Consider the following 72,089-nt stretch of genomic DNA (forward strand, 5'->3'; position numbering starts at 1 on the left):
CGAAATGACTGGTAATTGACATAAAATATGACAAAGTGTTAGAGTCTTTCTGAGGAAAGCGTCGCGTATTATGGCGTATCAGCTCCGTAATGTGACTGATTAATGAAAGATCGGCCTCGCACTCACTCAGCTGATTCTGTGAAAAATGAGTTTTGTGTTGTCATTCCGACAAGCCAGCAACCACGGCCGGAAAAGACTATTAGCCGGAATCATTATCAATAGCCATATTTTCAAACTCTATTATGGCAATCAGGCTAGAATTTATTCAATAGATTTAGTTCATTTGGTTGTAATTGATAAATAATCAAAATTTATCAATGTACTTGCACACATTTCACTAACAATCAGGGAAAACTGCCCCATTTACCAGCTGACTTGGTCCAAATTAGAGCTAAATTGATGATCAATTAATCTTGGGAGGGGTAGTGCGCCGTGTTTAGAAGAGGAGCGGCAGAAATGTGGCGGAGAGGAGGGAGGAGAGAGAGGGAGGAGACGAGGAGAGGACGATAAAGAGAATGGATGGATGGGGAAAGCGTGGGATTTGTGAGAGAGTGAGAGGAGCTGAACTGGCTGGTGAGTAACGCACTGAAAACACAAGGAAGCTGCAAGGCGACAGCAACACAAAAATACAACAATGTGTGTGTGTGTGTGTGTGTGTGTGTGTGTGTGTGTGTGTGTGTGTGTGTGTGTGTGTGTGTGTGTGTGTGTGTGTGTGTGTGTGTGTGTGTGTTCGTTCTAGCTTTATTTTTAGAGGGGTTGCTGCATTGCTGTCACACTCTGCCTAACCTTTTTGGTATGTGTGCCAATATATGTCTCAGAGTGAGTGAGCCACACACTTGAAGTATCAGGTAGCTCAAGTTCGGCAAATCAGACTGAGCAAGGTCAAAGAGACTGATCCCATTTATTCTTTAATTTGCTGAGGCATTAAATTGCATGATGTGGCTTTGCTGCAGTTTCATAATTACCAGCACATGTTTCTAATTTCAAGCTACTCAGAGACACTACTGACCCAAGTCCTCCCATTTATCTGGTGTTTTAAGAGCACAATTGTGTGTGGAAAGTATATGTGTTGACCTAAATATACCTATAGTTTTTAAGTCAGGATAATATTACCAAATTGTTCACACTTTATATAATTCTTATAGTAGAATTTGATGTTTATTTTCTCAATTTTACTAGAGTAGCATACAATTGATATTTTCATCAATAAAATCATACATAACACATTACTAAATGTGACTCGGAATAGCCTTTGCTAAAACACAGTGACATCAAGCTAACACCTTTGTGGCTGAAATTATTTAAACTGGCATTGTTTTCAGACTACAGTGTAAAAAGGGGTCTCGTTAACTGTGTCCAAGGCTCCCTGGCACCTGTAATGTAAGGCACTCATTACCTTCAATGATGCATTACAGCTTCCTAATGATGGAGCCACAGTAATAGACCTAACTAATGACCAGACTTAAGAAAGAACATATTCTAATAGCTGGAGCAGAACTGGAGGGAAAGTCAAGGTGTCAGGGAGGAAAAAAGGATTAGATCTGCAGACAACTGGAGGAGCTTAAGTGACTGAGTGTAAACACAATAGATCAACAGACTGTGCTAAACAGTTGTGAAGACTTATTTGAATAATTTATATTGTAGTTAAGTTTGCTTGAAGTAGGGTTTTTGTTGACAATAGTAAGAGGTAATGAAAACACGCAAGCTTCAAGATATAGATAGATAGATAGATAGATAGATAGATAGATAGATAGATAGATAGATAGATAGATAGATAGATAGATAGATAGATAGATAGATAGATAGATAGATAGATAGATAGATAGATAGATAGATAGATAGATAGATAGATAGATATTATAGGTTATGTAAAAGAGAAATAAACAATAACATTTAGCAAACCACCCTTTTACAGAACAGTTCATGAACAGCTGACCCTACATTTTACAATATAAAATGCCTCGAGGCAGCTGTTGTTGTGAGTTGGTACTATAGAAATAAAACTGAATTGAACTGAATGGAGAAAAATGAAAAATGGTGTAATTTAGACAGAATGTCTTTTTACATGTGTTATCGCAGACCACAGCAGAGCAACAGACGTTCAAAAGCACATGAAGAGATTTTGGGACTAAACAACTAGAGAGCTTTAGTCTATGATCTGAATAACTTGCTTAGATAGAAAATAAATTCCAACTGTTTCATTTTTGACAAAATGTATAATTTGATAGTGAACTTACTTCGAGCATCACACATCACACAAGCCACAAGAGTCTACTGCAACATACCTGGAAAGGTGTATGTGTAAGAGTACGGGAAATACTGGCATGACTTCATTGGGCATTGCTGTTCATTTAACTGAAAAAAGTGAAATAATTATTGTCGTAATCCTTTACAAAATAATCCATTGGGCTAGATTAGACCTTTGTGGTCATAATTAAAGAATTTTTTCCTCTGTATTTTCAATAAAAACATTTCAGTGTAAAACTTTTTAAAATTACATTTTAATTTAATGCCAAAACATGGCTTTGTATGTTGGTGTATCTGCAGCTACATTCAGCTTCAGTGGATGATATTTGTTAAATGCACATTTATCTGGGTTTTTAGTATTAACCTGACTTAGACTGTAAATAAAAGAACATCTGCAGTCCCCCTGGACTTTAAATGACCTTTGAGTCATTTTGGTGACTACTTTGGTAAGCTCAGAGAAATTTAGCAGCGTATAGCAAATGATAACAGTGGTCTGTGGAGAATATTTTTTTATTTAATACTAAGTAATACTATATAATAATAAATATTCTTTTCCACATTCAGAGAGGTTTGAAACTTTTGTACTGAAGACAGAATTTGACTATGTCAAGAAAAAATTGATGGGATATAAAGTTTAAGAAGAATGATTTTTTTTTTAATCTTACTTTTGACCAATAACTGTACAATTTGATGGTGAAATTATTGTGGCCCATCACAATATATCAACAAGCTGTAGAAATCTACTGAAACATGGCTGGGTAGGTGCTGCATGTATGCGTGAACCATGTTTTCTTTATACATACTAAACTAACAACCATGTTGAAACATTTCATATTTATGGGTAACTTTGACTGCCATGAGTCACATTGATGACATGAGCCATATATCATCAGCAGCAGGAGGTTGTTCACATTGTTTCTCTTAATAACAAATGAATGAAAATCCGAGCATCCCACACAGAGAGCACCTGAGCATGGGGTCGCCTTTTAACACCACATATAATGAGACGTTTTGAAAGCTGCTGAGACTTTGAACACCAATATGTAAATGACACCTATTGTGACTTTCATTGCTATTTTAATAACCTCTCAAATACACACACACATGCGCGCGCACGCATGCAAACACGCACACACACGCACTCAAGAACACCACACCACCTTCTCCGTGACATACGCCTCTTCTTTCTCATTAAGGAAATCGTTCTTCTTTGCTGATTATTTTATTTGATGCCGTGATTACCGCTCTGTGCACCGCATCAAGCAGTAACGGACAACAGGCGGAGGGCAACGGGCCTAATTGGAGCATGAGATGCACAGGGTGGTGCAGCCAGGATGGGTGGCCGGAGAGGAAAGCCTCTAATGGTTTCGCCTGTCTTCGGCTCTTCGCTCTCTCCTCTCTCGGGCTCTGATGCAACGCACTTATTGGTCTGCTTCTTATTCCTCTGACTGTCAAATCACCTGCACAGAACTACAGCGTGATTTGTTAGATAAGCGTTTCTGCAGATGGAAAATCGATTTTCCTTTTTAGATTTCTATAACTGAGTGAATGCAGATGCCTGGAAGGCGATGCAATAGGCCTTAACATAAGAAACAACCAGTTTACCTACTGGCTCAGGTTACAGTTCAGTTGTGGTGTAAAGGCTCTTATCCCTGCATCTGCCTTTTGTTGCTTTGTGTTATTGTAACCTGTTCTGCAAAGGCTCGTATGAGCAATGGATTTAACGCAGTTTGATTGCTAAAAAACCGCGGAGAGGGTGGACACGGAATTCTTGATCTTTGAAATTGCTCTACAAAATTGCATTTGTTTTTGGTGCGCTTCCATTAAAAGTGTCTCCTCGCGTGTAAACAGCCGTTCCGCACTCAGATGCGCCGCATTAACCCGGGAGGATTGTAGGCCTATGTGAGTGTGTTTTTACTGGGGAAGATTGATGTGGTCCAGTTAGGGAGGCTGAGTGCTGAGTGAGACATAGACCCATTTCAAGTGGGTCCTTCTTATTACAGCAATAAGTTACAGTCTGTGGATCGGACAGCTGAGGGGATATCTGTCATCCAGGCCGTTACTATACCATGTAGGTCTTCAGATGAGTAACTTAAAACATATAGGCCACGATCGATTTTTAACACGTCTCATTTTATGTCCATGTAGAGAAATTAAAATATGGTGTTTTCCATTAAAATATATCGGATTTTAAATAATATACTTTAAAAAAATTATTATTATTATTATTATTATTATTATTATTATTATTATTATTATTATTATTATTATTATTATTATATTTTGATTGCATTTTTTGTTGTTGATTAGTGGTAAAAGGATAACTCATGTAACAAAAAAGTGCCCAAAGTTTGCCCAACAATAATAATAATAATAACGACTGTATATATTTATATACTTTCACAAACACTTTCCACAGCATACAGACCATCTCGTGGCTCGGGCCCTTCACAAACGCAGTGTTGGCCCTACAACTCCCAATAAAGTGAGTCCCTCTCCTCTCTCCTGGTCTACACGTCTGAATCAAGCGAATCGAGCCTCTGCTGCTGCTGCTGCTGTTGATTGCTTCTCCTGAACCTTCGGGAGATGGTCACAGCTTTCCTCATCTCAGTGCACCATGCACCAGTCCATTTCCTTAAGTTTTCACGCTGTGCCACATATAGGCTACTTCCCCGCGTCCCGGCAGATTGCTGTTGAGGAGCATAAAAGATGAGCTGCCTCCATGTGGTGCAGGAGGGGAGAGAGAGAGGAGTCCTCGCTCGGACGCCTCCTTTGTGTGGCTGAAAAGAAACCTATTTAGTCCCAGGCGGTGGTCTATTCACCAGGCTCACCCTGACATCTGCCAAAAGCCTTCTCTAACCAGCACTGTCTGGAGAAGTAAGAGTGGAGCGCAAATCAATGCGCTGTCCTGTTAATTGTATAATAGACCTACTTATGGACTTCTGCTAAAGGGGCACAATCGTTTAGGGTCCACCACGTCTGATTTTGTTTGAACCAAGCAGGCCTAAATACCTTTAATTGGGCCAGTGTTGATGAAAAGTCGATGGGAGTTAAAGCGGCCGATCACCGACGGTGTTTAAATCCATCTGTACTCGTTTATTTATTTATTTCCACGATTTGTCTCCACAAATCACCTGCCATGAGGGAATGGGAGCTATATTTGTTTTGTTTGTGAGCCAAGGACGGGAGGGAATAGGGGCTCTGAGGGGTTAGAAGGAGGTCTGGTGTGATAACGTTTCTTGTTCTTATTGCCTTTGTGTTTTTTATGACCAATGTCCAAACTGATAAGTACAAAAGAGACTCAATTTGCTCCCCTTAATAAATAAACAGCAACCAGCTTTAAAATTGTAACCGTAGATTTCTGTCCCTTCATTTGCTAAACGAATCCTGGCTTTACTGTGTGAACAGTCTGAATTATACAGTCAAGGGATTTAAAAATTAAGATTTTGATGTGTTCAATTAGAGTGACAATACAGTTTCCCTTTCAAATAAGTGTCAGCTCCTTTAACGAAGTAAAACAAGCCTCTGCATGCGCTCTCCTCCCGTATTTTACATGTGTTTCTATGTACTAACGGAAGTCCTGTCAGGGCACGGACTATATGAGATTAAACAAACACATTAAGATGTTTAACGTGGGATAATTTGAGCATGAAAAGCTAATAAATCAGAGGACGGAATGGCAGAGGATTGAATTGTAGTATTTCGTGCGCGTTTGGGTCTGCGCGTGCGCGCTTACGTGCGCGCCTGTGTTAAAAAAAGAAGGGGGAGTCACGTCGCTGACATTTCCAAGCTCCTGCTCTGATTGGCTCTTATTTGAGGAAGCTCACGGGTTCTTTCAACTAATAAGCGCCTCCCCATCGCTCTAAAGGACATTATAATGCAAGGGACCTCCTTTTTAACCACAAACCGAATTTTCGTTCATTTAGACCATATATACTTTTTAAATTGACCCAAAGTTGTAGGATTTTTTTTGGAGCGCATTTCGCCCTGGAGCGGTACGCGATGCTCTCTCATGCCGACCTCCTGGATGCTCGGCTCGGTGAGTTATCATCACTAAACTCCGGCCCTAAACTCCAGTGTAAGATTTCAACTTTTTGTCTAACGTTGTGAAGTGATAAATAGACTGTGTGGTTAATTGTGTTAATAACTAAGTGGTTTATCGTTGGTCGAAGCAATTTATAAGTAATTTATCAGCACAGAAAAATTATACCATAAAATACCAACGTAAATTTAGTATATTGTGTTTTTAATGCCACCTGTGCTGCCTGTTATATTTTAAAGACTCAAAGCATTTCATATAACTTTGTTTATAAGACGCTGCGGTACTCGGCATATTTACTCAAATCCCCTCTCCTACTCATCCTCTCAGGGATGAAGGATGCTGCAGACTTACTCGGACACCGAGAAGCTCTCAAATGCCGGCTGGGAGGTGGAGTTCCAGACCAGGGGCATCCGGGAGACATGCCTCCTGGTTCAGACTCTGTTGAAGGAACCACTCTCCTGCCGGGTGAAGACATCGCCACTGTAGGATCCAACTCTGCGGGCATGCCGGTGAACGGGAAGGAGCAGGAGAAGCAGCAGCAACAGCCGCAGCAGAACTCCGGCCAGACCACAAGCCAGCAGAAGCAGAAGCGGCACAGGACGCGTTTCACACCGGCGCAGCTCAATGAGCTGGAGCGAAGCTTCGCCAAAACCCACTACCCTGATATCTTCATGAGGGAGGAACTGGCGCTAAGGATCGGCCTCACCGAGTCCAGAGTTCAGGTAAATACAATAATGCAGAGACTCGCATAACAATTCAGGGTGGGGCTTTGGAAACAGTTTTTTTACGATTTGTAAATATCCAAAATAAATACATAAATACAAAAAAATTAAATAAAATCATCATCATAATAATTACCATTTCAATCCGCCTGGAAGATAGTGAACAGCATCGGTTGTGTCACAAGAGGAAACCACGTGCCTCTGTGTTATTAAAAGACATTTTTATTTTTAATCATTTGTCATTTTACCCTAATTAATTTGTAGTTAATTTTCACCCAATACCAACATATTTTGTGGACGTTTCAAGTTTGGATGAACTACTTGGAATTTCAAAGCTAACCATCGAAATGGCGCCACTTGCTCAGTCTAAGTTACAATAAGCCAAGACTTAAATGAGAGTCTATACAATATACTTCAAGTAAAGGAGTACATTTTGCTTTTTCAGGTACCGCGTGTGAAATATCTCTCCCCAGTATCACTGTGCATAAAAACGATAGCATAGCCTCGCCGTGTCCAGATTTTCCAGTAATAACTGTTTAAGAAAATAGTTTCTGCTTAAATTGAGTTGCATGACGCAAGTATCCCATAATATATTCAACTTTAACCTGATATCTGACTAATATTTAATTGTGAGAGCATCCGGTCCACAAAGGGCTCTGTCCAAGGTACTGAAACATTTCTTATTTGAGGATGAGGAATTCGATGGTCATCTGGCTTTTACAAATTCCAGAAAAAATCCGTGTATCGCCACTCATGGAGACTTTTTTTTTCTTCTTTTTTTCGTTTCTTTGTTTTATTTTGCAATTTTGTACTTCCAACAATTACACGGGGAGCATTACGGCTTTGATCATTATCTCTGATTTTTTTTTTCATTTATTTAACCATCTAATAAAATAAATCTTCAAGTACTAGAAGATAGCCTTCCAGATATTTTTCTCGGACTACATTTATGAGAATTTCCGTAACAAAATATGATTACACATTTGTAAAAAAAAAAAAAAATCTCTCTTATTAATCGCACGTGATTATTTGACAGTTTTGAGAAAACTAAAGAGAGAAGGAACATGCTAGGCTCTAATAAACAAAACACATTACCAACCAATTTCAGTCTTATTTATAACAGTGAACGGGTTATTAAACCGTGATGTGAAATTCATGCAAATTATCCCACTGAAAGCAATAAAACCAGTATAATCATTAGTCACCGTAATAATCCATTCTTTATTCCAACCAGTGCAGGATCCTAACCGCTCAGTGCATGCCGGCTCATAGTCGGTGTTGGTAAACATTAGTGCAGGCCGTGCAGGTGCAGCCTTGAGTGGGCGTGTTGGCCCGAGCGCGTGCCTCCACACAGCCTCTCTCCTTTAAAATGCTCTATCAGCGACGTCTTAATAGGACTCAAGAATATATTGTACTTTTTTAATGGAATGAGAAATTGCATTTTCTTTCCCCCCGAGTGTAATGGGTTTGGGCGACGTTTCACGGCTGGCTGAGCGGAATGAGAGCGAGATTTCACTTTTAATATGGAGGCATCGACTCACGGCCTCGTGCGCGCATTAATCACAACCGAAGATGAAATCTTTATAAAGCCCAGCGGTGTCGCGCGTGCGTTTTCAGCTGTATGGCTCGGTGTGTTTGTGGGTTTTCTCGCGCATAGCCAACAGACGGGCATTTTTTATTTTCGCATAGATGCTGTACAGCGATGCGGGCCATTTGTATTTAAGCCCGCGCAATATTTAGGGCAATTTTCAGTTAATCTGCTTGTAAATAAGATGTTAGAAAGATAAATTGCTCGACTCCTTGCTGCAGAACTTGAGTAACAAACCCTCTGACGCACACATTTTTACACCACAGCTATTTCTGTCTCCTACAGAATATAAATGTTCTCTTACTTTTGTTTTATTTACTGGAACCTTTTTTTTTTTTTTTTTTTTTACAATTTCTTTCGAAATACTTCGCTTCATCTTTAGAGATTCGAAACTTTCGGCACTCCCAAAAGCTTATTTTGAGGTTTGGGGTTATAAGTACACTATTAAAATTTTCTCTGACTGTTGGCCAACAATTATTCAAAGTGGTTGGCCTTAGAAAAGTCCTGGGCCAAGAGAAGAGGTCTAATAATAATTCGATTAAATTTAGTTAGTTCCACCTCAAAATGAGATTATTATGGTGAAGAATGCTATTATTGTGTCCATTGCAATATGGCTCCATATGGATGAGAACGTGGCATCTTTCCTGGTTAAAATAAACACACAGTGCCCAAGAAATATATCACGTATGTTTCTCAGTACCTCTAAATGTCGATTTGTGTCTCTGATTTCAGGTTTGGTTCCAGAATAGACGCGCTAAGTGGAAGAAAAGGAAGAAGACCACTAATGTTTTCCGTGCACCGGGTACCCTGCTCCCAACACCGGGCCTGCCACAGTTTTCTGCCGCTGCCGCCATGGAGAACAGCCTGTGCTCCTTCCACGCCAACGACTCTCGCTGGGCTACGGGGATGCCGGGGGTCTCCCAGCTGCAGCTCCCCCCCGCTCTGGGTCGCCAGCCAGGCATGGCGCAGTCACTGTCACAGTGCAGCCTTGGTCCAGGCCCGCCACCAAACTCCATGGGTCTCTCTAACGGCCTGTCCTCCAACGGCTCCGGTCTGCAGTCCCACCTCTACCAGACGCCTTTTCCAGGAATGTCGGCCTCCCTCTCCGGCCCTACGAACGTATCGGGCTCCCCACAGCTGTGTAGCTCCCCGGACAGTGACATGTGGAGAGGAACGAGCATCGCGTCTCTGAGGCGCAAAGCGCTGGAGCACACAGTGTCCATGAGTTTCACTTAGTGACTTTTGACCACACCGCACCCTATTCCATCAAACACCCCTCTCCCAGCCCCGCCTGGCTCCTTCTTTTTTCCTGTTTTTAATCCAGCTATTTAGATCAAAATGAGAGAACGAATGAAGTAATCAGGCCTTAAATGTGAGGAGAGAAAAAAAGAGGTAAATGCCACCTCATAAAGACCAAATAATGATAATAACAAAAGGACAACATTTATTGACAAACGGAAGAAAAAAAATGGGGTCATTTATCTCGTTAATTCAAACGGATTTTTTTCTTACCAGCTATTGTTGATAAATACTATTGTAATGATCTTTAGACTATAGGCCCTAATTACCGAGAGCCAAACAATCGTCGTATTTACGTTGTCATTGAGCGTGTCTTTACGCACGTTATTGTGTTCAGGTGAGGTTGTGTTATGTCAAACGGTTATTTATAAGATTGGGTATTTTGATAGCAGCCTGCCACACACGCACCAAACTGACAGTGAGCCTACTGAACTGTGTCTCGGGCATGCACTGTGCATGTGGATTTAATAATTAAAGGAGAAAACGGTGCCCACTCAGACTGAACAGGTGCTTTTGTTTGGTGACCTCAGTCCCGTCTGCATGGGACGGGATCACACACACACACGGGCGATCTTTCAGTAGGCCTACTCTGTTTTAGGATGTTTTGTGTAGATAAAACATTCTTGCTATGTACCCGCTGGTCTTTTTTGTGACATGTTTTAACTTATTGTATGTGATATTACTTGACACATTTCTTAAATGTTTGATCTTACATCGAAATGCACCACATTGACGGGTTTGTACCAATTTAAAATGAGCAAACAAATAAAAATAATTTTCAAGAATGTCAAAAACAAGAATGATGTATGTCTCCATTAAATTTAAACGCATAATGATTATTTTGAATACATTTCCAAGGACGGTGAAGCGTTTGCTACGATATCTACTGTAATACTAGTTTAGGCGATTTGAACTATCCATTGCCTTGGATTATCCACAGTTACATGTTATCAGTACGCGTCTGACTGCTATATGACATAATTTTGTTGCACAAATTATTATTTTTTTGGTTATTGCTCAGTGACCTAAAGAGGTGTTTTTGCAGGGTTTATGAGGAGACAGGGTTAAAGGGTTTGTGAAGGGTGACTGGTCTTATGGTGGCAGACAGCAGCGGTAAAGATACCAGGCTGAGATGTCAGCGCTGTGATGTGACGGTCATTGATTTTAACCATGACGGTCATCCCACTGAACACACTGGATGGACTGAAACTAAACGGAGGGATCGCAAGGCTACGACTCAAAGGAATACACCAGCTTATACTGTATAACTTATATGCTTAGGTAAAGGTTGGTGCTATGACCCTAGCACGCTAAAAAGGAAGTTAAAAATTGCTCCATTATGCTATCCAAAGAGGTCATTATAGGAGTGCTAGACGACATGAAAATATCCACATATTATTCTATGAATGGAACAAAACCAGGACCGTGGAAAGCAGCAACCACTTTATTTGATCAATGATTTAAATGTAAAGTTTATTCTAATATGGAGCCAGAGAGGAAATAGTAAATTGCTGTCATTTGCTCTTAGCTAGTGGATGTTTGTTAATCATATTGTTATTATATCAAAACCGGAGATACCTCCGTTTAATTACTTACAGTTTATAACATATGGATCAGTTTAGGACTTTTCCATCATGCAATTTTAACTCAAATGGTTATAGCTAGCAATTTTAGACCAGGATGTTGGATAATACCAATGTAAATAGCATACCTGTTAAAAGTGGGATTGTCAGTAAGCTAGAAAACACAAGGATCCAAACGCATACTAACAATATATATAAAAATATTAAAATTATGATTAAAATACAGCAATAAGCTCTTGGCAAGTGTATCAGAGGTGTTATGTAAACATTAAGCGTGGAGCTCAATATTGTGTGCTTCAGTCTGTTCCACAATGCATTAGCAATAACGTGTTCATGGGCAAATCACTATTTGTGTGCCTGTCAGTCAGCACCATAACAACACCATATTAATTAAATCAAATGATATTTTAGATGTTGCTTTGGGAAGTTTTCTTACCATTTTCTACATGTTACACATAAAAAAAGTTATATATAAGTTATATATACATAATATGTTTTGTCACTTCCAACAGGACAAAATTGATCCATGTGGTTAACTTAACCAATGTAGTAGACTCACAGTTAGTGTGTAAAGAGTCGGCAATTAAGCTGGTAAAACCAAGCTGAAACAGATAATAGAATGGTAGTTATATATTTAAAAATGCAACCCAGTGAAGCATTTATGAATCAAAACTAATCATTAACCCAAATCTGGTAAACTGACATGTTTTCAGATGTAATGGATAATATTCATTATTCATTACATCAGATTTATGATTAGCTCTATAATGTTTAAAACATTACATGCACATCATGACAAAAAATACAAATCAACTGTATGAGGCAGTTTGCTTTTGTACCTTTTCATCATTTGACATTTATCTAAAATTCCTCATTACTTGCCAATCAGTTCTGTAATAGGAAAACCTCTCACCTTGTTTATGTTGCTTTGATTTTAAATTATCCTGATGTGATGTGTGATGTCTATAGCCTCAGAAGCAGCCCTGAATGTGGTAAATACAATTTTTCCATTATGAAAGTTAGCAGACCTCACTGTCTGTGTCAAAGAGTGTAAGTGTCAGCTTAGCCTGAAATCACAGTAGCTCAAATTAATCAGCGTGTTAACCTCATCTCGCTGCCGGTGCTGAGGCCAATTTATGGTCACGGGATGGTAATTGATGAGATATGGCATTACCATAAGCAGTCCCACTGCCTGTAAACTTATAATTGGAGTTTCTGTAACAATGCTGTGAGGTTAAACAAAGGATTAATCATAATTAACAAAAGTATATTACTTTCCCCATATTAAACAGTTGGCTCCCACCTTTTCTATTAGCATAAATTTGTTTGCAGTCATTTATGGAATTATTGGAAATACCAACTCAAGTCGAGACCCTGAAAAATTCATTTATTCCATTCTGTGTGTATATATGAGAGAGCCAGAGAATAAAAGCCTGTGCTTCTGCTTGGAGAAATTAACTTGAATGAGATGGCCTAAAACAAAGTTTTCCACCAAGCAATAAAAACTTTTTTGACTTAAGGTATTTTAGGATGTGTCATATGTTCCCAGCAGGATCACAAGTGGCTACACTAACAAATGCAGTGATTGTGTTACATTGTTTAGTGTATAACACACCAGCATATACAGAGGAAGGAAAACCTAAAAACAACTGAAAGCAATGGAAATCGTTATGAATGTAAATGAAAATGGAAAACGCTGCAATCCAGCACCAGTGTCAACCTGAGATATGAAGCAGATGTTTAACCCACTCGACCAACCTTTCTGCTTTCACGTTACATTTCAAAGTAAATGCCATCTTTTGTAAAACAGAAATTTAAAACTTACTAATTACCAAGTTGTTGTTTCTTTTTTTTAACTGATTGACTGTTTACATTATAACTTGAGGCCATTGCTTATCCGTCTTGTAAACAGTATTTACATCCTAGTGGGAGTCAATCAATGAATCCAGAAGGCCCACCCACTCTCCAGAGACTTGCAATTACCAGATACTGCGTGGCAGTTGATCAAAAACGATAACAGCCACAGCCAAAATGACTACTGCTCCACCCATTCAGACAGGAGCTGTAGTGGTGTCAGCCTGAGTGTATGTTGTGTTTCTGCTAAATCTAGTTCTATGCATAGCTCAGCCCACCAGATCCGGCCCTGTGCTGACTACTGTGTCCTGGGCTGCAGTAACAGATGTGAAATCACATTACCCAAACGCTGCAATTAGTCTCACTCGCTCGCGGGTTAATGAGTTTGTGGAAATGTGCGACCCATTCCTCATTAGGTAATTTCTCATGCACTGATGAGAGAGGGAGAGAGAGAGAGATGTGGGTATACCAAGTTAGTAGAAATGACACATAGTTTGCTGCAACGTATACTGTAAAGCAACATACAGCTCAGGGAGGGGTTTTTATCACCATACTCACATAGGTCTTCTTCTATTTGCATTAAAATAAAAATATTTGTGACATATGACTTGAATTCATAAAAAAGGGTCACCATTTCCTCTGTTATGTCAAGAGTTCCTTTGCAGAGGGTTTGTAGTGCAGCTTCTGTCATCTGCTGCAGTTATATATGACTTTCTCATTATGGTGTGACTATGCTTTTTGCCTTGCTGTGAGGCCACAGAGCCTGCGTGTGAATAGACAGCCCAGGGCAAAGCTCTGTCACCACACAATGGACAACAACAAAAGAACTAATTAGCAATCAATTACCGACATGTTTCTGTCCTGCACCTTTTATGTGGTTAGAGTGTAGGGCAGGTTACCACCACTCAACATGTCCCATTCACACAGACACATACACACGCGCACACACAGACCACCTTCTGCCTGTATGTGTGTGTGCGTGTGTGTAGTTTCTGGTTGATTTGGATGATTGCAGGGATGTATGTCGTAGCCCAGGGACACACGGTTTTCCGGAAGAGAATGTAACCTCTCTCATAAAGGTAAAAAAAAATAAATCTTCAAATTAATCCAATTTAGGCCTTTAGAGGAAGTTGCTTTTCACCATGTCTGCACCCAAGAGTGCAAAAGATAGTTGTTCATTAGCCTCATCTGTGCCAATCAGTCTCTAAACTCTCCTTTGTTGTATCTCATTGCTTCTCTTCATTGTTATTATTACTTGTAGTTGATGTAAAGGGCAAATTTCATTTCATTAAAGAAGACTGAATCCACAATTTCATAAAAAAACAGCATCGGTAAAGTAGATTTAGTGTCTAATTTGAGCACGTACCTTGCTCATTTCACCATGTTCCTCTCTGTTGCTGTGTAACACACGCACACCCACACTCGCACACACAGTGACATCTGGGCGAAAGTGTGCTGTGAAGAGTCTGCGAGTGCCTCTCATGATAACAACTCTGCATCTCAACAACCTACATCCATCATCATCAACACTAACATCTGCTCTGAGCCTCAGCCTTAAATCTCTTTCTACTCCCCCAGCCCTTTACTCCTCTCTTTTTTCCACTCTCTCTTCCCCTTTCTTACACTCAGCAGCTCTTCTTTTGCTCCTTAAGATGTTTATGAAAAGATGTTTATGAAAAGAGGCCCCTTTTTATATAACTCTCCTTCCTGTGCTCTGACCAAATCCCGTCATCTGCTGATTATGTGTAGACATGCTTTTGTTTAAACCAGCCTTAGAAATCAATATTTAATGATGATGTTATCAGTGCTTTTATGTGTAATTTAGCCCGAATGTCAGTATGAATGAGACTCTGTCAGGTTTATGACGTCAAGCATTTATTTTCTGTTAATGGGTGCTCCTGGTGGTACACAAACCAAAACCCAGTGGACGTCTGATGGATTTGTCTGTTTCATTTCTGTTCACGCATGCATTCACAGGCAGGCGTGCATGCATACACCACATAACCACCTTTAAACCCCCCCCCCCCCCCCCACACACACACACACACACACACACACACACACACACACACACACACACACTTTATTTGATTATTATTTATTATTTTACTATTGAAAATAAATGAAGTGGAAATTTGATGTGTAAAAATAGCTGATAAATTCCAGAAATACCACACTGTGATTGCTGTATAATACTAGAAAATGGCATTGAATGCAATGGCACTGTCCACATTAGTCTGAGCTTAAAACACAATCAATCAAAGCAAGTTTGTTTCCAAACAAACTGCTTTTTTTTTGACAGTCACCTCTTCAGCTCTGGGAGCCAACACTGTTGAGAGGCAATAATCGTGATAGTTTTTTCAGTCATTTTTCTCCCAATAACAAGCCATTTTTAATCCAATTAGGAGTGCTAACGTGAGAGGCATAATACCACGGCCCCTGGGACAGATGAGAGAATATGCAGGACATTTATCCCGACAGTCAATATTGGATTTCTCACTAAGCAGCTGTGCCTGCTCTCTCTGACATTCTCCACCTCTGCACAGTGATCCGTCCTGATTAAAGCGGCTTTTCTACTTTATCAACATTCATTACATGACCTGGTCATGCATGGCCACCAGGAGTAGCAAAGTTACATGCCTCACGTCGGGGTTTTCCTACTGCACTTTTTCTTTTTATTCAACTGTCTAGTGAAAAATGATATATCACTTGGCGTTCTGTTTCATTCTAGACGGGGTTTTGAAATTGTAAGAGCAGACAAGTGTGTTCTGGTATTCCCCGAAAACTTTTCTCACCTACACTGAAAGGGTAGATTTGTTTTCAAAGGTTAAAGCAGAATACAGCTGGGTAAACTGGTTTAGTATTACAGCATAAAGCAGGTATGTGACTAAATCATCCAACTGTTGTGATGCCTAATTTTGTGATTTGATTTTCTGAATCCATGAATTTTAATCCTGGGTGAATCTGATTTTTGCTTGTATTTGTTGTTTTGCTATTCGTTCACCTTTGTTAAGACAGAAAGATAATTCAATGTGAAACTCTTCAGGTTGAACAAGTAACAAAGAGCTGCCAGTAAAGCCAACAGCAGCTAAACAGTGCCACCTTCTGGTAGCTGTCTGGTAGCTCGCAGCGCTGTTTTTTAATCGTTCATGCCATTTTTTTTTTCTCAAGAAAATCCAGACAGATGGTCAATAGATTTTATTTCACCTCGGTATCACTTAATCACTTAATGAAATATGTCTGTTAACTCTGCAGAGAATTATTTTTCCATCAAAACCTAGTTAATAAAACAGAAAGTGGACGAAAAAAGGGCTGCTGTTTATAGCTGATTGCAGTCGATAAATTTATGCAGTGTACTGAATCATTGTCATTGAATACATTGATTATGTAGACTAATCAATGTGTATTAGGCTGGATAAGACTGCCCAGACCACAGTGAGCCTGAATGATGAAGGAACACATCTCTGCCTTGAGCAGACATGTTTCAGAGTGTGAGGAAACTCTAAGCAGGTGGAAGAAAATGTTTATTTTATATATTTTAAACTGATGCACAAGATCAGTATGAGCTGTATAAAAAGATTTTCATTATGCTAGCATTCAGGCAAAGTCTGTCAATATATAAAGCAAGAAAAGTTCCCCTCCTCCGAAGAGTTAAGAGATAAAAAATGTTGCCCAGGACTTAGCTAGAAGTATTTGGAGCTGACCTAAAATAATTTTTTGAAGGAGTAAGAGGTTTTAACAGCCAATTAAAGACCTTCAACTATATACTTGTCTTCTGCACTGTTCCTGCCTGCCTAACAAATGGCAACTGTCTTGCCACAAGGTACTCTCAGGCTCTCTCAAGTTAGCCACTGACTCACATAAATAAAAACATCAGACAAGTGTCTGCTTTTTTTTTTTCCCACAGTCACTGCTTGAAATTGAAAAAATGATTTCCAAGATATGAGCTGAAAGGCCACTGTCTGACATACAGGAGCCTCCAGAGACTTTGTACAAATAGGAGCATGGCCTGAAGAACCAAAGTGTGTTCTATAACAATAAAAAGTGGTCCTAAATCATTAACCCAGCAGGTAAATGTATTCGCTTTTGCAAAAACAACATCAAGCCACCAAATCCCTATGACTAAGGGTGATTTTTGCATTATTTGTTTAAAGAAAGTTTAAGCAATAGCTTAAACTTTGGTATGTGTTATTTTACCATACATTTGGTGAGCACTGATATTGAGGATCATGCTTGAGTTAGTTACTACACTTTATGTAAGACTTTGTTTTATTACCAAAAAAACAAAACAAAGTGTATAAAGAAACTAGTATAATAGCAGCATACACATGAAATAGTGAGTTTTATTTTATTTTTTAGTTTGAGCAATCGATTTCATCATCCAAACAAAACTGGAGTTGATTTGTTTTAAGTGATTATCTTACTCCCTAAGCTTTTCTGTCAAATCCTGCTCTCTGTTTATATCAGTTTACCTAATTGTGTTTCATTGGGGAAAGTGGTCCCTGTTGGCTCCAGAACAATTATTTTGCATCACACTTTGTAATTATACTATTATGTAGAATTATTCTCATCGTCTGCATGCACCATCAATCATCCCTGTATAATTTGTGAATGTTCTTACTAGGAAACAGACAACAAAAAGCTCTTCACATCATGTTCCAGTGGCTCATTTCAGTGTATACAATACCTCAGTATTTTATTCTTAATATTAGCATAATCCGTGTTTGTTCAATAGCCTCGCCAATAATAGATTGAAGATTTTTTTTAAAAGATGTATGTTAAGAAAAAACTGTTTTTATCTAAATGTATTTTGTGCATTTATTATTTTTCTTTTTAACGTGTTGTCCCTATAACCCATAAATGCTTCAGCATGATCTCTTCTGACTACATAATGCATCACACAAAAGTCTAACATGGTAAAAACCAAACCAAATAAACAGGCCAGTGTCAGATGGGAGTCACCAGACCTCCCCTGAAGAACTTGGTTGGAAGGTAATTAAAAGAAGAGTGTGTTATCCATCGCTCCTCATTAATGCACTTTGAATTAGCCACTTTCAAGGGAGAGGAATGGGGAGGAGGGGACAAAGGAGAAAATCCATGCAGACTTTAAAGTAATCTCTCTCTGTCAGGTTGGTCCAAATGGGGAGGGTCAGCTCATTACAGCCCACACGGGAGATGAATGGGTCAGTCAGGCAGTGGGGAGAGCCGGGCTGGACCGCTGTGTTGACAGACAGATCCGCACAAGAACTGTGTGTTCCTGTGTGTGTAAAGGAGGCAACACACAATGAAGAAAAAAATCAAAAATACTTAGCTACATGTGTACGTTTGCCAGGGAGCAGGTGTTCAAAAGGAGGTTGCATGCTGGGCAGTAAGACAGGGTTAAGACACTAATGTCTGCAGTCAACAATCACTGTGATTTAACTTTAACCACATGGAGGGGTGACTGTCACATCTTGCCAGCTGGGACAATCATCCCAGATACAGCAAATCACACTCCTTTAAGTTTTTTTAAACTGCTTCTATCTTTAGGAAAATCCTGGTAAACCAAATCAGTTGCATTTTTGAGAAAACTGTGGGAAGGATTTGTCATTGCCACTTGGAGCATCATTGAGAAGTTACCACTGATTCGTGCATTTCTTGAAGCAAAAATAGACCTGTTTCTGCATCTGCCACCAGATGGTGTTGTAGCCTTTTGTCTGGTGAAGACAGAAGCAGCTGGCTCCTCGCTTGTTTTTCTTAGTGATGATATTTATGGTATCTAAATTTAAAACATTTTAAACACATCTGAATTTGATGTTCTGATTTTAATATTCAAATGTACTGGGGGGGGGGTTTCTGTCCGTTTTTTCATATCACAATTACTGGGATATTCTTGTGTGCTGTTGGTTTAGTCATGCTAGTACTGTATTTTTATGGTTCCCCAAGAATAACACATTTACAGAGAAAGTTCATCCATGTGTAGCACAGGATGGCAATTCATTCATTCTTTCTCACCCTTCATTCAGTCAGGGTGATACACTGGGGGAGGTAATAGGGGAAGAGTGGTTGTTAAATATGGTTATTAGATTAGAAAATGAACTCTTCAAATAGGCCAGCACTGAGGGAATTGCTGTATCTGTTCATCATTTAGAGCAGTATAATCAGACTCTGGGCTTACGTGTTCATTAAAATCTATCAATTCATTTAATAAATTGGATTTTAACAATTACAGTATGTATCACAGCTCCGCATCACACATACGCACACATCACATGACATGAAATTGCTAAGGGACGAGCATTTAACACCAGGAAATACACACACATGGGCACTCACCACGTAGCATTTTGCGAGCATTTTCCCTTTCCTGTGGTGTCATTCAGATTAGCAAAACACACTTTAAACAGTGAGACTCTGGCTAATAGGTTGAGGCATCTTCACAACGCAATGACTCTGTGAGGCAACTAATTATTAACACTGACTACTGGCTTTTAGATGAAAGTAACACACCTCGAATAGGTCATCAGCATTAAAAGTCAACAGGCTGACAGGCTGTTATAGTAAATGTTATTCATTATGTTCATTATTTTTTGTGGTTTGTTGTTCTGTGTGGCATCGTAGACCTTAATAACGATGGAAAAAAATGTCAGCTGTAATTAGCTCAAGGCGCACTTACGCACAGTCTCTCATCTTCATTTCAGATGAATGACAGAAAGAGAGGGCTATTTTATCAGATGTGTGTATGAGCGCTGACAGGCTGATCATCATCTCTTACACTCAGCTACATCTGAGTTTGACCTTTCACAGCGGCAGCACAGGCAGCTAAAAGTGGTCAACTCTAAATGACTTTCCTATGTCAAAACAAATTGAACTACATCGCAGACTCTCGCTCTCCCTTGTTGGCTCTTTCTTACTTTCTCCTTCCGGACACATATTCTGGTCTTTTTCCTTTTTTCATGTGCAGTATACGGTATGACTCACTGCTCATTTTGTTCTCACTTTGTCCAAAGATGTTATTTAGACCACAGCTGTCCATTTTGATTTCCTGGCTGTCAAACTGGCCAGCAAAAACAAGTAAAATGAATGAATAAAAATCTAAGCAAAGAGGTTATATCTCTCTAAACACAGAAGAAAGCAGGCTATAGCACAAGCACAAATCTGTGGCAAAATTTGGTGGTATTCTACTCAGTCTAATAGAGGTCTACTTGCAGTATCTGAAACAGTGGAACACAAAGCACCTTTTATCAAACTTCTATCAAACTGCTATGTGAAATATAAAAAATCATCCTCTCTCTAATTATCCTCTCTAATCTGATGAGTGTTTGACTAACTGACCTCAGTCAGTAAGTCAGACTTCAGACTTCTTGCAGAGAAACACCTCATTTCCTCACTATTCCTTTATTAGAGACGGGGAGCTAAAACACGTCCTTAAAAAGATAGTTGTCACAGTTGCCACAGATGTCTCTTAAGTCTTAACTCATTCACTGCCAGCCATTGGCAGTGAATGAGTTAAACCCATTGACTCATTCACTGCAATTGACGGCTATAGACGTCAATGGCAGTGAATGAGTTAACAGTAACCAGCAAGTGAGTCAAAAGTTGTCGCACATATTAGTCCCATCAGGCCACAAGTTGCTGATCAGAAAGCAGAAGCAGGAACAGAAAAGATTCTTTATATAGAATCAAAGATGTATTAATTCAAATAATTAATCATTATGGAAAAGATGCTTGGTATAAACTGAGTGTTTATCAATCAAGTAAATTTCTTTCGACCAAATTCCATCAACATTTTACATTGAACGTATGCAACACAATGGCATCGAAAATTTACATGCAATCAAATTACTGTACTTAAATGCAGCATTTTGGAAATGGGGATAAAACACAAAATAAGCAGTAACTCCAGCCTATCCCACTTGTCAGAGTACACTTCAGCTCATAATTCAAATAAAAAACTCGATTTAGGATCAGTGAACACTTTAACATGCTTTTCACTGAACTGTGAGAGGTTGTTGAGGTGCACAGAGAGAACATACATGCTCAGAAAAACTCTAAACCAAGCTAGAAGATTCATGGCAATGTCACCGTGAGGTAGCAGCACTAACCACTGCAGTTCTGTGCTCCCCGATGCCCAAATGTCAGGCAAATGTAATAGACTGAAACCAAATTGAAAGTGGTTCTTTAGCTGAAGGTTGACTCATGAGTGGCACTGCATAAACTCTGACTCATTCAGTATCTCAAAGGACATCTGAGAATTCATGACTTTTGCAATCTGAGCATTCATGTCCGAAAAGTGTATATATAAAAGAGCGCATGAGGTTCATTTTCTCTCCGCCAAAGTCTCAATATATCCATTTGTGTGACAAACTGCAGGAAAAAGTGGAGAGTGCAGATGCTTCCACCCTGGACCACTGCACCATACAATTAAGCAGTTAACATCCAGTCATCTATAAAAATTCAGAGCAGGCCCATTCAGTTCTGCTTTTGTATCAAGATGGCAAGAGGAAAATATCGAAGGGACTTTATAAGAGGGCTTATTGTTGGGGCACAGATGGCAGGTGCTTCAGTCAAATAGCCTATTCCATTAACAGGTGTTTTCATAGGAATGGTGAAGTGACATCAGCATTTAGATCTATGGAAATTTTACAGAAACAGAATATTTGGTCTGACATTGCCTATTTGATGATTGTGATGCTCCTGCATTAGTGTGATATGCAAGTAAAAATAAAGCGGGAGTTCTTCCTCCTGACTGTGTCAGTAAGAAGAGTCCATCAAAAAATAGAGTCGTATTGTATTAAGATTCATTTCGATCCTTATTACAGAGATGAATGCACACTGAAGAGTTCAGTGGTGCAAAACCCAGAGGCACTGGTCTAGAGACACATGTGGGAGAAGTGGTATCAGATGAGTCATCGTTCATCACAGTTGGGCAAATGTGACGCACAGAAAGAGACTGGTACAGGCATGAATGCTTGACCTCCACTGTAAGGGGGATCCATAACCTCTGTAATAGCTCAGGAGTATTTTGCTATCATTGTTTGAGTGCATTTTTCTCCTTAGAGTTAAGGATCACTGCAAATCAAAATAAAGTTGTTCGGAGTGATCCTAGTAATCCTACCTACCCAGTTATGCAGTTATAGTGAATCATTTCTATCCTTATGGGAGTGGTCCCATCCAGGGTGACAACACAAGAGATGTCACAGCAGGACTTATTTGTAATGTAAATAACGTGAATTATTCCGTTTTGCTGGAGCAGTTAACAGATTCCAACCTTACTGAACACAATGAGAGTTTCTGGAGAAATGTGTTTCCAGCACCACCATGGCCATCAAAACAGCAAATGAGGGAATATCCTTTGGGGGGGGGGGAATACGGTTCATCCCTCTTATCAGTGTTCCTGAGACTTGAAAAATCAATACCAACAGTATTTGGCAGTTCAAATATGTCCCACGAGCTATTATTTTTCAATGAAGAGTCACCAAATTGACCACAAAGCACTATGTTAGCCTGTCTACTCAATGTTAAGCTGTGTAGCGATTTTAATAAACACTGATATGTTTCAAGTATTGCATTTCCTCCAATGAATTCATACGCAGTAATTATTAGTTTCTAAACATCTGAATTCCCTAAAAACAGCCTTGAATGACCGCTTTTATTCACTCATTATCAAAGTCATTTTTAAGTCCGCACGGCTAAATGTTTGTCACTAACCCTCTGATGTCGGCCTGCCTGCCTGTCTGGGCTGCTATAAAAGCTGCGATCTCACAGGCAGCTCCGTTATTCTCCCCTCAGCTTCAGGACACACTCCTCGAGAGACGCACTTCAGCATGTCGGTGGCTCTGCGCACACAGCTGTTTCTCTTTCTTATCTGCGTTTCATTAAGGATGGGGCTCGCTCGCTACATCGAGGTAAGGTCGCGTTTGTAGTCGAGCAAAGTGGAATTTTTGATCAAGTGAGGCAGTCTGAACTCATGTCTGTCAAGTTTTTATGAGCAGCCCAGAGATGAAATCTTAGGTTTTCTGTTCGTTTGTATTTACTTGTTTGTTTTCCTTCTTCTTTTCAGGACAACGAAGCCTCAGATGGATTATATTCTTTGCTGAGTTTGGCCCAGAAAAGAGAATCAGAGGATTTTATTTTCCGCCGACCTCTCAGTAAGAACTGCTTAAAAATAGCTTTAAATCACCGAATTATACCAATTGCTGGATTTAAAACAGTAATTGGGTGAATGTTTATTTATGCACCAGTGCCCATTCAGTCACTTAATTAGAACATAGGCTACTAAACACGTTAGATAATTCATGCATTAATCCAAGCAAACATTTTTAAATGAAAACTGATGCTGTCCTCTGAGTAACACTTTGACCTCATGAGAAATTATTAAGGCTAAACTCAAATCCAGTATGTTTTCTGAACCCAATATATGTGTAATGTATTTTGTATCTGGCTGTGTGTGTGTGTTCATATGTGTGTTTGCCTCACCTGTATTCTGGGGGTGTATATATTTCATAGTCACTTATGGGGACCAATCCAGTTTGGTTTTTAATCTTTAATTCTACTTTGGTTACTTGGTGTGGTCAGGGTAGGTTTGGGACTGGGCGAAGGTTAGTTAACGTAAGTTAAAGTTTAAGAGTTAGGCGAAAAGTTGTTATAGTTGGGCTTAGGGACCAACTGTGGCTCAGGAGTTAGCATGGGCTGTCAAGCACTTGGAAGGGCAGTGGTTTGATCCCCAACTCTTCCATTCTACCTGTTGAAGTATCCTGGGGTATGATGCTGAACCCTGAGCTGACCAAAAAAATGAGTTTGGGTGAATAAGACTTGTAATAAAAAGTGCTTTGGGTGCTCAGCTGGGGAAGAAAAGCTCTAAGTACTAGTCTCTAGAATATTTAAATGTATTTTTGGTCTGAAATGGAAAACTGACTGTGTGTGTGGTTTGTAGGATGCTTGGACATGCTGGCCACTGATGGCCTCTTCACCTTTGTGGCATCAAAGCCACAGCTGGCATGTGCAGCTTTCATCATAGCTGAGCCCAGTGAAGTCATCAGTCTGGAGCTGTCTGACGTCAGCATCGACTGCAGCGCTGGAGACTTCATAAAGGTTGGCACACACACTAAAAATAGCCCCCACACATATCCAACCCCTCTTTTAAGTGAAAGGCAGGGACTCCAAGGCTTTTTTCGGTTTAAACTCTGAATTCTATTTCATCTTCTTCCTGTGCATTTGAAATTAGGCCAAACAGGGTTAAGGCGGCGTTTAAGGGCCAAACACCACACTGGATGCTTTCTGCATTGGTCACATTACTCAGAGCAAGAGTGGGAAGAGAAGGCTTTAGTTCTGAAGCCAAGCCTGCCAGTGCAGATTTCAGTTCATGGCATAGGGAAAGGGGGACATTAGAATTTCATAAAGCCTAGGTTTACATGCATGTGATCTAGAAACCAAGAGCAGATTTGTGTAAATATTAGTAGGATTAATGTGCTCAATAAAACAAAACAGCACACCTCATTTTAAGACATGAGATTTACAGAATATTTTTAGAATGAAATTCATGTTGGATTATGCTTGTAATTAAATATTATTCACAGCACAGTAGTGTAGAATGTGCTGTATGGCATGTCGGATTACCCAATAAAACATGATGATTCATGTCTTAAGTTGAATAGAAAACACAAAGATTTGTTTTCACCAACCCACTGGATCAGAATCATTTTTATTTGACCAAGTCTGTGCACACAAACCAGGAATGTGATTCCAGTTCACTTACTGCTGTCAGCATGCAAGAAAGAAACATATAGGGCAGGGGTGTCAAACTCAAATACACAGTGGGCAAAAATTCAAAACTGGAACAAAGTTGCGGGCTAACGTTAGTATTTATTGAAATATATTTATTCCTCCAGATATAAGAATGAATCTTTTCTTATGTGCTCAAACACGTTTTGCTGAAAAACTGAATATGGAACAAGCAAAGCTTAATACTAAACAATATATATATTAGCTGTATAATACCAGTAGGCCAGCTCTGATAGTAATTTGGTATGGCTTCGTGGGCCAAATGTAATTAGGCTGCGGGCCAAATTTGGCCCGCGGGCCAGAGTTTGACACCTATGATATAGGGGGAAAAATCTTGGCAATTAGATTGCTTGTTTCTTTCTGTAAAAGCGAATTGGCTTCTTACATAAAGCTGATGAGTTATCTCTTAGTCATATAGTTAACAGCTTAATTTGGACATGCTAGCTGTCCTTGGCTTCTTCCACATTTTAAAAATTTATGCCTTGTATTTTCAGACACTGCTTCATGTTTTGTATGTGAAGGTGTGGAATAAGTGTGCTGAAATTAAGTAAGTAAAGGCATTAATTTTTGTATTTACTACATATCATATGTTCCTCTTCAAGATATTTGATGGCTGGGTTTTGAAGGGAGAGAAGTTCCCCAGCAATCAGGACCATCCTTTACCCCTCTACGAGCGCTACACAGACTACTGTTCCTCCACAGCACCAGGAGCCACCAGCCGCTCTTCTCAGAATGTTGCCATGATCTTCTTTCGCATTCACAGCCCTGCTAGTGGCTTCACCCTCGCTGTCAAGAAACTATACAACCCTTTCCGTGAGTCTTGTTATGCATCACTAAGATCAGTTTGTGGCCAAAACATCTAAAACCAAACATAAAACACTTTCAAGTCTTCGCGTAAAAGATTTGTGTTATTTTTTTGTTTTTGTTTTTTTATATGTCTTGTGAAATGAGGGGTACATTTGTGTGCACGCATGAGTGTACTTCCTGGACATTTGTGCTTGGTCGAGCTTTAATCAAGGCCAAGAGCGAGCGTAACGAATTGAGTGAGAAGGATGCACCTGTTTTCCAGCTGTTTGACAAACACAGCGTTAACATTGTGTCAAGAAACATAACTGTCACCGTCTGGCTGTAAGACAAAGACAAGGAAATAAAGGCTGCAGACAAAAAAAAAAAAAACCAGCAGTTTCAATTAATTATTTATAGGTTAACAGTGGTTTATCCCCTTGTTCACCATTAAGTGCAACCGTCTGCAGTTTAGGCCTTATATATGATCTAATCAAAGTGACAATAAAGCTACCTCACATATTCCATGCAACATAACAGTGTTACTCATTTAATACATAATAAAAGTCAGAGTGTTTCTAGAACATTCCTTAAATCTAAAAGTTTGGCTGGCAAACAGAATGGAGCTAATAGCTATATAAAAGTATGGATAAACGACTGAAATTGTTAACTAGCTCCACAGTCTAAAGTTTAGACTGACTTAAACTGAATGATATGTATAAATGTTTGATGGAGGAAAAGCAAAAGTAACAATGAATGAATGATCAAAATGGTAAGGTAACCGTTACTGATGGGTAATATTTACCAATGGTAAGCTAGATGGTGACTGTGATAGTGGCTCTTACCAAAAATTGGATGTAAAAGATACACATACAACATTTAATTGTTTAATTAACAATTCAAACGTCTCTCTTCACATTTGATTAGCTCGGTTTCTTTACAACAAAAATGTGAAGGGAACAATATGAACAAAGTGGCAGCATTTTCAGACTCCCTTTTCCGTAATGCTTTTATGAATTCACTTTTCTTTCTTTCTTTCAGTTCTGTGATCAGAACTAGAATTGGATTTCCTTTCCAGCTGCCACCCGCTGATTCTGTCCTCTTTGTGACGTGAAGTGTCAGTAATGAGTTTCTCAGGTTATGGAGAACTAGAAATGTGAAATCTCTTCTCCTGTCTGTGCATGTGTCGATTTGTTCGTGTGGAAAGCCTGTAACATCATGTCTCAGAGTCCAGAGGGAAGCTTCACCATGGTGATGCCACATCAGCGCAAGAACTGCAGCTTCTCCATCATCTACCCCGTGGAGATCCGACTGACAGAACTCAGCCTGGGGCAGGCCAAAAGCAATGAGCTAAGTCCACAGGTAGATCACACACATGCATACACGCATGCATGTGCCCACAGTCACACACACACAATCTTCTTTTCTCTGTGAAATAAATATCTTACTGAGGCCAAATTCTGACACTTTAAATAGACCTTTAGCTTCAGCTGGACATTTTAAACGCATTCAGAGTGTGATATATTTTTTTTTAATTAAAGCTATTAATAATATTTGCATGTTTGTCTATGTCATCACACAAATTTTATTAGTACTTGGCAATTTTGATTTTAATTTTATTTTAATTTAATAAAGTATTGTTTAACTACAGAGATTTATTAATTTCATTTTCCTAACTGTAATGGGGAAATCACTTTAACTGATCGATCAGAGCTCAGTAGGCGTAATTAGCACCGGGATGTCATCTTCCTACATCTAGAGGGAAGCTGATGAACACAGGAAATGGAAAAACAAACAGTTATGAGACTGAAACTAAAGTGAAGCCTGGAGCTTGAATGAAGCCTTTCAGTGTAGAATTTCATGTTCTCATTGTGCCAGAGAGGACTTTCTTCAGGTATTCAGGCTCAAAAGTATGTTATGGTAGGTTAGGTTAATCCAGTGGTCCTCCAACTGTGTGGCGGGTTCAGAACAGAGCCACTGCAGTTGGAGCATGGAAGACTAAGGGAAAAGGATGTAAACTAAAGTTGGGCATGCCAGAAAAAGTTTGAGAACAACTGGGTTAATTGGTGATTTTATATCATGAATGATGTGATTGGTCCACCGTCTCACTTTGTTAGTCCTATTACAGATGGATGACCATTCTATTCATACCAGAATCTATTAGGATAGTTTCCAATTTTCTGTTGCATTCACCACATGCTGATATTATACCACAGTCAACTGAAAATATTGTCATTGAAAGTAATCCAGGATTTTGGAGAGTCATCCAAAAACAGTGTTATGTTTGGCAAATTGGCTGCTGAGCCTCACTGCCACTGTAAATTACTCTGTGTTCATAAGTCCCACTCCAATAGGTGGAAAAAAAGAAAACAGAAAATAAATCCTCAATGGCAAATGGTCTAATGAGACTAAATGAAAACATCACTGTGGTTAATAGATGGAAGAGTTTTAGCAAACCACTTTAGCTAAACTAAATATTATTCATTGTGTGTAGATTATAATGTTAAACCCTCATACTAAATGTTTGAAGATGATCCTCAGTTTTTAATGTTAAATAAGGAATAGTAATGACAAATGGAGTCAAAAATAATAACCATAAGTCTAATAAACATTTTTAATAACAGTTTATGAATTTTAGAAAAAAGCTAGCAGGTGAACACAGCAGAGCACTTACCAGTCATATCGAAGTCTTACCCCTGAAATACACCATGTCCTTGACTTTTCATCTGTTACACAGTTTTGTTCGGTAAAGTGCTTCAAATCACACAGAGTGTTGCAAGGGCAGAGGGTGTAGTTTCCACGGGATCTTTTATTTTGAAAACTGACCAGATTTTCTGTGACATTCCTGTGCCTGATGTCCTGCCCTCCTCATCTACTCTGTGCAGCTTGACAGAGCCTCTGTTAAATAAACAAACAAATATATAAATACATTACATATAAATACAACAATGCAGAGAAGCTTCTCTGGTGTCTGGTAGAACCAGAACGCTAAGCAGAGGCTCCCAGATTACTACAATTTCTGCTATAATGACAATTCCACAATTAGAAAAGTGAGGTTAACTAACGTTAACAAGAGCTGAAGTGTGTAATGGAAAATGTGTTAATGGAAAAAAAAACATAAATAAGTAGTACTTATTAATTACTTAATTAATAGTAAGTAATGAGTAGTCATAAAAGCTATTACATGAAATGCAACTCTCTATGAATAAGGGAAGGAGAAAAGTGGTACAAAGCATGCTCATAAAGGTGTAATATAATAAATAATAAATTAATAAAGTAAAATATTCATTTTTAAATATCTGAAAAACAACATCCTGTTAACTGCCTCTGTTTAAATTCTGAGGAAAACTGTATGTATTCCAAATTCAAATATTACAAAAATCGTTTGTGTAAACATTTTTCAGTCAAATGAAGTCATTTCATTTGAATCCTTTGCAGTATTACTTTTTCATTGTGTTACAAGCACCTGCTCAATAGAGAACCATGAAACACTGGAATCACATCTCCACTTGGTTGGCCTTTTCCAGGTTAACATATAGTACTTTTATTGGTCCAAAGAGCTCCACAGGAAGTTTTAATGGCAGTTTTCTATGTAACAAAGTAAAGTCTTTATCTGGACTTCACCATCAAAATATTTTGTTGATCATTTATTTTACAGAGACTGGCGTGGTCTGGCTGCTCAGGGTCAGGTGACTATGTGGAGCTGCTGGGAGGGAATGGGGTGGATACCTCTAAGATGTTCCCTGTGGCCGACCTCTGTTTCTCCCTCAGTGGACTCGGTGAGTCTGTGTCCATCACTGTGTCCAAGAAACACTTTTACTAGTAATTATGATGTGCTGTAAAAGAGTCCTACAAAATAAAAACATCCCACATAGTGAAATATCCAATGCAATTCACATTTTATGTTTACATATATTTGCTGTTTTTACTTGTAAAAATACTGCAATACAGATACAAAGTAAATGTTTTTGCTGCCAATGTAACCAGAGTAAGTAGGGCTGGCTACAGAACAAAAATTCTTGGATGGTAGAGTGTAAAGTATGTGTTTTCCTCTCCTTGTGGCCCTTCAGCCCAGATGAAGATTGGTTGTGATAACTCAGTGGTGAGGCTCGTGTCCAGTGGGAACTATATCAACCGTGTTTCCTTCCAGTACCAACTACTGGAACACAATGAGCTTCCCAAGGCCCGAGAGAACAGTTTGGAAAACTTCTGCACTGTGGAATAAGATGTCACAACACATACGCATATGTACACTTGTGAGCACACACAGTCATTCATCTCTCTGTTAAAAAATACCACTTTAATGAAAGTGTCACATTTAACTAATTGTATTAGTAAGTATTTTGTATTGTATTTGCCAAATATTTTATTAAGCTATTATGTTAGCTTTGATCATAGCCTATTTATTTAAAAAGAATATTCTCCTTAAAGTTATGGGTGATAGTGGATTTTTTTCCTTTTTAATTATTTGTCATTAAAATTTGTTGTTTGTGGTTTTTAGTTAGTTTGACATCCCTGCTGCCTCTTTTCTTTATATTGCCTCGACGATTTAAGAAATAAATATGAACTGCATGATGAAGCACATTTTCACTGTTTTTGTGAGCAGCTCTCCTTTTCCAGGTCTACTTCGATTTCATTATATAACTGCATATTCCCTCAGGGCTTGCTTTACTGGCATGTTTTGTGGCATCCATCCATTTGACTGATTAATGCTACTTTCTTTAGAGCTGAAGAGAGAAATGCTTTAATCTGGCCAGGCTCTTAATACATAGAGTGATTATGAGCTACTGCATTTTTTTGAGTTTCTGTGAGACTGAATTTAAGTGACGTGAACTTGAATTGCATTTCATTAAATTTAATTCAAGTTAATTTATTGCAGCACTGAATCGTGACAGCAGTTGAGAAGTTCCAGTGCACTTTATACTGCGAGGTAAAGACCCTGCAGTATTAGTGAGAAAACACCAACAAGTAAGCACGATCTTGGTGACAGTGGAGAGGAAAAACTCCTTTTAAGCAAGAAGAAACTTCCAGCAAAACCAGACCAGGTTCACAGAAGGGCAGCCATCTCCTGCAACCACACTATCTGGTGTAGCGGCAAGCCTGGGTCTTTCTGGGTGGAGTTTGCAAACACCCTCTCTTCCTGCGTGGGTTTTTTCCTCCCACAGTTGAAAGACATATAAGTTGGCCATAGGTGTGAATATGAGTATGAATGGTTGCCTGCTTCTCTGTGTTAGCCCTGTGATGGACGGGTGGCCCGTTGAGGATATACCCCAAATCTCACACTATGACAGCTGGGAGAGGCTCTACCCCACATCTGGCCCTGAACTGAACGGATGATAGATAAACATAGATGGATGGCACTGATCCTTGCAAGTGAAAAATGTATTTCTTTAGCATACACTAATGTACATTATGTCCAAATGTAAAATGTTCATATTGCTGCACACAGATACACCACCTTATATCAAAACAAAAAAAAAACATGAAGTCTAGATGGAATCTTTGCATTTTAATCAGAGATGTCCTTGATATACCTTTAAATGACAGCAATTTGAACATGTATGAGCATTTCAGCATTAAGATTATGTTCCTGGCAATCAGTATTAAGCAATGACGCATGCACTTCTTCTATTTTTTTATAATCCAATTTGCTCCAGATGCAAACTCTAAAACAGCTTTCATAGTGGTTCGTCGATGCTCATAATTAAAAGGGATTAATACAGACAGCATAGAATTATAACACCACATTTTTCTAAAAGTATGACCACTCTCCGTCACTGACTGTTTAACCCTAATCTCTTACATACTATACCTACAACTGTGGATCATAACTCTGAATGAATGTGCAGCTCTTAATGGGATTATCCCACAAGCCTCAGCATTCTTATTCCTCTCGACATCCTTCTGAGTGGCTCTCTTTTGATCTTCTCCTTACGTGGAATTAATCTCAAACCTGCTCAGCTGTGATGATTCAATTAACCAGCGGATGTCTTTTTTCGCTCGATCTGTTGCAATTTTCAGCCTTCATTAGAGAATGAAATGCACTTTGGGTGCCATTGAAAGGAAAATAGTCAGATGTTTTGTTTTCTTTCTAGCTTTATGCACATCAGCATCAAATACTCCGTAATGTAATTTTAGTGGCCTATCATCGTGGACTAGAAATGAGTTTGTCAGGCTAATATGCGTCACAAGTCCTTGTGGATGACGTGTGACCCTTTACAGAATGAGGCATGCTTATATTATTATTAACATTGATGTAAGAAAATGAGAGAGTAATGTTTATTTAAGATATTATATACACGGGACTGGTTAATGAATACACATCAACAAGAAAAATCGGTCACTCCTATTCAGTATCCTCCTCCTTTCCTTCCCTGTCTCGATCTGTTCCCAAAGAGATGCTCTCAACAGTATGTGATTTGTAGCATAACATTGAATTTTTTTCCTATTATAAAGACCCTTTAAAAATATACACACAGACCTTGAAGTGGAACGCTGGGGACTTTATTTGTGTAGCTTGTATCTGTGGGAATAGACTTTTAATGAACTGCTATTTAATCCTGTAAGAGAATATATATAAACATTCCTGAATTTTACATGTGTTTTCAGTGGCAGCAGCAGCAGCTTTGAAAACTAGAAATTCAGTCTTTTTGTACTTAGATAATATTTTACAGTTCTGGCCGCTGACTTGTGAGCTATGATAATAAAACACCAGGCAGGTTGGTGAGCAGTGAACAGTGTCCTCTATCTGTGGTCATTGTGGTCATTCAGCAAAATTATGTTTTGTGTTCATCACTTATTGTTTTGCTAATAATTTACTGCACGTTAACGGAGAGCTCTCATATCACTAATTATTTGAACGATTAAAAAGAAGCTTCATATATTAATTTATGTCTATACAATTTGAAAACATACAAGAGATCACATTTAATTGTCCCTTTGATGTAATCCAGCTGAGAAAAATTTAACATGATTTCAAAGCTGTTTTTAATCAAACGTTTTGTCTAGTGATGGCCAAATGAAGCTTTCCGAAGCACTGAAGCTTGTATTGAAAAACAGTTCATTACTCGAAGCTTTTCAACACAGTCCTCTCCGGTGACATCTGGTGGTGAAAATTTTGAAGAGCAGCTTGAATCTGCAAAATAAAACGGACTGCTCAATTATCACTGCTCACTCAAGAGTGGAGTTCTCTCTGATATTGGGCCACCGTTCCGTTGCTTTGAACATGTAATTGGTTTTGTTTTCTCGATTGGGGGGCTGAAAAAAATGTAATGCGTATCTGCGTAATACATTTTGATCAATAAACTTTCCCTATTTAAACATGCACTATGGTGTGGCCTTTCTTTGCTCATAACTCCTTGATGTTGGTAAATACAATAAGTGAGCAATATATATAATATACATATGATAATGCACAGCACATTATGGAGTATGCCCCTGCTGTGAAGTCCTGCCTCCATCTACTTGTCGTTTAATCACTGGACAGCTGGACAGGTTCATACAAAATATTAGATTAGGCCAATTCCTATACATATTTTTGACCTAGGGGTGGGATTGATTGTGAACTGGAAAGGGAAAATGCTTAGGGGGCTGAGTACGGCTGCATCGTCACTGATTTGTAGAATCCTTTTGATTCGATACAGGATCCGATTCAATTTGATTGGAATCTGGAAAGTTTTGCCTCAGTCAGAAATATTACAATTCTGATCATTTAACAGTATATATCCATAATTTCGTATCTATTAAAAGAAAGCTGACACATGTGAGACTTAATTAGAGATGTAAACAGAGAGTTATGAAACCTGCAGCTGCAGAAGCCAGCGAAAAAAAAAAAGAGGCAAACAGCGCGGACCCGACGACACATCAAAATCTGACTCTGACGCGTCGGGTCCGCGCTCTGTGTTTACGTTTGTATGCAGAATCCGTAAACCTGCTCCTAGTTACTGTTTTAGCTGCATGGTGTTTGACGACATGTTGTGAGGTTTAACCTGAGATGCTGGCGTTTCAGGCATAATAACGTTAATTTACAAATCGACACGGGATTTTAATGAATCAATATCACTTTATTCAATTTAGCATGGATTGTAATCAGAAAAGCGATAATCAAAACCCACCCCTAATCAAGAACTTGCAAAGTAAAAACATGATCTATGTAAGGTAGCCCTTTTGTTATTTACATTTAAAAAGAGGATTAGTGTTACTGTGCGCTGGCTGAGTCTGTTTCTTTTCTTAGAAATAGTTTCTCCTGCCCTGGAGAAAATCCACTTGCATGGAACAGAAGAGGCTGTGGAGTGCAGGAACCACACTGCAAGCTGGTAGATATGCAGGTATTCCTGGGTCCTGCAGACTATCACCTAAAAACAATAAACAAAATGATTTTCTAAACTGTAGCAATGTAATGTACGTATAGTGTCAAATACATTTTTGTAGTCTTCATTAGCTTTAATTCACATGGAAGTGTTCCTAAAGTCATATGCTGTAATGATATTTACATTATGAAAACATGATTTTGGACATTTCAAGTTTTTCACTTCGGCAGATAAAATGAATTGAGCAAAATCAACTCAAAATATTTCCACACGCCATAACGTCCTCTCTTCCTCGCTGGCTCCATATCTGTCAGTGGAATGATCACCTCGTCGCTATCTGTCACCAGAGGCGGAGCCAGACATTTGAAACACCCGGGGCTTAGCCCTAAAGGGTAGTATGCATGTGGGATTTTTTTTTTTTTTTTTTTTTTGGGGGGGGGGGTTAGAAATGACTGAAAGATTGATAGGCTCTGTTTTGAGTTTTGTTCAAAAAAGAATGACTTCATATAGGGAAAAATATATATCACATATGCAGGACACCTTAAACTAGTTTTTTAATTAAGCAGCAAGGCAGAACAAAGTCGGGGCTGTATCAAGACACGAGGACTAAACCCCAATTCAACCAGACCCAGAACTGATCCGGAATTAAAACAGGACTGCAACAGTTCAAAATCAGGACTACTTAGGATTTAACCAAGACAGAACCACAATCAGAACTAGATGATAGTAGCACTAAAAATCATCATAGACCTGCACTACACTTATTTTTTTAATTCTACCAAAGTCCACTATTTAGATTGAGAAAAGTTTATATAATTATTTAGCCTTGTTGTGCAAACAAGCCTGCATAACTTAATAAATGTAGAATTTGAAAAATAGCAAACCTAAAAAGAAACACTAGGTACGAGATACATGAGGACCTATGATACGGTGATACTTTTGGTAAACAACCATTTGACTAACATGTGTGTCTCACCTGCTCTTGTTCATCTCTGTTCTGTCCTCATTCTCCATCTCCCTCTCTGTTCCTCTCTCTCCCTCTCTGTTCCTCTCTCTCCCTCTTTGTGCTGACAATCATCAAATATACAGTTGAAACCAGATATTTACAAACTCTTCAGATCAAAACACAAACACTTTTTTAATTGTAACATCAAATCAGACTAAATGTTTATTTTTTTAGATTGATAAATATAAAAACATATTTGTTAACTTTAAGAGTAAAGAGAGAAACTATCTGTATTTCTTAATTGCAAATGGCACCAAATTGTATTCATAATTGAGCCACACTTATGGAGCTCCACAGTTGTCTTCCTGGTGTTTTGGTTGACATCTCTTGATTTTTCCCATGTCAAAGAAACAGGCTCTGTGTTTTGCTTTATATGCATCCACAGGTGTGCCACCAATTTACTCACATGGATTCTACTAACCTATCAGAAGCTTCTTCAGCTCAGAACAGAAACGTCTGGAGTTTCTTATTAATTAACAAACTTAGTGTACATGTACTCCTAAATTTGATCAAAGTGATAAAAATAGACAGCTCTGTCTCTCTTTATTCTGACATTTAACTAATTCAAAAGATATTTTCAATATTTATCTAAAAGTTTACTCTAAATTGATGTTGTACAGTAAAAATGTTTTGTGTTTTCTCCCTAAAGTGTATGTAAATATCTGGTTACAAATGTGAATATACTGCTGTGTACTGAAATCCCTCTCGTTTTGCATAGAAATATACTGAACAACATACAAAGCATAATATATAAAATAACATTTACCTGAGTTTTTTCTTTGAAAGAGCCCTCTAATGTCCATTCTTATATTTCAGTACATAACTGAAACCGATTTAGTCGGGGAGGGTAAGAACTGAAAATATGAAATAAACACACGTAAGCTAAGACTCTAAAAAAATAGCATTTGTTCGGCTTTTCATTTCGCCATTTGTTGATTCACTTGAAGAGCAAGTAACGTAATATTGGTCAAGTGATCAGTTTGATATCAATCTTTCGTGATGCACCGTCATATTTACATTATTTGTACGGTACGAATGATTTGCTTTGGTACCTGGTCAAACTTAAGCTCTCCTTAGTATGGCTGGCTCCGTTTCTCCAACAGCGCACTCACAGGCAGCAGCTGCCCCGCCCCCTCGCTCAGTCGCTTAGTGCCTGAGCTCGGATCATACCAATATCAGGGGGGATTCACGCACAGTCGTAAATTCCCACAGTGTGCACTATGTGCTTCGAATATTGTGTGTACTTTTTCTTTTATACAGTTGTCAGCCAGGCATCTAACTATGAAAAATTACACTCCAAAAGATCCCGGGCTTCTGACAAAACTACCCGGGCTTAAGCCCAGTAAGCCACCCCCACGCTCCGCCCCTGTCTGTCACCATCAACACACTCCACGAATCCCGTGGATGATTCACTTCCTTATATCCGTTTGAATCAGGTACCGAAGCAGTTACGTGCGTAATGAAGCTTCGGACGTCACTGGTCACGTGACTTTTGCCAAACGAAGCAAGCCTCGACACAGTGCTTCTGAACCAGTGTGTTGTTTTTTTCGACACACGCTCCGGAGCGTCAGCTTCAAGCGGGCCATCACTAGTTTTGTCTCATGGTTGAACTTCATTCGACCATGGCCTGCAATGACTTTGCCAAATTCTTCACTGAAAAAATCCAAAAAATTAGACAAGCAATTGGTACATCAACAGCAGATCCAGGATATGTACTGTGTCCACCAAAAAACTGTTTAAACACCATGAAACAGTTTCAACCTATTAACAGCAAAGACCTGGAGGACATCTTAGGTCAACTGAACTCCTCCTCCTGCTGTTTAGATGTCCTGCCAACAAGTTTTTTCAAAAAGGTCTCAAAGAGTTTAGAGTCAGACCTGTTACAGATCGTCAACTTTTCTTTATTATCAGGTGTGTTTCCAGAATCACTAAAAACTGCTGTAATCAAACCTATACTGAAAAAGGACAATCTTGACAAGACACAAATGAACAACTACAGGCCGATCTCAAATCTCCCGTTTTTAAGTAAGATCATTGAAAAAGCAGTTTCTCAACAGCTCAGTTACTTCTTAAAACAGAATAATTGCTACGATGCCTTCCAGTCAGGTTTTAGACAGAACCACAGCACTGAAACCGCTCTGACCAAAGTGTTTAATGACATATGTCTGAATACAGACAGTGGAAAAATGTCAGTCCTAGTTTTACTGGATCTCAGTGCAGCATTTGATACAGTTGACCACAACATATTACTCAAACGACTGGAGAACTGGACAGGTCTTTCAGGAACTGTACTAAACTGGTTCAAAACATACGTAGAAAACAGGAAATACTTTGTATCAATAGGTAACTTCACATCTGAGCAGACAAGTATCACATGTGGAGTTCCCCAAGGTTCCATCTTGGGACCCCTTCTGTTTAACATCTACATGCTCCCACTGGCACAGATTATAAACAACAACAAAATAAACTATCACAGCTATGCAGATGACACACAAATATATATCACAATGTCACCAGGAGACCGAGGCCCTGTACAGGCTCTTGGTAAATGCATTGAGGAAATCAATGACTGGTTGTGCCACAATTTTCTCCAGCTAAACAAAAACAAAACTGAGGTAATAGTCTTTGGCGCCAAAGAAAAACGATTACAGGTCACCAGAGAACTTCAATCTATACATCTAAAAACCACAAACCAGGCGAGAAATTTGGGTGTAGTGATGGATGCAGACCTAAACTTAGAAAAACACATTAAGACAATAACAAAGTCAGCTTACTATCACCTCAAGAATATATCAAGGATAAAAGATCTGATGTCTCAACAGGACCTGGAAAAACTAGTCCATGCATTCATCTTTAGTAGGCTTGATTACTGTAACAGCATCTTTACAGGTCTACCTAAAAAATCAGTCAGACAACTACAGCTCATTCAGAACTCTGCTGCTCGAGTCCTCACTAAGACCAAAAAAGTGGACCACATCAGTCGAGCTCTGAGGTCCTTACACTGGCTGCCTGTCCGTCAGAGGATAGACTTTAAAGTTCTGATGCTGGCCTATAAAGCTCTGAATGGTTTAGGACCAAAATACATCAATGACCTCCTGACCCAGTATGAACCATCCAGATCCCTCAGGTCATCTGGATCCGGTCTTTTATCAGTTCCCAGAGTCAGAACCAGACACGGAGAAGCTGCATTCAGCTTTTATGCTCCTTATATCTGGAACAAACTCCCAGAAAGCCTCAGATCAGCTGAAACACTCAGTTTATTTAAATCCAGGTTGAAGACTCACCTGTTCTCAGCTGCATTTGAATAAAGCACCAAATCCACACTTTAAGCTTAAATTTCAAAACTTACATTTAACTACTGATTTTATCTACTGTTCTGATTTTATCTGTTTTGATTTTATATACTGTTGTTTGTTTGTTTGTTTGTTTGTTTGTTTGTTTGTTTGTTAATTAGTTAGTTAGTTAGTTAGTTTATTTGCTTGTTTTATTCAATTTTAAATCATGCTTTTTATTTGTTCTTGTTTCTAATGTCTCTGTAAAGCACTTTGAATCACCTTGTTGTTGAATTGGGCTATACAAATAAACTTGCCTTGCCTTGCCTTGCCTTGCCTTGAAGTTATGAGACTGATGGAAGGACTGTGAATTAACTTCATTTCACTCCAAGACAAATAAAGGTGATATATTAAACTGATATTGTAACTGTTATCACTGAATACACACACTTACTCACACATGTCTAGTGCAAATCAGTCTACTTCAGATGTTAACAAGAGCAGCTGATCTGCAGAGCAATCATATCCAATACATGCACTAATTTTTTCACCCACTGCAGTGATTTAGTCAACTGTATCAGTTGACTCTCAAAGTTCCATCTGGTATTATTCCTAAAAGACATAATTATGCTGTTTCTACTGCTATATAGCTTTCCATTCATTTGAGAATTTAAGCAGTTATGAGGACTTACAGTGGTGAATATTTTTTTTATATTGTAATATAATATTTTTTTTGTATTAATCAGCTAACTGATAACATGGTTAGTAAAAGTTAGGGTAAACAAGGAGGTCATACCTTTTCATTATATTTCATTGTATTGTGTGGATACAGCTCATGGAAGATATTTTTACGTGTGCTACATCAAACAGTAGCCATTAAAACAAAACTGCAGTTCATGGAGTGGACGATTAAAATAAGTCAGTCCCATTATCTCCCATGTTAAAATGTAAAACTTAACTGCTAAGTGAAACTACAACTTTAGCAAAGAAATAGATGGTTTGAACCACTCATACTACTCATTGGTTTTGGACATTCTGAAACTTCAGCAAACTTATTTTGTATGCTGCCATGTTGGTTTTTTGGAGCCAGAAGTTATTTTACATTGATGAAAAGGTGGCCTGCTAATTTATCAGTTAACACTATCGAGCTTAGTTAAGCTATACAGGTACAATATACAGAAAAATTATGGCTGAGTATAGGACAAATAAATTTTTAGCATTTTAATCACCAAAACTGAAGAACAAATTTTTGGCATGGTTTAACCCCATAGGAAGCCATGATATTAATCTATTCAAATGCTCCAAAAGGCATGAACAGCACACACATATACACACACACACACACACACGGACATGCACATGCAGACACACTTACACCCAGTGAAGATGTCCACTTTAATTACTTTAAGTAGTGGTTGAGTCCTGCCAGACTTTGACTAGCTCCAGCTGCCCAGTAATGCGCCTATCTCAGGTATCCAGGTGGATGAGTTATTATAAAATTCCCCCTACAGGACTGTTATGAGCATATAGAGCCTAAAACTGTGTTTTTTACCAGGTTTCAAATATGCTTTCTAATGGTGTGAATTTGACATTTTAAAATTGGAGGATTGATGGGGACTGATTGCTGTTTGGACTCAAGTTCCACCTAAAGGAAGGAATTGCAATTTTTGACAGGTTTGCATTGGCTTGTATGTTTGTCCATGAACTTGTCCGTTTGAGTACTGTTAAGGTATGTGCAATGTTAAAAGTAGGGGTGTTGCTGCTTTGATCTACAGGTGTGTGGACACAGGCAGCGGTAGCCTCATCTAATTGGAGTCACTAATTTGGACTCAAATTATCTGACAAATATAATGTCTTACAGTACAGAGCTTTTTAGAAGTCTGTAGTCCAGTTTTGGTGAGTCTAATTGTAGTACTTAATTAGTATCTTACTTCCCAATTAGTTATTGTGCATTACATCCACATGGTTTATAGACACAGCTTGCTTAGTGTTTTAGAGCTGATATCTTACTGTTCAGTCCTCTTGTCTAAATATGATTATTACTTGTCCCAGAAACCAGTGGATACTGGTTTTGTAGACAACCCTTGGTTTAGTTATCTTTGAACTGTTTTCTGATCTAAAGAAATTTATAAACTTAAATATTAGTATTTTTCTACTTGTGAATATTTTTCCAAATTTTAACCAAAATCAAAGAATGATTTTCTTGAATCATGAAGATTAGATTTTCCACATAACTATAAGAGGAAGAGTAACATTCAGCATCTTAGGTGCATGCAAGGCCAAATTCCAGTTTCTTTCCTTTTCACTCTGTATTGGCTCAAGACTGATTGAAAAAAGCACTCTGAACTTTTCTTCATCAATACAGTCATTATGTAATAAATCACTTTGAATAGAGTTTTGTAAGTAATACCCTGCTTGGTGTAAACTTTCTCTTTCAGAACTGCAGAACTGCTCATTTACTGGCTCCACTTTGAGAAATTAGATTATAATGCACAGCTATAAATATCTAAGTCTGTAAATACTGGAGATCACTAGCTTGCACATTTTGAAGGTAACATTATGTAATTTTATAAGTGCTACAGTGGATTATTATCACATTACATCAGGAGAAATGCAGCACAAAAATAATGCTGAGAGTCAATGCAATGAACAGCTCTTTAAATTAATAGTAGAACATATTTATATAAGAAAATGCCAAATACAAGAAGCCAAATGACTGTCATCATAGTTTGCATGTAAAAGCTGATTCACACACTCAATAGATCTGATCATAGTTATATAGTTTCTATGACTCCAATAACTCTGATAAGCTCAGGAATCTCAAGAGAGATGCCATTTGATTTCTCCTACACTGCCCTCTGCTGCATGGTTTCTATTACTACACAGGTAATGAGGCAATGCTATGTACCAGATGGAGAATATGTTGTCTGAATAAACTAGCTGCAATTTTCTTGATGAATGCTTTGTTATTTGGTTTTTCAATCCATCACTTTAGATTTAGATACATTACATTTTTATACAATAAAAAGTCTGAAGAAGATAAAGTTGTTGTTGTTTTAATATAAATAAAAGAAAACAAACATCTGAAATATACAGTATCTGAATCAAACATTAGAGAAACTGCAGAGGTTGTCATCAGAATAATTGCAGATAAACAGAATCAAAATCAAAAATCCTCTCAGTAGATCATTTTTAGATTTCAATGGCTTCCTTTTAGCTACAAATACATTTGATTACCAGTGTGTTCTCCTTCATTTTTGAAAAATTTACAAAACTAAAGGAGATTTAAATTTATGAAGGCATGAAAATAAAAATGATGACCTTCAGATGAAGAGTGTAATAATAGCCAATGGCGCTAAAAGCAGAGGCACAAAGACGCCAGTTTGCTTTGCTCCATTACACAGGTCTTCACTACAACATCTGATACCCAAAGAATCAGCTATGTTGCACATATCTCTTCTCAAGCACTCTTTGGTGATCATATTTTCAGCAACTGTAACAGAGAAAGACAACAAACATGACCTGGCCAAGTATGCTGTTAGAAAATGCAAACATTAGGGCCCCTCATGGTGTTAACTGAAGCCTACCTAGGGTGGTGGAGCAGTAGTCATAACCCAGAGGACATATTCGAGTACAGCTGCCAGGATTTGCACCCAAGCAGGTGTAACACATTAATCCATATACTGAAGGCAAACAAAAACAGTTTACAAAGACCGAGAAAAAACTGAATAAATAAATAAATGGATGCTGGTCGTAAATGCTCTTACCTGGTGCCAGTATCATACAGAAGGAAGCAACAGACACAAACAGCCTCACTGTGGGTCTTTGATCAAATGTGCAAGCGCAGAGAACTGGAAACCTGTCAGACCTTTGGTGTCAAATGAAACTTCTCCACTGTTTTCCGCATTATATGACTTCAAAATGCATTATTTCATTACTTTGGCTTTGTACCAGCAACTTTTTATGTCTGGGTACTTGACTTGTCTTTCTTTAATGTTGGTCTTTATTGTAAATGTTGCTCTCCACAATTCCACTAATTCATCATCAACCCATTTTCCAGGAATTCCAGTGCTGATAAGAATTTAATTATCCTGAGTGAAACCATACATTTGTCTGGTGTTTGTGCAGTACATACCAAAACACTTAAGTGAAGTGATTGAAGCTGCCACACCCAAACACTTTAATTTCTAATGAATTAGAGTTGAAACAGAAAATTTAAAAAGTCTGCAATGACGTTAATAGCACTGTAGGTTAGACACAACACAAGTGCACCCATGATACCTGCCAGCTTTAGCATCCATCAAATAAATTCTAGCTTAATTCAAACTGTAACAACGGCACCAACAGTTCTCTTCTTGCACAACAGTCACACACACACACACACACACACACACACACACACACACACACACACACACACACACACACACACACACACACACACACACACACACACACACAGGGTCTGAGCTTGTTGGTCTATAATAGCATTAATAGATCTGCGTCATTAATCTGCTCCCAGAAAAGGAAGAGTCTCTCAGAGCATCACAATTTAAAGAGACAACTCACCCAAAAAATTCAATCAATTACTTTGGCAGTATGCCTTTAATTATAACATATAATCGCTCCTTCATCACGCCAAAAGATTCCACAAAAGTTGAAACTGTCAATATAAGGCATAAATCAGCTCACCTCTGTTTGGCCTGTCTGCTCTGTCCAGCCATCACTAATAAGCTTGGCCTTTTTCTCCTGGATTAAAGGCCTTGTGTAGGAGGCATTTGAGAGGTTGAGGTTAGAATGTCGCGCTAACTTCAGCATGTCATTCCTTTTTATTCTCATTCATTCTGTTTGTTTTATTCCAGATATATTTTTATTTCTTGTTTATAGACAGAAACAAGTCTAGTCATCAGAGCGATGTGGACTCAGCGCTGTAAGAATAATAAAGTCTTCTTTGTGAGTTAAAGTTCAGGACAAGTAGGGTTCAGCACTTAACTATAGAGCTGTAAAGGTCATGACATTATTGCCCAATATAGCTCGTTCTTATTGAGTCAGCCAGCCACGACAGACAATGCTCCTCTTCCCCTTGTGTCTGGAAAAGAGAAGGAACTAGCAGAACGCTGGGCGGTCAAGTGTGAGCATTAACAATATTTTATAGTGCTATGAGTTATACTTTAATCATTGTAACTCTCTTGTTTCTCTCTCTCTCTTTTTTTTTTTTTTGTATTTGTGGCATTTTAGCTTTATAGTTAAGAAATTAGGAGCATGTCTTATTACATTATAGATACATATATATGATATTAATAAGATGTGATTAACAAACACCAATAATCTTCAGATATAACAATAAAAGTATTGAATTAATGTATAAAAAGTGCTATTTTATTGCTGTTTTCAGAGCAGGTTTGCTTGTTTTAGTTACGTTTTTATTGTTTGTAAATGTTTGCTTTTAATATAGTTTTTATTAGCATCAGTTTTGGTGTTAGACTTTTTAATTTCTGTTATATGGGTGCATATTACAAAGGCAAGCTCTCAGAAAGTCAGTACAGGCAAAAGAAGTAAATTAAGGTGTCTGAAACTGAATGGAGTCAAACTATAAACAATGCTGAGTAAATAATTTTCCTTTGTTCACAAGTTACCTTTTTTGCAGTTACCGTCTAAAAGGCTGTTAATACCACCAAAGTTGTAAAAGCACCAACCAGTAACACAAAACTTAATTCATCATTGGAGTTTATTAGTTTTAGAAGTCATGTACATGTAATGAATTTATTTTGAATGTAAGTTAGTACAGTGTTATACATGCAATAAACATTAGTTAAATGATCAGTGATCGGAGGATGCCCACCGCCCAGTCGAGGTGATTCTTACTTCCTGAACTGAGGAACCGGGGACGGGATCTTGATGTCCTGCCCCCTCTCCAGCCTCTTCTCACATTCAATAAGGTAGTTAACACCATCAATCACTAACTGCACCAGCTCAACCTGTGAATGCAACGTAGTCAGTGTCAACAATATTTTATTATGAGCATGTACAAAGTTATTATAAAGGTTTCCTTTAACTGTAACTCAGCGGTTCATCGCTACATGTATCTGATCCTGAAACTCTATTGGATATAACTGAATGTTACAAGTACTGATATCAAAGAGTAGCTCTTTTCACAAGTTGAAAGACATGAAATAAATGAAATTGTTTTTTGTTATTTGGTTGGATAAAAAAAACATAAAGCATTTATTTTTTAAATCAGTCCTTTTTAACTGATTCCATATAACATATGGCGAGAGTCTGGAGTTACAAACACAATCATAGTATTTATTTGTTGACCTTTAAACTAGTTCTAACTTATTAAGTGAAATACCAGAAAAACAACACCACCAATGTATGTACTTGTGAGGTTATAATTTGTGTACACTGCACAAAAGAAATAAGAAATAAAAGCATTGCAATATTAAGCTGAGCTGGATCAAACAAAGTCTGTGATGGCGTTAATATCAAACAAACAAAATAAAATGGATCTTAGCTTTTTCTTGAACTTTTTCTTGAAGTTCAGCTAAGATACTGTGTGTTTTGTTGATTGCCATTCTTTGCTATTAACCCCTCCAACACCAGTACACACCTGGTTAGCATTAACTGTATTGCAAAGGCTCATGTGACGCTCTGGCAAATTTAACTTAAACCTTTACACTTGTGCCTCCTGAGATTACCCTCTTCAGGCAGGGGCTTCCCCTGAGGCCATTCACAAACTTTGCCCCGTTTGGCCCAAATGGAAGTAACCACAGCACCCCACTATATCCCTGAACTTAAACACTAAGGTCCTTTCACAGCATTTGCCAAAGCCTGCAAAGACATTCTGCTCAGGAAAAAGCAGCCATTTAACCTTCACTGGCACACCCCTGCCTGGATTACAGATTAAAGAACAGCATGGGGTACAGTTATTCAAAGCTTACACCTGCTGTGCTACAAATGTCTGCTCTCCTCCATCTGACTCTGTTTCTCTCTGCCTGCTGTTCACTTTTGAGCTTTACTTTCTTTAGCTGTTGTCTTCATTCCCTGAGGATTTACCTCTGACTTGCCCAGACGGTCAAGGTTAGAGATGTCAAAGGTATCTCCGGTAGCGGCTGTGTCAACACCTCCCGTGCCTCTCTTCTGTAGTCTCAGATTATCCAGGATCTTTTTGAAGCGAGCATCCTAGATCATAAACACCAAACAAATTCAAGTTACTGTCAGATACACGAAGAATACGTGACATCATGTGCATGTGTTTGGAGTTAACGTGAGATGAACTGTCATTATGATTCATGAATTACCTTACTGAGGAGGGGCAGACGAATATGCACACCAGCCCGGAGTCCCGTGCCAAGATTTGAGGGGCAGGTGAGGATATAGCCCAGACGCTCATTCCACATGAACTCCCATCCTCTCTCCTGAATTAGATGCTCAACCTAGAAGTTAAAATAAATACTCAGATCTTAGATCAGATCTCTGAACTAAAATCTTAGTTTGAAGATCTGAATTAATCTAAGTCTTTGTTTCTTGATTTTTGGTCACTCTGCTAAAGATTAGTTTATAGACTCACAGTCTTGTAGGCAGAAATGACAAAAAGACTGTGATAAATTGAATTAATAGATAAACATTTCACTTGAAAAATTCACACTGGACCAACGATAATTCAAAGATAAAGAGATGTGTATACCTGCTTCAGCCCTCTGCAGAATCTTTCAAACACTCTTTTCATGTTTCCTCCCTTCTCCATGGATATGACCCTTGTGTGATCCTCTTCATTGATCCAGATCAAGAAGTTCTTCTCATTGTTGTGCCTGCGTGTCAAGAAAAAAGAATTAAACTCCAGTTCAAAACTATATTTATATTTTCTTGTGAAGACACCAGGGCATATAAGTGAATCAGTTTCAGTCACATTCAACATAAGAACAATTAAAAAAGCATATGTGAGGGAGAAAAATAACATTCTTAAAAAAGGACGAGGAGAGATGCAAGTAAAGATGCTTTGAGGTTTTTTTTAAAAATGTGATCTGAAAAGCATAATATGGTATTAAGTCTCGACTTTAAGTGACTGATTTTGATTTTATTGGAGCTACTAGTACAGGTCTAAGAATACTAACAAACATGTATTATAAACTTTATGTTTATGAATGAAAAAAAATCCTGGAAAAAGAGTAGCAGAAATAAGGTGGCAAGATGGAAAATATACACATTAAAAAAATCAGCCAATACTAGGACTTATGCTACCAGAAAGCTGACATTTCATTCACTGGAGCCAAACTACAGTTAATTGAATAGTTAAAATAGATGACACAGACTGACTAATTTGAATCATTTGTTCACAACAGACTTAATAAATAAATAAAAATTCAGTGTCTGTGCTGGGTTTTTTAAGTAAATTTCTTATTTCCTTAAAACTAAAGTGGTGCCTTTTACTATCTATATCATTTTTATTCTTTGATTTATCAAAAAGTTACACTGTCTCGCTTACAACTATTTTTCTCTTTTAGCTAATTCTTTCTCTTAGATATATCTTCTTTAGTTTTCTCTTATTTTCTTTGATGGATTACTTGCTTCTCATTGATTTTCTGCAATAAATGTTAAGTGTTTTATGTATGTTGTAACTAAAAAATAATTTACTAAAGGACATATAACAGGATAACATCACATATCATGTGTCCAGTGTTTGATCATAGTGTACTGATGGAGCCTCTCTCTCACTGGTTCACGCCCAAAATGTATAAATAGTTATATAATCACTGACATTTTATATTGTACTATCTCTGGAAAATTACATAATATTACTTAAAATCCTTTGCTTTCCTCAGGATATTATCCCTTAAAAGTAAGCTATATGCTTTTGTCAGAATTTGGCGATTTTCTTAAAGTGACAGCTAATACCTAATGGTGCCTGATGTTAGACAGTATCACCAAATCAATCTGTTATAATTAACAAAGTGGTACGTCAGCAAATAACATGTTGAAATCAGTGATGAAAAGAATTTAGAATTGCAATGCATGTGTGGTTGGTTGAGATTTTAGCTCAGCTCCAGGGGGATGTGGGGCAGAGTGTTGTGGGAATAGTTTAGTTTGAGTAACTGGGACACCTGTTGTGCATTCTCTAATCAACTTGTCCTCTTGAAGAGCACACAGACACCGAGAAGCTGCAGGAAGCAAACTGAGTTATCATTAATGCAGAGTGCACCCTGGAAGCTGGACGTGTCAAACAAGTGGATACTATTCTTCAGTAAATCTCTAACTCGAATATCTCCAAAATCTAGATTTCTAGGTCACTGAGCTACAAAACCACTATATTCCTTCTAGTCTGACTGTACTCCTAGTCTTACCAGATCCCACGAGCATCAGGCCAATCTCTGGCCATCCCAGCTGCCGTGAGCAGAGGTGACACAGGCTTATCAAACAGGAAGTGCTCCTGATTGGCCAGTATGGGGACACAGGAACCACGGGGACATTAGATAGCAAAAGAAATCAAGACAAAAAGAAAAATAAACCTTGCTTCTAAAAATGTGTAAATCTTCACTAACATCAATAAGCTGTTGCTGCTCTCTTTCAGTCATATCTCCCAAGCTGTAGTATCGACCAGAAAGGTCTCCCTTCAGGCCAGCCAGAGCGGTCACAACCACACGCTCCACTTCACGGCGCTCGGAGCGCGTGCATGCAGGGGGGAGGCTCAGTCCACGGATGCTGCGACCGGTACGAACACGAGATGACAACACGTAGTGCTCATCAAAAAATCCTGAGGTGATCTGAGGACGACAAAGCTTTAGGTTATGTTAGGCATGTAAGAGTTAATACACGGACTCATGGATGCTCAAGATGATGTGATGCAGAGAACAGAAGAAAGTATAACCTTGGAAGCGTCCAGGTCAGTCGGGTGCTTCATTGTACGAGGGTCATAGCCATTGTGTCTATCCTTAATAACAGGGTCAAAAAGCTCAGCAAACACCTGATTAAAATAAAAATGAATCAAACATATAATTTCCCATTTTATTCGGATGGAAGCCACATCAACATGGTGCAAATCTGAACGCATACCTCATAGGTCTCCTCATCCCCAGCCACCATTCCCACAGTCTTAATAAAGGGGTGTCCAGGGTTGTCCACTCCAGTCTGGATGCACTGGTCCAGGGTCCAGTTGTTGGGTGTTGTCTTATCACTCAGACGTGCATAGATCCCTGGGGTCAAGGCCGAGGCCATGCAGTTGTTGTGTTTCCTCAGGTCAGGGAAATCAGCACTGTAAAAAGTTAACAAAAATCAATGTTTATACAAATAAATTATTTTCATAGCCAGGCTTGTAACCATCTAAATATTGTTTGAAATAAATTACTTGTCGTGGTGCTTTGGTTGTATTGGGGAAAAACAGTCTTTCTGCTATCTGCTTTTCTGCTGTAATTCAAAGAAAGTTTTGCCAAGCGATCCTGCAATGTAGGCCTGGATTCATGCAATAACTTGATTGACCAGTTAGCTAGACAACTCTCAGTTTGATCTCCCTTCACTTTATGGCACCAATACACACATATACACTCATTTTCAAGTACCTGGGTGGATAGAGCCTTCTCCTCTCAGCAGCTTCCATGTTGTCACTGAGTAGGTATCCGGATGTCAGCGTGCCAGCTCCCATGGCCAACATCACTGCCGTGTTACGGCCAGAAATCACACGGGTGAAAGAGCTTGACATGCTTGTGAGGTCTCAGTTGTTATCTGGTAAAAGTGCAGATGACAAAGGTTACTCTTCGAGAACTTCTCAATTGTAATTTATTGGCCCTGGATAGTAAAATTCCAATTTTCAGTCTGGCGGATTAAGAAACGTGAAGTTGTGTTTGTGTAGGAATGTACTGCAGTTGAGTATTAAAATCCATAATGAATGTAATGTAATGGTTACAATCTCACTGGACTGTTTCAGGCCATGTCTTTCATGCACTACCGTACAGCATGCTGAGTTTCTCGTTTAACGAATAGTGATGTGTCAGTCGCGAACGAAACTGCTCTTAGAGCCGCCTCTTTGAAGTGAACGACGTGAGCCGGCTCCCGTGGATTTTTTTTCTTTATCTCACCCTCTCTCTCGCACTTTTTTTCCGCTTCACTCTGCACGCAAGCCTTATGCTTTGCGCTGGGAAGAGGGGGGAGGGGCAGTAGTTACACTCGCAGCAGCACAGGAACAGAGCGGGAGGGAGAGAGAGAGAGAGAGAGCCAGGGACAACAACGTCACATTAGAAAGGTATAGTGATCATAGTGATCATCCACAACTATTTTCAGTTGCGGATGATAAAAGATTCAGAAAGTTTATTCATGCATGCCCATATGTGCATCTTTTTGTTTCCATATATTTTCATATTTATATTTAATTGTGCAGTGTTTTGTGTTGTTTCACTTTAAATTTGTTTAAAAGGAAAACGCTGAAAATTTAAATAGTTAAAAGTTGAAATGTAAACAGGTGGTTTTTGTATTATATGAATTATTTATTACATTTTATGTGGAGTGAATAAATAAAAGTATATTTACGGTGGCCCCTAGAGACAAAGCACGTACAAACTCCAAAGCACGTACAAACTCCAAAGCACGTACAAACTCTGAAGCACGTAAAAAACACAACAGAAGTGCTCCAGGATGCTAGGGGGCAGTGTCGAGCTTTTGTTACCTTGTGGCTACACAAGCCAGGAAGTACCAACGACTGGATTTGATGTGCGGTAGTAACAGGTAAATGAACAATTTTTTTTATTTGAATATATATGAGTGACTGTGTATAAATACACAAACAATACACATATGCTTTCAATTGTGTAATTTAAGTGATCTAGGTAGCTCTGTTTTGGAAGTTCAGTTAACGCTAGAAATGTGTTTTGGAGTTTGTACATGCTTTGTCTCTAGGGGCCACCGTATATATTTATATATAAACATATATAAATAAAACCACAGGGTTTTCTTTTACATTAGTAATTCCTTTTGTGCATAATTTCAAATTGTTGTTCATAATAAATTAATTAAAGCAACAAAACAACCTGAAGACCCGGTTGGGAGCCGAAAGAGACAGATCTTTTTAGCGAGTCGAGCTGAAAGAGACGGTTCTCTAAAAAGAGCCGGAAATCCCATCACTATTAACGAAAGCTGAACTTTACAGGCATCCTTCCTGAAGGTCACAGGTGGCATTCAGGGAAAGCGGATAATTGGGAATCAGATGGTTAAACCAGACAGCACCGAGAGGAGAGCAGAAAAAGTAGTTACCTCCATAGCTGAGCAGAATATTTGCTTTAATAATTTGTACAAGTCTGTGCTGCAGACTGAAGCTCGTCGTATTTTTCTGCATGCTGTCACAAAGTTCAGCAATCCCTTAAAGTTTACATATTAAATTAAGACGTCTTAACACATATTCGCTCTTCGTGAGTACATACTCAGACAAAACCACTAATAGCCTTAAGCTATGAACTGCTTAAGTAACAGATACGCCTGCAGTCTGTGTGATGGGATTACTGGTGAAGCATACAGCAGCCTTCTGATTGGTCACCCAAAGAGAGTCACTGGCTCAGGTGATCAGGTGATTTGTGATTGGGTGCCTTGACCATATTAATAATTGCCTAATGATGTTTTTCGTAGTTGCTTGCAAGACTCCTCAGTCTGTTAATCAGAGCTTGCAAAGAAGCACAGTTTATTTTATTTTTATGTATTTTTAAGATACTTTAAATTAAAAATATGATGGGTTAAAAATTATTTATAGCATTATATATACAACACATATTAACACGATATTAGAGAACTAGATGTGATATTACTGTATTGTTGCAGATTACCTATATTACAAAAGTGAATTTCTTTTCTTGTCTGAAATTAGGAGTCACAAATCATATCATTTTCTCTCTCTCACGCACACAGACTGATAGTAAGTTAGTGAAGTTAAGCTAAACTGCCAGTTTAGAGTTCAGCTCATCCGTGGAAAACACATGATTCTTTCTCAAACAGGCCAAGCTTGCACAGGACAAACAGAAGAAAACATATAGAAAGAAACCAGACATTCTTCAAGAAACCCAAGAAAGACCAAGAAGTGGAGTAAAGGTCTTTAAGGCCACGTTAAAGTCAAGGAGAAAAGTTGGATTAAAGGGATTTCTCTCAGGGAGTGCATAGTAAGTAGAGTGGAAGGCACCTGCACCTTTTGACCCTTGATAAAGACATACTGCTAAGTCTACAAATGGTTATCTGACTTATTTGCAGATTTTTTTTAAAATAAAGAAATATAAAGTAAATGTAGGTGCAGGAGACATTGCTGGCTGTTTGACAAAGAATAACATTTAAGCAGAATAGTAGCAGATGGCTGGGAATAGAGGGCAGCTTAAGTGGTCTTAATGCAAGTGGCTGTGTGTAGACTATACTGTGTGGTGTAAATAATAATTTAAGGTAAAAGGATTGGAATTTTTTTTTTATATCAAACAAAGATAATCAAAGTATTTCTATTATAGAATAATAAAAATACATCAAAAATGTATCAAACTGAACTGAAAAAAAATCATGTGATCCATAAAATAGTCTGTTAATGAATGTGAGAGCTACTGCACTTTTCCAAGTGAGGTGCATGAGCAAACAGGAAACATAAATGAGGAAAGGAGCTGAAAAAAATTCAGAATGTGAATTCTGGAGGCAGAATCAATTACTTACCTTTTGATAGCTGAAGAGTGGAGGTAGCAGAAGATCCTGCAGCTCAGTCCAACGAAGCTCAACCTGCAGAGTGAGAGCAGACAGAAGAACAGGGATGGGATCAGAGGAAGACGGGGCCACTGGCTCAGGATTAGCCTCTCACTAGGCAACAGACTGAAAATCCTCTTTCTGCTGTCAGTCATCATGTCTGTCTGCCTGCCTCTTTACACCAGCCATGGGTGCTTTCACGTATACATAAAAACTCACCTAGTCTTCCATACAAAGCTGAAATTTGCACCATCCCTCACGCACATGAATAACAAAAGCAGGCTAATCAATCAGCTGTAGTCTGCTTCTGCTGAAATATAGCTGTCAGGTTGCTCTATACATTTAATATACAATCAAAATAATTTGCTTTGGAGTTTTTGTTAATCATATTTACTATTGTTGTTATAAATGTGTTCATTCTGGCACTGAAAGGCATGTTTGCCACGTGTAAGACAAAGTACAAAAGGAATATTTAGCCTATAGGACTGATTGAAAACTGGGGCACGGACATTTCACCTGTGTGGTTGGATATCTGCACGTCCTCAAAATGCTCTAGCATTTCCTGGTGATGCTCACTGGCGTTTTGCATTACTTAGTTTAAAGTCCAGCTTTGTTGTTGTTATTTTACGTGTGGCAAAAGCAAACATTTGCCATTGTACAATAAAAGTACTTGGATGGCTTAGTCAAATATACGGTCAAAGACCCATTTCTGTTAAACCTTTTAGACTACATATTCATCATTACATAGCGATTGTCTCTCCAAATTCAGTTCCCTTCTCTTTCGGCGTTACAAATTGTCACAGTGTTGTCATAAACTTCAACTGTCATCCATCTGTCCCTCAAAAACAGGAGTTGTGTTGGCTGATCTGCTGTAAAATGCCCGCTGAGAGACAACTGCTTACAACCTAAAGCTGCTGCCCTCCCTCAGTCTGTTTATCCACACTAAAAACTGACAGTAGATCCCTTGCCACATCCCCTCAACAACAGTATGAATGATGACTTTATCACTAGCTCAACTTGTCTGAGATACACAACATGCCATTTTTCTTGTTCACTCTGTTTTTTTCAGGCCTGAATCGCTCTGTTTCTACTCCTTTTCAGCACTGCTAGATTTTTTTCCTCTAACAATTGAAAAATATTTCCTTTTGATATTTAAATTTCACTTTGATATGTTAACTTGCTGGGTAAACCAAAAACAATCACTGATTGATTAAAGCATTTCCTCTCTATGTCTGTTATTTCTTCAAATGTAGATATTAGGTGCTCACTGCCCTTTTACTACTCTACCTGAGCACTTGCATACCTCATTCACCCATTGACTTTTTTTCTGTGTTTAACCCTTTCACACACAGTGGTCACTACAGTGGACAGCTATTCAAAGACTGTTTTCTTGTATTTGTGTCAGTGTTGATGGTATACTTGCACATAAACCACAACATTGGACACTGATGTGTCACTCCCTACACTGCCACCCACTGGTTGTTTAATGTTACTATAGATGTATGAGACCATGGTCCTCCATAATAAACAAATATAATGACTGCTTTCTTCCATTTGCGCAACATCTCTAAAATTAGAAATATCCTGTCTCTTAGTTCATGCATTTATTACTTCCAGGCTGGACTACTGTAATTCATTATTATCGGGATGTCCTAAAAACTCACTGAAAAGTCTTCAGCTAATCCAAAATGCTGCAGCAAGAGTCCTGACAGGGACTAGAAAGAGAGAGCAGATTTCTCCTGTTTTGGCTTCCCTTCATTGGCTTCCTGTTAAATCCAGAATTGAATTCAAAATCCTGCTCCTCACATACAAGGTCTTAAATAATCAGGCCCCATCTTATCTTAATGACCTGATAGTATCATATCACCCTATTAGAGCACTTTGCTCTCGCCCTGCAGGCCTACTTGTTGTTCCTAGAGTATTTAAAAGTAGAATGGGAGGGAGAGCCTTCAGTTTTCAGGCCCCTCTTCTGTGGAACCAGCTTCCAGTTTGGATTCGGGAGGCAGACACTATTTCTACTTTTAAGATTAGGCTTAAAACTTTCCTTTTTGCTAAAGCATATAGTTAGGGCTGGACCAGGTGACCCTGAATCCTCCCTTAGTTATGCTGCAATAGACGTAGGCTGCCGGGGATTCCCATGATGCATTGAGTTTTTCCTTTCCAGTCACCTTTCTCACTCACTATGTGTTAATAGACCTCTCTGCATTGAATCATATCTGTTATTAATCTCTGCCTCTCTTCCACAGCATGTCTTTATCCTGTTTTCCTTCTCTCACCCCAACCGGTCGCAGCAGATGGCTGCCCCTTCCTGAGCCTGGTTCTGCTGGAGGTTTCTTCCTGTTAAAAAGGAGTTTTTCCTTCCCACTCTCGCCAAAGTGCCTGCTCATAGGGGGTCATATGATTGTTGGGTTTTTCTCTGTATCTATTATTGTGCGATCTACTGTACAATATAAAGCGCCTTGAGGCGACTTTTGTTGTGATTTGGCGCTATACAAATAAAATTGAATTGAATTGAATTGTCCTCCTGCTCACTAGTGATGGGATTTCCGGCTCTTTTTAGAGAACCGGCTCTTTCGACTCGACTCACTAAAAAGAGCCGGCTCTTTTGGCTCCCAACCGGCTCTTCAGGTTGTTTTGTTGCTTTAATTAATTTATTATGAACAACAATTTGAAATTATGCACAAAAGGAATTACTAATGTAAAAAAAACAAACCTGTGGTTTTATTTAAATATGTTTATATATAAATATCTCCAAAGCACGTACAAACTCCAAAACACATTCCTAGAGTTAACCGAACTTCCAAAACAGCTACCTCACTTAAATTACACAATTGAAAGTATATGTGTATTGTTTGTGTATTTATACACAGTCACTCATATATATTCAAATAAAAAAAAATTTAAAAAAGTACATTTACCTGTTATTACCACACACCAAATCCAGTCGTTGGTACTTCCTGGCTTGTGTAGCCACTAGGTAACAAAAGCTCAACACTGCCCCTATAGCATCCTGGAGCACTGCTGTTGTGTTTTTTTACATGTTTTGGAGTTTGGACGTGTTTCGGGGTTTGTACGTGTTTCGGGGTTTGTATGTGTACGTGCTTTGTCTCTAGGGCCCACCGTAAATATACTTTTATTTATTCACTCCACATAAAATAAAATAAATAAATCATATAATACAAAAAAAAAACTATTTACATTTTAAACTTTTAACTATTTAAATTTTCAGCGTTTTCCTTTTAAACAAATTTAAAGTGAAACAACACAAAACACTGCAAACCACAACACAATTAAATCTAAATTAAAATATGAAAACAAAAAGAAGATGCACATTCTTTGTCATATAGGTCTACGTGAATAAACTTTCTGAATCCTTTATCATCTGCAACTGAAAATAGTTGTGGATGATCACTATACCTTTCTAATGTGACGTTGTTGTCCCTGGCTCTCTTTCTCCCTCTCTCCCTCCCGCTCTGTTCCTGAGCTACTGGAACAGAGCACAGGCTGCTTTGGCTGCTGCCCCCTGGCCCCGCGACCCGGCCCCGGATAAGCGGAAGAAAATGGATGGGTGGATGTATGGATAGATGTATGACGTGTTTCATTGTAATTATTGTTTTTTTAACCCTGTCATGCATGAATTATGACAACCGCAATCAGGATTCTTTTCTTAAGTATTTTTATTAATATTTTCATGCCTGAAGGTGAATAAAAATACTTAAGAAAAGTATCCTGGTTGTTGTCATAATTCATGTATGAAAGGGTTAACAGCTTCCTATCTAACATTCACACACAAGTATGGATGAGCAACTTGGGGATTGTGTGTTCTCCAAGGATATTTGGCATGCAGACTGGAGCGGTCAGGAATCAGACCAAAACCTTCCAATTAGTAGATGTCCTGCTCTATCTCATGAGCTGCAGCCACCGCTTTAATGCTCTCTAGTTTGATACTTGTTAATTTCAGAATATCTAAGACAATTATTAACCACTACATAATACGTGTCCATGAAGCATACAATCACTACATAGAATTAAATATGTCACCCACAATTAAACTGAATATAATGGACTGGTATTTATATAGCACTTATTCTATTCTTGCAGACCACTCAAAGCACTTTGGACTAACATACATATTTAACGATTCATTCATTTATTGCATTGTTCTGTTCACTATTCTTCTTCACCTCCACAGCCAGTGTAGAATTGCAGATCACCATAAGATCCGTATTTTAGGCTAAATCGACAAAAATAGATATTAAAAAGAGTTAGTCATTTACCAGTTTATAAGATTTATAAGTGTACTAAAAGGGGCAGATAATACATCTTTTACCTTTGATGGTCTTGTTGAGCCCATGCTTGAGTGTCCAGAGCAGGGGTGCCCAATCCCGGTCCTCGAGAGCTACCGTCCTGCAGCTTTTAGATGCATCCTTGTTCCCACACACCCGAATCAAATGAATGGCTTGTTATCAGGCCTTTGCCAAACATGATGGCATGCTGAAGAGGTAATCAAACCATTTGATTCAGCTGTGTTGGATTAGGGATGCATCTAAAAGCTGCAGGATAGTAGCTCTCGAGGACTGGGATTGGGCAGCCCTGGTCCAGAGCTTTGGCTGATGGATGTGTGTACTGGTGGATGAAGACGCAAAATCAGTTGTGACCACATGGTGGCAGATATAGTGATTACAGTTGTTTCACTGACATATAGAACTTGTAGCGCTTTGTTTTTAGGTGGCACTAAGAAGTATACTTTTTTCCTAAAATATAATGTTGTGTTACAGTGGATGAGAGTGTTTCATTTGTGCACCACTCTGAACATCAGTGCAAAGCAGTCAGTAGTACTTTGTAATTTTGTGAAAAAGTGAAAGAAAAAAAGCAGTTGGGAAAAAAACCGTTATGCTCTTAAAATACCATCCTCCATGCAGTGCACTGAGTATGTTTGCCTCGGAGCTGCCTGGTTACTCTTTCACAAAGGACTACGCACATGTAAGCAGGTTTTATAGGCCAACGTAGAATACTGTATGCATGAACTGTACTTGTTGTTTTCAGCACTAGTCCCAAGATAGAGCACTCTTCATCAGAAGCAGCAATGCAGCCTGAAGCATATCCGAATAGAAATTCATAGCATGCTTTGCACATTCTTGTATCCCTAACAATCAAAATAAAAAGTGGCTTGGAGCAAATTAATTATACAGAGGGGCATCTTCATAAAATTCAAGGTCATACTCTCTGCAAATATCCCAAGATCTGCATGAAATATCTCCAGACAACAAGGATAGAGATTTAGATTATTGTTATTGCAATGCTTCAAATGTGAATCTGCAACATTTTAAATTACTTAATTATTCATTATTTGAAGAGCACTATCACATTCGATATGCACAACCCCAATTTCAAAAGAGTTGGGATGCTGTCTAAAATGTAAATAAAAACATAATGCAATGATTTGCAAATCTCATAAACTCATATTTGATTCATAATGGAAAAAAACATGTCAGATATTTAAATTGAGAAAATATATAATTTTAAGAAGAAAATTAGATCATTTTGAATTTGATGGCCACAACACAGCTGGGGGAAAAAAGTCAGTCATGTTTACTTTTATGTAGCATCCCCTATTCTCATAAACATCTGGGAACTGAGTTGCTGGGGGTGAGGAATGTTGTTCCCTTCTTGTTGGATTCCAGCTGCTCAACAGTCCTGGGTATGCTTTGCCATATTTTTGATTCATTATGTACCAAGTGTTTTTATTTGGTGAAGGGTCTGACTGCAGTTGGGCCAGTTTAGCACTTAGACTCTTCCACTACGAAGCCATGCTGTTATGATAGGTGCAGTATGTGGTTTAGCATTGTTTTTGCTGAAATATGAGTCTGAAGGACACAGTAAATTCTTTTCAAAACATAATTTAAAATTTCAATCCATCTGACCACAAACCAGTTTTCCATATTGCCTCAGTTAATTTCCAATGACCTTTGGCCCAGAAATGATGGTACCATTTCTGGATCTTGTTCACACACAGCCTCCTCTTTGCATGATGAAGCTTTAACCTTTATTTGTGGATGGCACAAGGGAACTGTGTTCACAGACATTAACTTCTGGAAGTGCAGTGCAGTGATTGCCATGACAGACTCATGCCTGTTTGTAATGCTGTGTATCACAGGGATCCAATATTGATTTTAGCCTTGTTTCTTGTGCACAGAGATTTTTGAAGATTCCCAGAATAGTTCTTTCATTGAAGAACATTATTCTATAGCCAGACTCAACATTATAGAATAATATTCAAAGGGTGACTGGACTCTGGTGTAGGTATAGAATGAGGACCTCTGTCAGTCAGGAGGTGCTCATAGTAAAGCCACTACAAGTTGCTCCTTTCACTACTCACTGCACAGTGAAAGGAGCAACTTGAGGTGGTTCAGCTACCAGGAAGAGGCCCCAGGACAGAAGAAAGGGAGCTGGAGAGATTATGTCTGTCAGCTAAATTGGGAATGCTTCAGTGTCCACCTGGATCAGCTGGAGGAGGTGGCTAGTGTAAGGGAGGACTGGTGATCTGAACCTGGATCAACAGCAGAAAAATTCTGTACATAATATATTACATGTACAGTTTTTTAGATGCAGTATTTTGTAGGTTGGAGAACTTCTGCCCATCTTGACTTCTGAGAAGCTCTGCCTAAGATGCTCTTTCGATGTTAATGACCTGTTGCCAGTTAACCTAGTTAGCAGCAATGTCCTTTCAGCTGTTTCTTTTTAGAATCACTTACTTTTCCAGACTTTTGCTGCCCCATCCAAACTTTTTTGAGACATGATGCTACCATCAAATTCAAAATGAGCTAATATTTTTCATGAAATTTTTGTTTACATTTTTTTCTGTGCATAACAATGAGTTTGAAATTTGCAAGCTACTGCATTCTACGTTTACTTACATTTTACTCAGTGTCTCCAACTTTTTTTTGGAATTAAAATCTATTTCTGGTGTCTGGTTTTACAAAGTTTGGCCACATTATTTTAGTGATATTTTTTGATGCATTATTGAAAGGAGCTGAAGTGGATTCAGCATTAGTGGTAATATTACTGAAATTCTTACTAAGGACTCCAAAGAAATATGCAAACGTATAAGGCATGTTGAATTTATTTCCCCTGCACCCACACATGAAAATGCAAACAAATAAACACAAAGATAATATTACAATACAAACATAGCATACTGTATTCCCACACTTTTAATGTGAAACAGACACTCAGAATTACAGATGCAGTGAAAAAGGGCAAGTTTTCCCAAGAGCAAAGTCTGAAACATTTCCTCTAATTGATTTTGAATAAGGTTATTGTTCTGTGAGAAAAGTTGCAACACTGCTACTGCATAGCAACAGCTAGTTTTGCAGAAGACACAGCCAAGAGGCTTAACTTTGTGAGGTACACTAAGAGACAAACGTGCCTGATTCGATGGACAAAGTATTGTTTTTATACCTTTCTTTTTTTTCCTGACAGCTACAGAGACGATATTATTATAGAGAAGCAGAGGAAGAAGGTAAAGGAAGCGTCCAGTCAGACATGCACAACATGCAGCTGTTGTGTGCATGCAGGACAATTATACTTATCATATCATTAATACAGAAAACAATGTCTGATTATTGAAGTGCTACATTTTTTAACCTTCAAAAGGCATTTTTTTTAGAATAAAGTTGAACAGATTTTTTTTTCCTATACAAGAGCCTCCGATGCAAAATTAAAATTCAACATGAAAACCAGAGACAAAGAAAAAAACCCAACAACAACAATAAAATCAGTATTCACAGCATAACAATTCCAATTATTTCTTCTTCAATCGTACAATATGTGTAAAGTCACTATATACAAAAAATAATATAAATACAGCATCTGAAATAAATAGCATGGTAAATAACGATCACCCTTTCAATCAAGCAAAGCTACATCTCAGGGAGTGCACTGTGTACTGTCCCAGTTTAGACTGTAGTTGCCCCAGTTACACATAGAGGAGTGATGACACCCACTAGCCCAGCTGACAGTCAATAAATGCCAAAAAACAAATTGCACACACATGCTGCAAAGCTTTGTGTTAGCAGAGGTTATAACAATATTTAAACAGTAGAGGGAGATATATGCTCATTGGATGCTGCAATGGCTTTACTACATTACACTGACATGCTACTGTTTAGTCTAAATGACACGTCTGATCTTAAAAAAAAAGGAAATGAATGAGTAAAATTACAGTCTTAATTTTAAATAAAATTTTAATATTTTAAATTTGAATTTATATAAAACTTTGTGCTTGCAAATTTTCAATTTGGGAATGTGGGAGATTGACCTGCACTAGTGGAAGGCACGGAATAAATGTTTTAATTTTAATCATTCATATGTTCTTTAAAAAAAAGTCAACCAAATTAAGCAATCACAAATAAATATAGAATTAATTGCTTAACAAGGGAAAAATCTAAATTCATTAAAATATATCACATTTTGTGTTTCGTTTTCGTCTTTCTGCATTATATGTGAAGGTTTAAAGGCTTTTGACGCATTCAGCCCACTGAGGATGCATAATGGCTTAAGAAGTCACCCTGGCAAAAGCGGTGCATGCTAAGCAGAGGATCAGGGGTCAGAATGAAGGCAATTTAGACAGTTACATCCCAAGCTGAATTCATGCAAGTTTTATGCAGTGACCTTCATGACAGAAAGCATTTTAGGGGTCTTGCTCCACAGGACATGGCACGGAAAATGCACAGGCAAAAGAACACAGACAATAGTACAGAGACGTAAGCTCAAACACCTCTCTGTCACACTATCTGTATATGCTACATCTCTGTTACATCCATTAACTTCTCTCTCTCACCCTGTCCTGCACTCTCAGGCTGCCTCAGGAAGTGTGATGCCATGTGCACCAGACTATGACATGCAATTTCCTCAAAACCTTCATACAATGCAACCTCTCTTTCCCCTCGAAGACGAGCTGTCTTACAACCTTACAGGTGCATTTCTCATTCTTATATTCCCCTTTCTCTTGTAAAGCTCTCAAACATGTTCAACTGACCGCATGCATCGATATCTGTCTCCTTAGACCAAATCTCATTCTATTTCCAAGTTGCTCTGAAAATTCTTCTTCCAACTTTCTCTTGATTGATGAGATCACGTGGGCGTTTTGCCCTTTTGGGGGTCCAGGTTCAGCAGGCTCCCACAGGCCACAAACAGCTCTAACTCAGGCGGGAAGCCTGGGCTCTATCTTCAGGGAGAGATCGTAAAGTGTATCCTCATCCATGATCAGAGTCTTATCCAGAAGGTATTGGGTCACCTGGTTATAATCGAATATGGATGACAGGCATGATGATTAAAATATCTTTACGGCTACAGCTTCAATTATTTATTTTCAATTAAAGATTGATGTGATTTTGACTATAAGATGATCTCACAGGAAATACACCAATAGGATTTTGCAAATAAGCTATTCATTAAAGTAATCTGTTTTCTGGTTGGTCCAACTAATACCTGTTTGAAAGATGAGTACATTAGAGCAAAAACAGGAGACTGGGCAATTTGGGATGGTTTCTATTGTTCCATGCATTCTTTAAAAAAAAAGACTACCCATATATCAAAGGGATTTTCAGTAATCCTCTCAGAACAAGAGCCACGACAAGCACATCCAAGAATAATCTGTGCAGTCAAACCAAGCAAAACGAATTCCTTAAAACCACTCTCAAACCTCACTTCTTCAGACTAGTTTTCTTTTATTATTTTAGAAGCTTTTTGACAGTTTAAATGTTATCCTGCCCTTTGATTATATTGTTTAAGTAATAATAATTGCATGTCGTCTAAATGAAATAATGCCTTGTGATGTTTTTGATCTTTAGATAAAGAAAGGTAGTACAGATAAAAATTAAAAATAAAAGTACCTTGGGCTGATGCTCTATTCTGTACGGCGTCTGCTGGAACTGTCGGATCTCTCTGATGATGTGAGATATCTGAATAAAATATGGAATTTATCTTAATACTGACTTAACAGCGTGCACCTCAAGATGATCTGCTTCCAGTGCATTTATTTACACACGCTTACCATCCTCATTTTGGAGAAGTTAACAAGACCCTCCTCTGTAAAATTTGGTGTTCCCTCTTCTATAAAGGCCAAGTCTGTTAGATACATTCCCAAATATGGCACACAAGGAGGGTTGCAACTGGAATGAGAGAGTTAAAGAATAGCATACAAATCAACTTGCTTCCAAGTCCATAAAAACTCATTTTTTGATACGTCCGTCCGTCTATTCTCTCCTGCTTATCCCTGTCAGGGTTGTCGGAGTGTATCCCAGCTATCATACAGCAAGAGGCAGGGTACAGGTCGCCAGTGTGATGCAGGGCTAACACCGAGAGACAGGCAACCATTCCCTCCCACATTCACACCTATGGGAAATTTGAAATCACCATATAATCTAACCCACTAAAGAATAAAGCCGAAGCCACTGAAAGGCCTCGGCCAGATGACGGATTCAAACCCAGGGCCTTCTTGCTGTGAGCCAGCAGTGCTAACCACTGCACCATTGTGCTGCGCTTTTTCTTACATATGATGGTATTTTAAAAACAAATGCAAAGTCTCACTTTTTCAGCGTCTCCCTCAGATTTTTAAATCGTCCTTCTGAGGACACAATCTTCTGCAGTTTGTCCATCAGGGCTTTAGTCTGGAAAAGATCACAAACAGGCATTTATAATGATCTAAAATGGCAAGATTTGAAACTTTCTCCAGCCATGAATAGCATTGCAGGCAGCCTGTCTGCTGAATGTTATCAGGATTAAGTAAAGAGCAGACAATAAACTTTACCGCTATTAACATTAAGTGCGATTAAGCACTCGTCTCTTCTCTGAAACCCTCTAATGGTACAGTATCAGTGCCAATGGAAGAATTCCCATTTTTAAACATTTTGGACAAAAGATGTTTTTTTTCTAGTGCTTCACGATGAGATTAAGTGTTTATACACTTTAGATCTTTAAACAAGTATTTCAGGTTTTGCATACAGAGAGGGTTGTTCAGGATTTACCCCACCTGTTTGCTGACTTTAGCCCAGGTCTTCTTCAAACGGTAGATAGCACTTCGATTGAGTGCGGATGTGATTTCCAATACTCCGTTGTAGTTGTTCAAACAGCGACATATGTCTGCCACAGCAACCCACTTCTCAATGGAGTTGGCCCTTGAGCCCACATCAGTATGGGTCATAATCTGCGATGCCACCAGGTTACTCATCTTCAAAAGAAAAAGAATAGAGTAGTATGGTATTAATGAAGAGCTATAGGTACTGAATCTTTACAGAAGAGTCTGGAAAAAAATGGTGCTTAAACACATTGGAAGAAGTTACATCATTGAAGTGCTGACTCGTTTTCATGATGTAAGGTGTCCTTTCTGTCTTATCGACCTTCATCCATCCCTGGCCCAGGAACTCTCTTCGAGAGGGAAGACAGAGATATACCCAAATGAGATCACACACACTCAAGTATAGCAGAGTATAAGTTTCATTTTCTAATGCCTCTGAAATCAGATGGTAAGCAAGTGCAAATCTATTCTCTGATGTTTGGAGTTCTAAAGTTGAAATAAAATACCATTAGTTTTCATTTATGTCCTTCTAAAAGCATGCCCAGTGCCCATAAAGGGGATTTATGTCTCTTTGACCTGATGCAGATCACATATGAGAGGACTGACTGGGTTTCATGAGAGGACTGACTCATAAGGGATGCTCCTGAAGACGATGTGATCCAGCAGAGTGATCTGTTCAGCCAGCTCCATCGCTGAGAGAGATTCAAAACACTCTGCCTTCGGGCAGTCCGCCTACACACACACACACATTCAGAGACAAAGACATAAAAACAAATGACCCCAAACAGAAGTGAGATAGTGAGATATAAATATCTAATAAAGAGACAGGCTGTGATAAATATGGTTTATGACATTTGACAGTCCCTGGGTAGCATCACTGTCAGCACAGAGTCTATTTACCCCTTCTGCCCAGAGCTTAGAACAATGTGAATGACAGACGCTTTTCACAATTTACAAACCCAATACGTCTATTTGTTTGTGATTTCCAGAGATAACCGATCCAATCTAGGAAATTGTCAGTGCTTGTGATTTTTTTTGTCATCATGTGCAACAGGTGGTGATAACTGTGAAAGTATTTCGCAGAAATTTGTAATACTTTGTAACTACATGAACAAAGCCATAAAATTAGGTATTGCAAAACAAGACATTTAAGCTATGTAGAAAATTACTTTTTCTCTTTTTATACTGGAGATAGAGTAGATAGATTAAAGCTTGCTAAATAAGCTCCTCCCTTATTGGGTTGCCAGAGCAGGTAGCTCCACATCCAGCATCCACATCAAATATGTGGATGCTGGATGTCCTTTCTGACACAACCCCAAAATGACTGGTGTCTCCTCCTGGTCTTGAATAAGGACCTTTTGCATCTTAGGCAAATTTATAACTCGCTATATTATAGAGTCACTACTAAAGCTAACTGAATAAAATACCTTGAGATTTCAAAATAAATCTTTTTTTTATCTTATAGTGGGCATTCGTCAAGATGCCCACTGTAGATCCACTGCCTAAAACAATCTGATTTAGCTTTCTTCACCCTCCCCTTAAATCACCTTTCTTCTGAATGCAATGAGAAAGTTTGAACAGCATGTGGGTAGTGCTGTGCCTACAGCCAGAGCTGTTTGCCTGGGATAAACATATCGATGAGATCTCCGCTCCTCACTTTGATATAGATCCAAGAACAGATACTGAGGGTTTAGGGCAGCTGAATTTTGAACTTTGGCTCAAAGGAATTGTTAATATCAGTACCCAGGATGAAAAAGTTTGTATATATGACAGAAAATAGGGAAAAGCTTCATTTTCTCACCATCTGTAAGATGTCTTCTATTCTCAGTTGGGCATCTTCCTGATCATCTTGAGAAAGCGCACTATCAGACAGAATAGAGGAGAACAGTAAAAGTATTAGAACAAGAGAGTATTAAAAATTAAAAACAACACTATTTGATGACATATTTTTGTCATTCAAAGGTGCCAAAGTGCTTCGTGTACATGCTGCTTGTTTGTACGAGAGCATGTTTTTGTATGTATTTGAGTTTCAGCTGTACTTTAGTATGTTCGCAGTAGCTTTCCTCTCCTGAGGCAGAAGGTCTGGATCTCTAAGCACCTCCTCCAGGAGACAGATCACTGACATCTTAAGGTCCCCATTCATCTCAAAGTCCTAAGCACAAACAAATACATGTTTACATTATACAGACTTTGGTAGTAATGGTAACAGTAACACAAGCCTGATTTTGATTCAAACTAAAATCTTAACCAGAGAAGTGAAGATAAAGTGAAGTGAAGTAAACAAACAAACAACACAACTGGATTAAATGGAAAGTCTAAGTGGGAAAAATGTCCTCTATCATGGTATATTTCATTTTAGTTGGTGATATAATACAGAGTACTTTTCTGTTATTAGTAATATACAAAGCAGTTTGTCACATCCTCCGTCAGAATAGCTCTGATCATTGGGACCTCTGTCCTGTGGCACCAAGATGCTTTTGTTCTCGTTCTTGTGGTTTTAGGCTCTTTGTATTGGTCTCGTTTCAGTCAATCCTTCAGATGCTTGACCAGACTGGGATGAGAAGAATTTATAGGCTGGGTCTTTAGGCTCTTTACTGTGTTTCTTGTGGAGGATTTAGGTCAGTTTGCCAGTTAACCATTTATAGCCAATTATATTTCATTCTTCTAAATACTGCTGCTTTTTTGATACCTGGTTTTTAGCACTAGATACATTTGCTTTTTTACTCAGATTTTTAATTTAGATTTTTTTAACCAACCTATTTTGCAGAAGTATTCCCAGAGGCACAAGTACCCATAGTTAAGAACTTGCATAATAAGACAATTACATTTCATGAAGTCTGTTGTTCAGCTGATGTGTAAGGTACTTTAAAATACCAAAGAAACAGCTACCACTGCACAGCTGATTAAATAGATGATTATTAATCTCAGTAGATATATTGTTAACAAACTGAGGAATATTATTCACATATTATAATTTCACATACTACCTGAACTACAGGTGATTCTACTCTTGTAATTAATATTGCCTCAAGTCTCCACACAATAAAAGCATCACCTGATCAATCATCAGTCACGGCGGCATGATACTTCTTCCAAATCCCCGTTCCTCTTTCATTTCTTACAGTCTTTTCACTTTCCTCTCCTCCAATTTTCTGCTTTACTCCTACCTCAATTTAACTCCTGTTTAAAGGTCAGTTTTAACAAGCTCTTTCTGTTCTCTGGCCTCTAAAAAATAAGTGGGTGTCTGTATGTGTGTATGTCATTGTGCGGGCCTGTGTGTTAATAAGTTGACTAAAGCTGGACTGTCATCACAGCATTTTGTTTTATCGAAGAAAAATACATAAAACATATTGATGCAGTTAGAGTGTAAAGATCTCTGCAGGGAGGCAGGCAATTACCTTGATGTTCAATTCATTAGAGGCTGGCTGTTTAGCACAAGAGTAGGCAGGCTGAGCCAGCTGACCAGTTAAAACAATATTTGGTGTGTGTTTGTGCACAGTTTGCTGTTTACGCGATCAACTGGGAGCAGTGGAGCAGAGCGAGAACGCATCAATCACCTGTTTTAATGAGACCGCAGACTTGATCACCCCAGCAAAACACTGGACCCACACACACACACACCCACACACACAACATGCACAGAGAGTGGTGGGTACAGACAGACCTGTGAATGTTTGGAGACCCAGTGGCGCAGAACATTGAGAACTCTATTAGTTGCAGCTCGGCGAATGATGAACTCTTTATCACAGGTTCTTTCAGAGTTAGTAAACACTGGATGGAAAATCAAAAACAAACAAAAAGCAGGCATTTCAAAGTTTTGAATATTAAAGCATCACATGAGCTATTTTTTAAAGGTTCATGATTATGGAAACTGAGTTATGGATTATCCACTGACCCTGTCCCCCAAGAGATGTTACTGCTTTAACAATATTAAACCTATATATAACTAAAAAAAAGAAACAAAATTAACCGTATAACGTTTTTATTTTATGCCCACCACGGGGCTATTATACTTCTGGTTTTTATTTTTGAGTTATTATTCACTTTTACATTGTTTTTTCTTTATATTTCCTTTTTGATTTTTCTGGTAGCTTTTGCAATCAGAATTATGATCTGGATGAATTGTTTAATCATTTTTACTCTGTGTGTGTGTGTGTGTGTGTGTGTGTGTGTGTGTGTGTGTGTGTGTGTGTGTGTGTGTGTGTGTGTGTGTGTACCTGGCGGTGCACCGTGTCCTGCTGCTGCTGTGGCAATAGCGAAGGCTGAAGCTGGAGAGACTGAGCAGCGTGAGTTCTCCCCTGGCTGGACTGCAGGTGCACAAGCACATAATTATCATCAAAGGCAACAACAGCGTGAACATAAACGCTAACTTTCCTTTCAATCTAACATAATGAAATATGATTCCAATGTCTATTGACTGAAATGATTTTTCTTTTATGTCTTATTGCTTTACCAGAATATAATCACTGTTTCCTTTATAAAGTAAAATTATTCTTTTCATAATTTTTTTTTTAAATTTTCCTGGAAAAACCTTGTTTGTATAGGGCAAAAAAAGTATTCATGTAAAACATTCAAAAAATACTCTGTAAATAGAAGATTATTTGTTATTAGGGAGTATATCAAATTTGATGGCTCTGAAATGGCCATGGACATTTGTGAGGCCTACATACTGTCACATGTTCTTAACATCAGCTATCAACACTTGAATTTATTATATGGTTTGTGACTTTTGAATGGATAAAATAAACAAAAATAAAGACGAAATAAAGATGCAATAAAAATATCAAATGTTCTGCTTGCAGCATAGACTTTCTTCAGTGTTATTCTGCCTGTCAATGAACTTGATCCACTGCAAGAAAAACCATGCTGACAAAGCTAAACACAAATACTTTAACAAACACATGTATATTGCTGTGTGATGTATGGGTTTTGTATTTTAGTATGATGTTAGTCTATAGGGTCAAGGATATCTGCCTAACTCTGTGGCTCTGTAAAGTAGCCTGCACACATAGGCGGCCTCTTACCAGGCTGTCTGTAGCGAAGGTGTCGAGGTGTGGAAGGAGAGCGGCACGGCGACATATCTCCTGCTTCACTGGTCTGTGGAGACTCTGGGATGATTTTCTCTAGTGACGCTGACTCCAGTACAGCTAGAAAGAAGGAAAAGCAAAGTTGAAGATTGCTGGTGGTGACCATGATGCTAATGGTTTTTTTACTGGACAAGAGGCCCATTATAACTAAATTAACAGAAATTACTCAGTATAGAGGTCATGCCTGGCATTACTGTTAGTTTGGTGAAACTGTTATAGTACTATGTGTTATGTGTGTGCATATATATATATATATATATATATATATATATATATATATATATATATATATATATATATATATATATATATATATATATACACACACACACACATACATATACACACACACACACACAGATAGATAGATAGATAGATAGATAGATAGATAGATAGATAGATAGATAGATAGATAGATAGATAGATAGATAGATAGATAGATAGATAGATAGATAGATAGATAGATAGATAGATAGATAGATAGATAGATAGATAGATAGATAGATAGATAGATAGATAGATAGATAGATAGATAGATAGATAGATAGATAGATTTAAAACAGTAAGATTTTTCACATAATCACTTTTAACTTGTGCTCAGAATGTCACACTGGTAATTTACCAGCATGCATATGCACACACATTAAGGAGACAAGCCAAGAGAAAGATCAACAGACATATACGTGGATGCACATTAGCTGCAGGTACACATAAGCACAGAATGTACTGACTGATTAAGAGCCCAAGAAGCTGAGACAGTATAGAGAAGAGGTGAAGTGGCTCTGTGGTACCAATGCTAATGGGTCTTTGTCTCCTTGTAAGCGGTTAGAAGCACATGAACCTCTCATGCACATACACACACACACACACACACACACACACACACACACACACACACACACACACACACACACACACACACACACACACACACACACACACACACATGTGCAAATATTGATGAGTGTCAAATTGAAACCGTGTTGCCTGAGATGCCCTGACGCTATACCTCTCCAGCCTGAGAGAGCTGTTTAACACTACCATTAGAAGATCTGACCGTGTGTGGTGGGAAGGCGGCTTAGCTGACTTTGGCACACAAATGCCAGGAGATAATGATGTCCCACCAGGCACTTGTTCTGCTCTTACAGGGAAACACTTCACTCTGTCATTTGATTAGTAACCTTCAGTGCTTCATAAACCCTTTAGTACACCAACAACTCTTTAAATGTATAAGTTTAGTGGCAATACATACACCGATAATATACCTAAACAACAAACATAGTCCAGCACATAGTCTCTAACAGCATGTGGCCTGATGCTATTTGATATAAAGAAGCAGAAAAGGTTACCGGACATGCTTTTTGACCTGCAGGCAAAATTTAAAAAATCTACTGTTAATTTTAACCTGTGAAAGGTTTTTCTGACCCCCGGTGGTTTAATATCTTTCCTTGCTGAACTTCAGGTAATGCGAGTGCACTGCAACATCACTTATCACTCATTACTACTGTTACAAATGCAGCAAAGCACACTTCAGACCCCATATGCTTAACCTCATGTCAATATTAGTAGCAGCAGAAAGCTTTCAGCCTAATTTAAGTATTTTTGCGGTCTGACCTAATAACCTAAAGCTAACAAACAGGAGAAACATTCATATATTTATGTGCCTATTTGATTATTTACATAAGCTGTATTATTTTTCAAGTACTAAAAGTTGACAATGATTATTTCCCTGTTTTTCTTATAATACAGTAATGAAAACCATAGAATAACAGATACATTTCAACAATATTCAGTCCTAATGTTCTGAAAAGTGTAATAGGGGAAACTATGAAATACCTCTGCGTATACTCCGTCGCAGTTTTCCACAGAAGGGGTCAATTCTGGGGACATCCTCTCCCTCTGCAGTTGAGCAGGGACTCTGGTCAGGCGAGGAGGGAATAGGAGGAACTTGGTCTTGTGTTGGCTTAGAATTGTTCGGTGGAGGAGAGGTGGAAGAGGGAGGGGGGGGAGGAGAGGAAGTAGTTGGGGTTGGGGTCTGAGGTGTTGGTGTCTGGGCAGATGTGGGGCTACTGCCAGCAGACTGGGAAGTGTTGTTGTTGACACTGTAATTGGACAGAGGACTGGTCAGATCAAGGCCCCCGACTCTGGCCGTGATAGGGGAGTGGAGGGACAGCTTTCGAGTTCGGACGGGGGAGGTGGTCCGGGATGGGATGGACAGAGGAGGTGGAGAGGAGAACTTGCGGCAGAGACGAGGAGATTTGTCATTCACGTGGTCCACGCCTCTGTTATTTTGATTGGTGGCAAAAAACAGCTCCAAAGACCTAAAAAGGAACATAAGTATTAGCAAAATAATGGAATTGTTAAAAACAAACAAAAAGAAAATCAATGAAGAAGTATTTAAAAAAAAAAAGACAAAAGAAAAAGGAATCTGGAGATGCATCAGCTCAAAACAAAATTGCTGGTCTTTGTAAAACTTTCATTACCAAAGGGTTTTGTTAGTTTTGTTGTTTTGTTTTCCTGTATTGGAGATAAGTGTTGATTTAGAGGCAGAATCCAATATCCCTGTGTGTTTTCATAAGTCAAAAAGGAGAAAAGTGTGGCTCGGGAAAGAATCTGAAATTTTACAGTGCACTGGGTAAGCCTGAGGTACAGAGTACTAAATGTAGGACATTCAGCTACTGCGGTTATCCAGAGTGAATTAGAACGAGTGGGCACATACAGTACAGTAAGAAATTATTAAAACAGTGACACAATTTTCACTGTGATACAGTCATCTCTTCTACGCTGAGAAATAACTAGAAATAAAACAACATCTTTGAGGTTACCCTGGTGACTGTCAGCTTTAATAGTCAGATATTTATACACATATTAAATTAACAGTGTGGGAATCGCATACCTTTGCATGCATGACTTCCTACTTTCAAATAACGGCGGAGGCTAGACGAGTTAAGCTAACTCAGTGCTGCTCTAATTAAGCTGAACCCAGAGAGACTCGTCATCAAACTGTGGAGTCCTCCTTAGCACTATGAAACTTTATGGTATTTATCTAGTAGCTGCTTTCTTTTTATGAGCTGGAACTGCTTGGGTTTAGTCTCATTTGTGCCATCATTGATGGTTTAAATGAAGAAGGTATATTAAAATCAGTGACCACAGTTGGAGATTAGCTGTTGAACAAAATTTAAAAGCTTTCATTTATAGAGCCAGCTTAAAGTGTCGTGGCAGTGGTTTAGGGAACTACTTGCCGTACTTGATTAGTACACCAAAGGTAAGGTGACTGACTTGTGCATTTGAAACATTTAGTATCTGCATTATCTATAGTTGTTGTGATGATTGTTCATGTCCCCTGTCCTAAAACTGCTAGATCATACTGGGCTACAACTATAATGTGAATATATAACATGTCAACAAACTGGAAAGACTAGGATTTTAGTACTTGTGTGCTTTACATGGCAAAATCACAATCAACAAAAATGTGTTCAGCAGAAAAAAAACCAAAAATCATCTTTTATTGCAGATTTGCAACATTTGAAATGCTTTGTTTAGCAGGCAATGAAAGCGTGTAAAAGCTTTAATCAACAAGCATTTGGATTATCAATCTTATGATGACATTTACCCTTCAAACAGACTTGTGTGTACAGAGCTACATCGAGAAAGAAGTAATCATGCGTAGATAAACACGCTCACAGTCATCATTTATTCACACAAATCTGTTATTCAGCAGGAAACAAGGGAAGAAATTGCAATCCAGATAGAAAGAGGAGGGAGAGA

The 72,089-nt window shown here is 38.5% G+C and overlaps 3 protein-coding genes and 1 pseudogene across 6 annotated transcripts in view; 2 read left to right on the forward strand and 2 right to left on the reverse strand.

Moving 5' to 3' along the window:
- Positions 1 to 5,922: 5,922 nt before the first annotated feature.
- Positions 5,923 to 10,673, forward strand: LOC146657677 (homeobox protein orthopedia B-like). Of its 2 annotated transcripts, none has more exons than XM_085427010.1 (3): positions 5,923 to 6,325; positions 6,617 to 7,011; positions 9,332 to 10,673. In XM_085427010.1, exons 1-3 carry the CDS (start codon positions 6,250 to 6,252, stop codon positions 9,833 to 9,835), a joined length of 975 nt encoding a protein of 324 aa, XP_085283136.1. In that variant the 5' UTR covers positions 5,923 to 6,249; the 3' UTR covers positions 9,836 to 10,673. The 2 variants fall into 2 exon arrangements, with proteins under 2 accessions (XP_085283136.1, XP_085283137.1); XM_085427011.1 differs by having other exon boundaries at positions 5,923 to 6,286.
- A 12,451-nt stretch (positions 10,674 to 23,124) lies between these two features.
- On the forward strand, positions 23,125 to 30,106 carry LOC146657678 (corticotropin-releasing hormone-binding protein-like). 2 transcript variants are annotated; one of them, XM_085427013.1, is made up of 8 exons: positions 23,125 to 23,222; positions 23,378 to 23,465; positions 24,251 to 24,408; positions 25,701 to 25,911; positions 27,089 to 27,223; positions 28,412 to 28,421; positions 29,542 to 29,660; positions 29,952 to 30,106. In XM_085427013.1, exons 1-8 carry the CDS (start codon positions 23,142 to 23,144, stop codon positions 30,104 to 30,106), a joined length of 957 nt encoding a protein of 318 aa, XP_085283139.1. In that variant the 5' UTR covers positions 23,125 to 23,141. The 2 variants fall into 2 exon arrangements, with proteins under 2 accessions (XP_085283139.1, XP_085283138.1); XM_085427012.1 differs by lacking the exon at positions 28,412 to 28,421 and having other exon boundaries at positions 27,089 to 27,243; positions 29,540 to 29,660.
- Positions 30,107 to 44,308: 14,202 nt separating this feature from the next.
- LOC146657679 (creatine kinase U-type, mitochondrial-like) lies at positions 44,309 to 52,231 on the reverse strand (annotated as a pseudogene). The gene is made up of 9 exons (XR_014914215.1): positions 52,128 to 52,231; positions 49,022 to 49,184; positions 48,519 to 48,717; positions 48,008 to 48,429; positions 47,810 to 47,895; positions 46,156 to 46,279; positions 45,770 to 45,904; positions 45,525 to 45,650; positions 44,309 to 44,446 (listed from the first exon to the last, which is right to left on the reverse strand). The product of XR_014914215.1 is annotated as a creatine kinase U-type, mitochondrial-like (transcript).
- A 7,039-nt stretch (positions 52,232 to 59,270) lies between these two features.
- The window catches only part of LOC146657680 (ras-specific guanine nucleotide-releasing factor 2), a 45,391-nt gene continuing 32,572 nt past the window's right edge, over positions 59,271 to 72,089 (reverse strand). Inside the window, exons 17-29 of the mRNA XM_085425959.1 lie at positions 70,158 to 70,642; positions 68,259 to 68,381; positions 67,452 to 67,541; positions 66,899 to 67,005; positions 65,274 to 65,386; positions 65,036 to 65,096; positions 63,863 to 63,966; positions 63,500 to 63,584; positions 63,190 to 63,387; positions 62,748 to 62,827; positions 62,212 to 62,329; positions 62,051 to 62,119; positions 59,271 to 61,452 (exon numbers count right to left, since the gene is read on the reverse strand). Of these exons, the coding sequence (XP_085282085.1) occupies positions 61,360 to 61,452; positions 62,051 to 62,119; positions 62,212 to 62,329; positions 62,748 to 62,827; positions 63,190 to 63,387; positions 63,500 to 63,584; positions 63,863 to 63,966; positions 65,036 to 65,096; positions 65,274 to 65,386; positions 66,899 to 67,005; positions 67,452 to 67,541; positions 68,259 to 68,381; positions 70,158 to 70,642 (1,726 nt within the window). The 3' untranslated portion in view covers positions 59,271 to 61,359. The remainder of the gene's footprint in view (positions 61,453 to 62,050; positions 62,120 to 62,211; positions 62,330 to 62,747; positions 62,828 to 63,189; positions 63,388 to 63,499; positions 63,585 to 63,862; positions 63,967 to 65,035; positions 65,097 to 65,273; positions 65,387 to 66,898; positions 67,006 to 67,451; positions 67,542 to 68,258; positions 68,382 to 70,157; positions 70,643 to 72,089) is intronic.

This window comes from Rhamphochromis longiceps, linkage group LG12, assembly GCF_057381845.1.
Source record: "Rhamphochromis longiceps isolate RC_006_pf linkage group LG12, R_longiceps_female_GT1.1, whole genome shotgun sequence".
Classification (NCBI taxonomy): Eukaryota; Metazoa; Chordata; class Actinopteri; order Cichliformes; family Cichlidae; genus Rhamphochromis; species Rhamphochromis longiceps.

What these genes read in the sequence shown, in the direction of transcription:
- LOC146657677 (XM_085427010.1), top strand. Translation starts at nt 6,250, where the DNA reads ATGCTCTCTCATGCCGACCTCCTGGATGCTCGGCTCGGTGAGTTATCA. An exon ending in CTCCGGCCCTAAACTCCAGT is followed by an intron (nt 6,326 to 6,616) that starts GTAAGATTTCAA and finishes TCATCCTCTCAG; the next exon opens with GGATGAAGGATGCTGCAGAC. An exon ending in TCACCGAGTCCAGAGTTCAG is followed by an intron (nt 7,012 to 9,331) that starts GTAAATACAATA and finishes CTCTGATTTCAG; the next exon opens with GTTTGGTTCCAGAATAGACG.
- LOC146657678 (XM_085427012.1), top strand. Translation starts at nt 23,142, where the DNA reads ATGTCGGTGGCTCTGCGCACACAGCTGTTTCTCTTTCTTATCTGCGTT. An exon ending in TATTTTCCGCCGACCTCTCA is followed by an intron (nt 23,466 to 24,250) that starts GTAAGAACTGCT and finishes TGTGGTTTGTAG; the next exon opens with GATGCTTGGACATGCTGGCC. An exon ending in GAAACTATACAACCCTTTCC is followed by an intron (nt 25,912 to 27,088) that starts GTGAGTCTTGTT and finishes TCGTGTGGAAAG; the next exon opens with CCTGTAACATCATGTCTCAG.